Raw genomic sequence first — 71,148 nt, forward strand, 5'->3', positions numbered from 1 at the left:
TAGGGAATTTGCTTTACAATCCTCAGCCTTTTGCCATTTTTTTTAAAGATGTTTATGTATTAGCAAAAAGAAAACAAATATGAAAGAAAAAAATACTGTACTTTTAGGTCAATACAAGCATATATTTTATACCCAATACCATTTTACCAATGCCTTTTGTCAGTGTATAGATTTTTTAAATTATTATTTAACAGCCTACCTTACATGGCCTTTTCATATGGTTAATGTCGCAGTATTGTATTTAACTTCTTCAGATACTGTTTAAAAGATCCACACAACCAGGATTATAAACACCTCCTATCCACTGACTCAACAACTGATTCTCTTTCCTCTCTGAAGTGTGGTTATAATATATTGTAATGTATAAATAGTGTAAGTAATTTGGTAATTGCTATACTTTGCTTTCTGATAGGCTAGGTGGAATTGTCTCCATATTGCTTACATCTATGTAATCATTTCAGACATGCCAGAGTACTTGGGGTGGTAGGAGCCAGGGTTAGATTTGTAATTCAGCGTAGGATGTGATTTTCTATTTCCACATTGGTTTTGTATTTAATCTAGACAATATGTAAGTGATGTGACTGACTGTTGTCTGGTTGGCCAAATGCTATTACAGTATCAAAACCTTTAATCTTCTCTATGGTTCAATAGCTCTTAGCTGGCCTTAGAAGTGTTAGCTACCACTATTTCAAGTCATCAGACAAATGAACTTTCGGAGTGTTACCGTCGGTTGGTAATTTGTCTACAAGTTCACCGGCCTAGTCTGTATCTACCCAACATTGAAATTGAGTTGTGTGTGCATGAACACTTAAAACCGCACATCAGTCAGCGATTCTGGAGCTTCATTATCCCCTCTCTTAAAGGCTCTCATTCATCCAAATTCATCTAAAAGGTATAGAGGTATAGTTGGTGCCTGTACGGACTACAGGCACCAAGGTACCATTTTAAAGGTGCCCTATTTCAAGAAAGTCATTAGTGTTTACAGTGGAAAGTGACTCATGTGTTGTCTGGACCTCCTTGTGTTGCATGCTGGGTGATGACATCCAAGACTGCTCCAGAGACGCACAGCAGAGTGGAGCTGCCTCTGTAATAACTGACTAATGAATCCCTTATGATCAGAGAGACTCCACTGAGACTCTGCGGCTGTTTTTCAAATGGCACCCTATTCCCTATATAGTGCACTACTTTTGACCAGGGTCCATAGGGCTTGGGTCAAGAGTAGTGCACTATATAAAGAATAGGGTGCCATTTGAGACACTAACACTCTTTCCCTGACATCCCAGGAAGGGAGGGGGGGGGTTCCTCTGGGAATATCACATGTTCCACCTGCTGCACAGTGCAGCTCATGTCCTGTTATTTACTGTAATGGACGTTTGTACATCTGTGTTTACCATTTATGTTTCTGTGTTGTTCAGCAGATGCTAATGGTGACTCATGTTTGACTGGGGAGAGGGGATCCAGTCGACCACAATGACTCCACATCACAGTCTTACCATAGACGCCCATTGGACATTGAAGGAAATGTAACTCTAAATCATTCCTCATTATGAGTGATTGAGAATAAGTTAATTGAATTAAACCCTTTTACAAAAACGATTACGTTCTCTAAAATTCAAATTCAAGCTTTAGGACAAAAGTGCTGTGAGGTACCTGTAAGTCTCTCCTCCGAGCATCCCCCACCCACCCCTTAATGACAAGCGGAGGTCCGTTCTGATGACACTTTAAACATTGTTTTTATGTCAGATTGTCAATGGCACCTGTCATCAGTTTAGCATTGCCTTGTGAAATGGACTTGTTGAGAGGTGCTAACAAGTGCATATACCCTCAACGCTATACTTGACTTAACCACTGAATGAGCGCATCATGGAGACTAGGTGACAGTCAGCGACTGGTAGGTTTTGACTTCAGCGTCTTGTCTCTCTCTGGGGATGGTAGCCTATAGCGGTGCACTCACTATGACTTAGCCTGGCAGTTGAGGATGGCTGCTAGGTCTCCTATTGGTGGATGAATGCAGTCAGCCAGTTGTGAAAGAATACCTGAGACGGAGAACAGAGCCATCAAATGACCTTAATGACGGGTCTTTTAGTGGGAGCACGGAGCAGGAACCACTTTAATTTGAGAGGTAGCGTATGTCTGGGCTTATAGCCAGGTGGTTAATGGCCTAAGAAGGGTCTGGATTTGAATTACATAACATATGTTCCCTACGAGGATTCACGACCCAGGTAGTATCACTATTCAGAGGTTGGTGGATAAGAAAATACTGAACAAAAATGTGAACTCAACATGCAACAATTTCTAAGGCTTTACTGAGTTACAGTTCATATAAGGAAATTGGTGGAAGAACTGGGACATTTTCAGCTTCCAGGAATTGTGTACAGACCCTTGCGACTTGCATTATAATGCTGAAACATGAGGTGAAGGCGGCGGATGAATGGCACGACAATGGGCCTCAGGTATCGTCACGGTATCTCAAATTGCCATCGATAAAATACAATTGTGTTGATTGCCTGTAGTTTATTCCTGCCCATAGCATAACCCCCCCACCACCATGGGGCACTCTTTTCATAACGTCGACATCTGCAACGCTCGCCCACACGACGCCATACAGTCTGTGGTTGTGAGGCCGGTTGGACCTACTGACAAATTCTCTGTGTGGTGGACATTCCTGCAGTCAGCATGCCAATTGCACACTCCCTCAAAACTACAGACATCTGTGGCATTGTGTTGTGTGACACAACTGCACATTTTGGAGTGGCCTTTTATTGTCCACAGCACAAGGTGCACCTGTGTAATGATCATGGTGTTTAACCAGCTTCTTGATATGCCACACCTGTCAGGTGGATAGATGATCTTGGCAAAGGAAAAATGCTCACTAACAGGGATGTAAACAAATTTGTGCTCAATATTTTAGAGAAATACGCTTTTTTTTTTGCAAATGAAACATTTCTGTGATTATTTGTTTCAGCTCATGAAACATGAGACCAACACTACATGTGTTTATATTTTTGTTCAGTAGATGTTTTTTTTTTGCTTACTGCATAGTTTGAAATCTGACCATATTTAGTGATATTTATTTACTCTCATTCTCTTCTTCACTTGTGTTCCTAATCCTAACAAAGTGAGAGAGAGAGAGAGAGAGGGGTAGAGGAGATAGAGAGCATATTTGTAAGTTTGAACTATTTTTCCCAACCCTTTCACTAGTAAATGGATACATATGCTTCCCAAAAAATCATCCATCAACAAAACAGCTGAACAGCTGGATGTGATTGTGTCTCACAAAGTCTTGTCCCTAAGCTACGTCCTCTGGTGCTGAAGGCCCATATTGGAGCGCTTCACAGGGCTAAATCATTCACGACTCCAAATACCTCAAATCTCAATGTGTTTTGAAATATTGGCATATTTTTCCAGCACAGTTATCCTTATTAGTTGAGGTCTATTTTTGATTCGTTTTGATTGGTTATTTTATCTGTTTTTACGTTAGACAGTGCTCAGACAGCAGCTGTAGAAATGTTTGGTTGTTCGTACATGCTTGTTGTAAGTTAAAGCTGTGTAGTTTTCTTTTTTAACCTATTGACACACTAAATAAGCAGTTTTGGCTGCCGCCCTGGCATCGGTGCAATGTAGAAATGTCAAGCATGATTTGGAATCATCTCCAAAATACATCTTTCTGGCATGGAGGAAGGAAACATTAAACAAAACCTGATGGCTGGAAGACAGCCGGGAAATGTATCATCCCTCAGGCAAGGAACCGGTCCAAACACAGCCTGCCTGGCCTCTCTTCTGCCCACTGTCTTCTCCTTGTCTTCTCTACCGCTGTCTCTCTCAAGCTAAGCTAACGTATGGAATTGTTTTAATATGATCATACCATGGATCATTTAGCTGTTTGATTTTGAATTTTTGGGTCCCTTTAGGTATCCCCAAAATATTTTAAAAAACATAATTTGATAAAATATTGAATTTGGCCTTTAGTCCTTAAGGTCACAGTTATGAAAACTTAAGACACTAAAGAGGCCTTTTTACTGGTTCTGAAAAACACCAAAAGAAAGATGCCCAGGGTCCCTGCTCATCTGCGTGAACGTGCCTTAGGCATGCAGCAAGGAGGCATGAGGACTGCAGATGTAAATGTCCTTACTGTGAGACGCCTGAGACAGCGCTACAGGGAGATGGGACAGACAGCTGATCGTCCTCGCAGTGGCATCCGAACATCACACCTGTGGGACAGGTACAGGATGGCAACAACTGCCCGAGTTACACAAGGAGCGCACAATCACTCCATCAGTGCTCAGACTGTCCGCAATAGGCTGAGAGAGGCTGGACTGAGGGTTTGTAAGCATGTTGTAAGGCAGGCCCTCACCAGACATCACCGGCAACAACGTTGCCTATGGGCACGAACCCACCATCGCTGGACCGGACAGGACTGGCAAACGGTGCTCTTCACTGACGAGTTGCGGTTTTGTCTCACCCGGGGTGATGGTCGGATTTGCGTTTATCGTCGAAGGAATGAGCGTTACACCGAGGCCTGTACTCTGGAGCGGGATCGAGGTGGAGGGTAAGGGGATGGTCTGAGGCGGTGTGTCACAGCATCATCGGACTGAGCTTGTTGTCATTGCAGGCAATCTCAACGCTGTGTGTTACAGGGAAGACATCCTCCTCCCTCGTGGTACCCTTCCTGCAGGCTCATCCTGTCATGATCCGCCAGCATGACAATGCCACCAGCCATACTGCCCGTTCTGTGAGTGATTTCCTGCAAGACAGGAATGTAGGTGTTCTAAGATGGCCAGCGAAGAGCCCGGATCTCAATCCCATTGAGCATGTCTGCTACCTGTTGGATCGGAGGGTGAGGGCTAGGGCCATTGAGAATGCTCTTGTAGAGTTGTGGCAGGTTTAGAACTTCGCACTTGTATTGACTAGTAGTATTCACCAGTATGTGAACGCTCTCCCTGTATAGTTGTATCATTTTGGGCAGGTTGATCTTGTCTCCCCAAAGCAGCCAGACACTTCTTCTCCCTGTCATCACCCTGTTATTATTGGCTGAGTGATTTACTCTGTCTCTGTCTCTACTATATTTATATTCAATATGCTTTATTGCCATGAAGGACAAGGTCAGTGTTGCCTAAGCAAAGTGATACACAAAACTTGAAGACAACAGTGACAACCATAAGAATAGTAGATATAATAATAATAATAATAGTGGAAAAATACATATAACAATTAAATATACAATACAGAAATGTAATAATGGGTCAACGTTCAGACTAATTCAACAAAAACAGAACAGCCTCAATTCATCTGGGCATGGACTCTACAAGGTGTTCAACAGGGATGCTGCCCATGTTGACTCCAATGCTTCCCACAGGTGTGTCAAGTTAGCTGGGTGTTGTTTGGGTGGTGGACCATTCTAGATACACAAGGGATACTGTTGAGCGTGAAAAACCCAGCAGTGTTGCAGTTCTTGACACACTCAAAATAGTGCGCCTGGCGCCTACCCCGTTCAAAGGCACTTAAATATTGTGTCTTGCCCATTCATCCTCTGAATGGCACTCATACACAAGCCGTGTCTGAATTATCTAAATGCTTAATCCTTCTTTAACCAGTTTCCTCCCCTTCATCTACACTGGTTGAAGTGACACCAATAATGGATCATAGCTGTCACCTGGATTCACCTGGTCAGTCATGGAAAACTCTGTGTCATTTGTCTATTACTTATAATACATGGAGAAAATAGTACATTTTATGTTTCCTCCCTTAGCTTGTAGCAAGCTATGACATACCGTGCTGCCAACTCTGTAACATCAGACCTTTCCCCAAAAATATACAAAGTGTTTCTTTGTTTGATTTGTTCTGTGAATGTAGAACTTTTCATTTTGAATTTGGGAAGTCTTTTGAATTTGGGAAGTGTCTTAATTAATAGATATTTGCGGCAGGAGATTAGAAAATGTTCTCCACTTTTTAATCTCTCCTGACACAAAGGGATGACAGTCTGTCCTGTCTGGCTAACAATGTTTTTTTTGACGGCGTCCTGTTTCAATTGCTATGAGGCTATGAGCTCTAATTCTGTATTTGGTTAATGTTTTTCTTTGTTTGAGATCAACATGGATCAACAAAACTGATTGGATTTGCAAAAACTCATCAACGTAAAGGAATTGTATCTTTTAACCTAAATCCAATATCATGGTGAATTGTTTTGGTTGATTTCACATTGACTTCACGTTAGTCGTGAAGTGGCACGACAAAGCCTATTCCCCTTCAGGAGCCTGAAAACATTTGGCATGGGTCCTCAGATCCTCAAAAGGTTCTACAGCTGCATCATTGAGAGCATCCTGATTGTTTGCGTCACTGCCTGGTATGGCAATTGCTCGGCCTCCGGCCACAAGGCACTACAGAGGGTAGTGCGTATGGCCCAGTACATCACTGGGGCCAAGCTTCCTGCCATCCAGGACCTCTATACCAGACGGTGTCAGAGGAAGGCCCTACAAATTGTCAGACTCCAGCCAGCCACCCTAGTCATAGACTGTTCTCTCTGCTACCGCCCAGCAAGCGGTGCCGGAGCGCCAAAAGGCTTCTTAACAGCTTCTACCCCCAAGACATAAGACTCCTGAACAGCTAATCAAATGGCTACCCAGACTATTTGCATTGTCGTCGTTGTCGTCCCCCCCACACCCTCTTTTACGCTGCTGCTACTCTCTGTTTATTAGTCACTTTAACTCTACCTACATGTACATATTACCTAAATGACCTCGACTAACCTGTGCCCCTGCACATTGACTCCGGTAGCTCCTGTATTTAGCCTCACTACAGTTTACTGCCTCTCTTTAACTATTATTATTTTTATTTTTTTACTTCACTTATTTTTCTTAACTGCATTGTTGGTTGTGGGTTGTAATAGTAAGCATTTCACTGTAAGATTAACACCTATTGTATTTGGCACGTGTGACAAATAACATTTGACAACTCAACCAAATGTAAGTAGTCGTTGTAAATGGACGTTGAACTGACGTCTGTGCCCAGTGGGATATCAAATTGGAGAAAATGTAACGTATTATAGACCTTTACAATATGTTATAAAGGTTCCTGCAGGCTTATAACAAGTAATAAAGCATTAACCTGTCAGCTGTAAATGAAGTGTTACTCTTCAGCTGAGGGCTATTCGTAAGGCCATTCTCTCTCTCTCTCTCTCTCTCTCTCTCTCTCTGTCTCCATCTCTCTCTCTGTGATCCCACAATCCTCTTTCCATATGCTCACCCATCAGTGTTCCTCGAGAGGTATCCTCCCATGTGGCTATATTTTGAAAGGTGCATCCATTGTGGTCCACATGCACCGGGCTCCTATTCGATCAGTCTTTTTTGGAATCACATATTTTGTCATGAAGCGCTGTATTAATGTGTTACTGTTGTGGTTATGCAAGCGATGCTGTGTCCAGACAACCGTTCTGGCTTGGTCTCTAGATCTTTCCTTTTCCAGGAGTGGGGCTTTAAGCCAGACCAGACCCTCCCTCTATAGCATTGCAGAACTAGCTTCCAATGAAGTTTAGATACTCTGAAGAACCCAGTTCAGAGGAAGAATGACCATACTTTAGATTTACTTAGAGAAAGTTCAGTTGCCAAACATTTATTTTGACTATGTTCTACATTGTACAAAAAAAAAGTGAAGACAACAAAACTATGAAATTACACATGGAATCATGTAGTAACCAAAAAAGTGTTAATTTTTTTAAAATTATTTTTTATATTTGAGATTCTACAAAGTAGCCACCCTTTACCTGGAATGCTTTTCCAACAGTCTTAACATCTTGCGACTAGCAATCCCGGGTCCGGGAGCGTAATGATAGCCTCAAACGAATTAGCATAACGCAAGCGGACATAAATACCCCTAGAAATTTTTCCTATTCATGAAAATCGCAAATGAAATGTATTCAAACACAAGCTTAGCCTTTTGTTAATCACACTGTCATCTCAGATTTTCAAAACATGCGTTACAGCCAACGCTAGACAAGCATTTGTGTAAGTTTATCATGGCATAATGCTATGCTAGGCTCTGCTGGCAGCAGGCAACATTTTCACGAAAATAAGAAAAGCAACCAAATTAAATAAATTATCTTTGAAGAACTTCAGATGTTTTCACTCAGGAGACTCTCAGTTAGATAGCAAATGTTCCTTTTTTCCAAAAATATTATTTTTGTAGGCAAAATAGCTCCCGTTTGTTCATCATGCTTGGCTGAGAAATCGACCGGAAAATGCTACCACTACAACGCCAAACTTTTTTCAAAATTAGCTCCATAATATCGACAGAAACACGGCAAACGTTGTTTAGGATCCATCCTCAAGGTGTTTTTAACACATATATTCGATAATATATCCGTCGAGGCAATTGGTTTCTCATAAGAAGCAATTGGAAAAATGGCTACCTAGGTATTTTACGCAAGATTTTCTGCGGGAGACACCATGTGACCACTTGCTAAATATGCTCCCTTACGGCCATTCTTCAATGGAAATGCGTAAAAAGACGTCACACTGCTGTAGACACCTTGGGGAATACGTGGAAAACGTAAGCTCATTCATAGCTCATTCACAGCCATGTAAGGAGTCATTGGCATGAGGCGGTTTAAAAAAATGGGGCACTTCCTGGTTGGATTTTTATCTGGGTTTCGCCTGTAACATCAGTTCTGTGGCACTCACAGACAATATCTTTGCAGAGTGTTTTCTTTCCAAAGCTGTCAATTATATGCATAGTCAAGCATCTTTTCGTGACAAAATATCTTGTTTAAAACGGGAACGTTTTTCATCCAAAAATTTAAATAGCGCCCCCTAACACCAAGAGGGGAAGTTCCCACATATGCTGAGCACTTGTTGGCTGCTTTTCCTTCATCCTGCAGTCAAACTCCTCCCAAACCATCTCAATTTGGTTGAAATCGGGTGATTGTGGAGGCCAGGTCATCTGATACAGTACTCCATCACCCTCCTTGGTCAAATAGCCCTTACACAGCCTGGAGGTGTGTTTTGGGTCATTTTCCTGTTGAAAAACAAATGATAGTCCCACTAAGCGCAAACCAGATGAGATGGCGTATCGGTGCAGAATGCTGTGGTAGCCATGCTGGTTAAGTGTGCCTTGAATTCTAAATAAATCACAGACAGTGTCACCAGAAAAGCACCATTACACCTCCTCCATGCTTCATGGTGGGAACCACACATGCGGAAATCATCCGTTCACCTACTCTGTGTCTCACAAAGACACAATGGTTGGAACCAAAAATCTCAAATTTGGACTCATCAGACCAAATAGCTTCAATTTCATCTCTCGACCCCTCGCTCTGGTCCTCTCTCCCTGACCTCAGGTCACCTGACACGGCAGAACAGTGTCAGTTCAGCAGCTTCAGTTCCTTCAATATTAAACATTTTCCCTAGCCAACCAACTTGACTCAACCTGTTTGCTTTAAGAAAGCTGATATTCTTCTTTTCTTTCTTCTTAGAAGCTTTCATTGAGGAGGCTCTTGCTGCTAACCTCATTTTACTAGGCAGAGATGGAATGGAAGTGATGCATCAAACCGCCATTCCACAGATGGTCCTCATCATGTTGTGTTTTTCATTATCTCAGGTGTGGCTCCCACCTCCCCAGGCCAGTTCATTAGCAGTAAAAAAAAAATGATCGCAGGCAGACCCACATGGTCACACACACAGAGACACACACATGCACGTACGCACAGACACACACAGATGTAAGCATACATGCTCACGCACACACACACACACCACAAAGGGGGACTTCATCTGAGTAGGGGCTGGAGGATGCGGCTTGATATCCCCTGCCTCTTTGAACCAACAAGGGTCGTTTGACGACCCTCTGTTCTCAAAACAACAGAGCCGATTACCTCGGGCTATGACCGGTTCAAGCTTGCGAGGTCCAACGTAATCACGCGACGGAAAACAAGACCGCCGTGCCGGCATACTGTGTTCTGCATTGCACGCCATAGGGAACGATTACATCCTTCTGCGAGCCTGAAAACCAACAGTTAAATCATAAGCTTTGAAAACAGGCACCCACTACTGTAAGCCTAGAGCGGTACAAGGTGAAGTGGAAACTGTCGTCCCTGAGCTGTGATAGAACGTTGAGGGTATTAGTCTCCAGAGGAGAATCAGTCTGTGATGCAGACATCAGCCTTTAGAGGTTTCCCTTCCACAGTGAAGGGAATAGAGGCGCTGGTACACTGGGGACGATAGACAGATAGAAACTCAAAGCTATAGACTGCTCTGAGGGAACTAAGAATCATTAACAGAGTAAAGTCTAGGGGGAATCTGTGTCACTCTGAACTTCTCCATCCGTGGTACTGAGATGCAAAATTACTGTGCGTAGAAAGGGAAATGTGAGATTTGACTGCAGACCAGAAATGAAATGAAATTGTAACTCTGTAGTTTGGATGTAGGCCTGTTCAACTGTTTTTGAACCTGTTCAAATGTAGGACATACTGTACTAACACACACACACACACACACACAGATGGTTCCCTGTTTTTTAGTGTAACACAGGGGGCAACAATTAATTTAGACGTTGAGCTCACTTCATACTTGATGTATGATATAATTTCCCAACATAACTATAAATAATGATTTATCGCCATGATAATGATGGATAGGCATTATCACTATTGTCCCCTGTGTGTGGCTGGGTATTAGAACGACTGACAGCTGTGGGTGGGATGGCTCCCCTCACAGATGATTCATAGATCCCCTGGTGAAGGGAGACTACTGACATGTAACTGGCTCCCATACCTGGCAGCTAGTTGGGTGGACGCTGCCTTAACCTCAGCTGGGGCTGAGAATGGCCCCCAGCCTCAGCCCGGGCTTCAGCCTCTGCCTCAACCCCCAGCCCTAGCTCCAGCTTCAGCCCTACCCTATCCTCCCAGCCACATCCTCGACCCTATACCTCATCCCCAGCCTCAGGTGGCGTATCCGCCCATCCCGTCTTGAGCCGAGGAGAGCACAGCTGCAGCCATACAGGCTGTTGTTACCGCTGAGTGGTCCCGGCCGACAGCCATGTGAAGTAAGCAGGGCTCTGGGCCAGTAGGAGAAGACAAAAAGGAAAGCGGCAGTAGTACAGACTAAATGGCCCATATCCCCTCTACAGGCTCTGGTCGAAAGTAGTGCACTTATAGGGAATAGGGTGCCATTTGGGATGTATACTGACTCAGAGCTATGGAATGACTGACCTACAAACCTGTCTGTCTTCTCTCCACAAAGAAATACCCACCACAAATAATTTTCATCTGTTTATTAGTTATTATAGTACTGGTAATTATAATCTGCATATGAATCGAGACACAACATTAGGTGCATTCGGTCATGGGTGCAAGAAAAGCATACTGTAACGGCTTGAATGAAAAGCTGCAATAATCTTTGGTTGTATAGTATTGGAGAATGGATGGTGTTTGTTATTGCTGAGATGTGTGGTTGGTGGGTCAGATCATGGCAGCAGATGTCTCCCCTGAGGGAGAGCATAGCATGTGTTTAGTGGTTGAAAGTCTGGGTCTGGGTCTGGCTCAGACCTGGGTTCAAGTAGTATTTGTTTTTTGTCAAATGCTTTGAGCATTTGATCGAGCCTGTCTGGGGAGTCAGACGAGGTTTACACGTTTTGGAACTACCCCGTTGGTTCAATTGCGCCACGCCAGCTCAATCAAGTGTAGCTTAAACATGGAAAGAAAATGCATACTATTTGAACCCAGGTCTTCAAGCTCATAGAGCAGCCGTAGAGCCCTGCCTGTTGTGTGGCAACTTTGCCATTGTCTGACAAAAGAAGGGGGGGGGAACGAGAAACGTGTTGAAGGGTTTTTAGAGACACGGTGTGTGCAGGAAATCTAATTAGTCACTGAATACCATGAATGCATTAGATTAAATAAGGAATAGTGCTAATTAAAATGGGATACAAATAGTTTCCCATCCAGTAAGTTTTATTCAACAAATATACTCAAACTTAGGTCTACAGTGTGTTACATAAAAATATAAAAAAGCAAGAGCATTTCACTATTGTAGATTTCTTCTTTATTTAGTTCATTATATTTACTCGCCAACCTGGTTAGAAGTAGTTTTAACTATAGTCATGTGGAATGGTTGTTGTTGAACATACTGAGGTGCATGCCAGGTCTGAGACTAAGTAGCATGTCAAATGGAAATCCTCTCAGTCAATTTAATGCAGCCAGGTAACACAAAGCAGCTCCCTGTTCTGAATGACACCTGTCACAACCCCCATTACACCTGGACGTCGTTGGGTGGTCGGTAATGGTTTACACTTTCCACATGAGGTCACAACCCCCAAACAGGAAAGAAGTGAGAAATTGAATCAGTTCTGGGATGTTTCTGGACCTTTCTGGATGAGGCAGAACACATGTTGAGCAGGTGGACGTGGGGGTGAAAGTCTTCCTGAAACGTGAGGAGGTCAGCAAGAGTTTTCCACTGATCTCTTGTGGTTCTGTTGTCTCCATGAGTCAAAGGCTGTTTCTACGACATGGCAGGTTTATGGAGAGTTTACCTTGGCCTCTGTAGCGACTTATGCTTCTTCACAAAAAAATCACATCGCTCTTGCGTACTCAGACCTGCAGACGGGCTCTGGCTTATATAAAGGTTTGAGTGTCTGAAGAACGGTGCCCTTTCGTTAAAGTCAACTTAACTCATGGAAGGACCTGCCCCGGTCAGACCTGGGTTCAAATAGTATTTGAAGTCTTTCAAACACTTTCGGCATTTGCGTTAGCAACCTCTCTATTGTTTTCGTTGCAACAGGCAAAGCTCAATCAAGCACACCTCTACAGTGTTGAACCAAGGTCTTGTCTGGACCCTATTTCAACCATACACATGGTCTTTCCCTGAAGATCTACTTCAAGACTTGAATGATAGCACAGGCCATAGATCCTTTTCTGGCCCTGTCAACATCATGCCATTGGAACAACGAAAAGGTATGAGACTGCAGACTGCAGGATTTCAGGTCTCTTTCCAAGCATTCACCTCCCAGCCCTCTCCCCTGGTGTTCGTGTAATGTCCGAGCTCAATCCAAACACTCAGTAGCCTCCAAGATAATTATTCTGCTCTAACAAGACACAATCTCACCCTATTACCTACAGTATAGTGCGCTACATTTGGACAGCGCCTACGAAAGACTTCTAGTTCTAACAGGCTTTTCCCATGCGTTGACAGTGTCAAAACATCCCCCTATTCCTAAGGCCTAGGCTCTGGCCTAAAGATCTGCACTGCTCTGGCCAAAATAAGTGCACAATATAGGGAATAGGGTGCCATTTCAGACACGCAGCCAGTGAGACACAGCTTTATTTCTGAGTAATTCTGAATACTGTAACTAGGACACATACGAGAGCCATATATCCCGGTGAAAAAGACACTCCCCCTTGGTTTATGTTCTGGATCGTTCGTCATGGTGCCTTGTTGGGTACAGTACGCCCACTCATTCACTGTACCTCTGTGTATCCATCCACACTGCTGCCATGGTCGAGGAACTAGAATAGTCTGGCATCCATCGGATCCTAACTCTCTCTGTGAGTCTATTCAACACACAAACACAGTCATGGTGTATGACGGGTCTAGCTCAGTCGACCTCTACGCCCCTATGGGTATCTACCAGGGTTTTTTTTATGGCCATCGTATGGATGGATTTAAAAAAAAATGTTTTTACCTATTGCTTGCTCAGTGATACGTGGACAAAGATGAAGACTAAATACCAGGGTAGACTGATTTTGAATTCAGTCAAATCAGGAAGTGAACAATTCCAAACCAACACAAAAGAACATACATGAGAACCCCTTCACGTGCCCTGACACACTACTGTATTGTCATGTCAAATATGGCATGGACAATAACTTATCTGTTGCCAATCAGCCTCGATTTGTAAGCTTGATTTATTCATTATAATGCTATAATGCTAATCCTCCCACTGTGCTTAATGATAGTATATAAAGGCCTTTACGTTTGCTACTGGGTTTTCTTCTTCGACAAAGCTATAGATTTCCCCTCTCCTTAATAACATCTTAGTTATTCTAGAATTGTCCGTCATTAAAGCTTTCCTAAGAGGTTCATGGATTCTCTCTCAGGGTAGATGTTGATGTTGTTTACTCAGCTAACTGAATGCCTGTTGTGGTCGATGCTTTAGCGAGAGAGCACAAGAGCGCGCGCGTGCGTGTGCGTGTGTGCGAGAGAGAGACTAAGGAACAAGTCCTGTTTCAAAGATTAAACACTGTAAACACAATTAACCCACTTGGGGTTTCTTAAATAAACACAATTATTTTAATTAAACAAGCAAAATACCTTTCTGCAGGATATTTCTTTGTGTATCATAAATACCGTGTGTTTTCCCCACCTTCTGCATAGCACAGGATTTTAAAATGAAAATGCCAAATACAAGTTATGAGTTTTAATTATGCTGTTATGCTTATCTGCTTCTACACTAGAAAGCCAAAAATAATATTAATGGCATGTTAAGAGATAACACTTTGTATTAACTTGCATAAGGCAAAGCAATGCAAGTGTATAGCCATAATTCACAATGATATCTTTCCACTCTTGGCAAAGGGATTGGACCAGTAATTATTCTATGAGGGGAAGGTATCATTTTGGTGGCAGGCCCAATCGCCATCAATGAAGTATTTCCAATATTCATTTCATGATACATTTGTTATCTTCTTTTACAGATCTCCAGAGCGGAACTCCCCCAGAACATTAACCCTCATCAAATGGAATCTGCTATATGTGTATGTATGCTCTTTAGAGGATATCTTGCACAAGCTATCTGACTTTTGGGCCAGCTTGTCAAGAGGACGCAATGTGTGTGGTACTTGACCGAGTTGACTCTGTACTTGAGGCCCCCCTCCTTGGCACTTTGACATTGGCCGCACCTACATGTGGCTTTGGTGCAGCCGTGTGCTATTGGCTGTTGAAGTGACATGATGATGGATGCCAGGACAGGGTCACGGTCTGACATATAATCTCAGGCGGTTGGTCGAACACACAGGCTTCTCAGCTCTCTGACCCCCTGGGAGACTTTGAACTCTTCGCTCCTCAAGGTTGACATGATCACACGCAGCAGGTCAATAGGGTCCGCAGCCTCCCTCAGCCACAAGGCTTCCCACTGGTGGGTTAAAGGATCATTGGGAGGTCAGTCCCCAGGGATCAGGTTTTGTAAGCTTGATTTATTCATTATAATGCTATAATGCTAATCCTCCCACTGTGCTTAATGATAGTATATAAAGGCCTTTACGTTTGCTACTGGGTTTTCTTCTTCGACAAAGCTATAGATTTCCCCTCTCCTTAATGACAGCTTGGTTATTCTATAATTGTCCGTCATTAAAGCTTTCCTAAGGGGTTCATGGATTCTCTCTCAGGGTAGATGTTGATGTTGTTTACTCAGCTAACTGAATGCCTGTTGTGGTCGATGCTTTAGCAAGAGAGCGAGACCGCGCGATAGAGAGACTAAGGAACAAGTCCTGTTTCAAAGATTAAACACTGTAAACACAATTAACCCACTTGGGGTTTCTTAAATAAACACAATTATTTTAATTAAACAAGCAAAATACCTTTCTGCAGGAGATTTCTTTGTGTATCATAAATACCGTGTGTTTTCCCCACCTTCTGCATAGCACAGGATTTTAAAATGAAAATGCCAAATACAAGTTATGAGTTTTAATTATGCTGTATCTGCTTCTACACTAGAAAGCTAAAAATAATATTAATGGCATGTTAAGATAACACTTTGTATTAACTTGCATAAGGTAAAGCAATGCAAGTGTATAGCCATAATTCACAATGATATCTTTCCACTCTTGGCAAAAGGATTGGACCAGTAATTATTCTATGAGGGGAAGGTATAATTTCAATAAACACACAGGCTTCTCAGCTCTCTGACTCCCTGGGAAACGTTTAACTCTTCGCTCCTCAAGGTTGGCATGATCACACACAGTAGGTCAATAGGGTCCGCTGCCTCCCTCAGCCACAAGGCTTCCCACGTGTGGGTTAAAGGATTATTGTGAGGTCAGTCCCCAGGGAACAGGTTTTCTGAACTTTTATATAGATCTCACCCTACAAGCACACACACACACACTCACACACACTTGATCTGATTTACATGTTCTACAAGGCTGTCCTATTAACACCAAATCAACTAAGGGGATATGGGGATAGATTGGCCAGTGTGACATACTGTTTGTGGTTCCTGGAATGCTTGCAAATGACACATGTGCTTGCTGATACAGTACTGTGATGGAGGGTGAGATGTTAAATGACAGGGCTGTAAAACCAACATAAACTTTACCTTGGTCTGTCTGCTCCCTTCACTTAGTAGGTTACCTCACATGATGGTCTACAGTAGAGAAGTACAACAGAGAAAAGATGTAGCCTGTGGTATCTCACTTCATTTTTATAAATGAATTCATGAATTTAATGAAGATGGTCCTCAAGCAGCGATTCCTGGAAGTGGCCAACTGTCAATGTGATGACACAATGATTATGCTCGTAGTTGAATGGAAAAACGATATCCTTATTGTAACGACCTACTGTAGCCGATTTCAGCAGTTGCCGTCTCTTACGTCTCTCTCATTTTATTACCCCTCCTTGGGTCCTTCTGCTTCTCAAGACTGACTGTATGTTGGAAACGATTAGCCAATCACTCACCCCTCGCTGTCGGTGGAAGGCGCATCCTGCACTGTACAGTTTTGGGCAGAAGTTACATTTTATTTGCAAAGTTTCTCAAGGGGCTACACACGAAACAAAACGGATACTTCAAACAGTCTATCGAAGCTCTGTGCGCATTTCTGTCTACGGATTTGACATCGGAATTTGTTGTAACTATTTTATTCTTTGGGGAGTTTTGTCATTATAGGACTGTATAACTATGGAGTTATGCGCTTCGTGAGGAGTGGCGTTGAGACACCAAAGCCATGGTAAAATGGGATACAGTGAGTCTGGATCTAAATAAAAGTTTATAAAAAAATCTAAGGTGAGATGTTTAACATTTTCCTTTCGGTTCAGGTCATGCCATGTTTGATGTGCGTAAAGATGCGTTCATACAGAGGTCACTAATTTCGCGCATAGTCAAACGTTTTTCTCTACAGTGAAGTGTTTTGTCAGAGCTCACCTTTTCATTTGTGTTTGGGTACTACTGAAATGAGCTAAAAATGAATCTGTAACCCTCCAGTGATAGGAGGTAGATACCTTTTTGTGGTGGATGGATGCGCAGCTGAAGATGGACCGTTCCGCCGCATTCATATTGATACTGTCCGTGCTGATGGTGCCAGTTACAAGTCTCCCCTGCCCGCGCCAGTGCACGTGCCCTCAGGCCACAGAGGTGCACTGCACGTTCCGTTCCCTGCTCTCGGTGCCCGCCGGCATACCCAGACAAGTGGAGCGCATGAACCTGGGGTAAGCCTGTTGGATTGACTTTATTCAATGACCCGCAATGAGACCATAGGCCTAAAAAACAAGCGTCATGCACAATAACTTATACCTATAGACGTGCAGTATGTGCATAAAGTATACGATTTGTATTTATGCATGTGCATTGTAGGCCAATACATTTTTTTAAAAAGCTATCAAATATTCACTTTTCATCAGAGGCCTTTGGAATTGTTTACAGTTAAGTAAGTACATGTGCTGAGCATGTGCCTGAAATTAATCTCTCTGCAACTCACAAGTAAATGTGCATAATGCAATATGCCTACAGTGAGGCCTTATCTAATCTTATTATATGCTTATTATATACCCCATGCTTTTTAGTGAGTAATTTTACATATGAGCTTTAGCCATTTCTTTAAAATAACAGAAAGGCCCGCCCACTGTATATGTCCCCAACTGCCACTTTCATTGACAATGTTTTGATCCAGAGGTCTTAAGTTCAGTCAGGTCTTTAGCCATTTCTTCTTATACAGTCAGAAATGAAGGCACTTTGCTCCACAAAGAACAAGTCAAGTACCTTAATAGTCAGTCATGAATTGCTTTTGTGTCGTTGTTGTTTCCTGTAGGTTTAACACCATAAACCATGTGACTCAGACCTCTCTGGCTGGGTTGAGGAAGCTGGAGCTTCTGATGATGCATGGGAATGATCTCCACAACATTCCCAACGGGGTCTTTAAGGATCTCATGTCCTTACAGGTACAAATCAAATGTTATTTGTCATATGCGCCGAATACAACAGGTGTAGGTAGACCTTACAGTGAAATGCTTAGTTACAAGCCCTGGACCAACGATGCCGTTTTAAGAAAAATAAGTGTTAAGTAAAAAATAAAATAAAAAATAATTCAAGAGCAGCAGTAAAATAACAGTAGCGAGGCTATATACAGGGGGTACCGGTACAGAGTCAATGTGGAGGCTATATACAGGGGGTACCGGTACAAAGTCAATGTGGAGGCTATATACAGGGGGTACCGGTACAGAGTCAATGTGGAGGCTATATACAGGGGATACCGGTACAGAGTCAATGTGGAGGCTATATACAGGGGGTACCGGTACAGAGTCAATGTGGAGGCTATATACAGGGGATACCGGTACAGAGTCAATGTGGAGGCTATATACAGGGGGTACCGGTACAGAGTCAATGTGGAGGCTATATACAGGGGGTACCGGTACAGAGTCGATGTGGAGGCTATATACAGGGGGTACCGGTTAGTCCAGGTAATTGAGGTAATATGTACATGTAGGTAGAATTAAAGTGACTATGCATAGATAATAAACAGAGAGTAGCAGCAGCGTAAAAGAGGGGTTGTGGGGGGGGGGGAACAGTCTATGGCTGGGGTCTTTGACAATTTGTTGTGCCTTCCTCTGACACCGCCTGGTATAGCGGTCCTGGATGGCAGGAAGTTTGGCCCCAGTGATGTACTGGGCCGTACGCACTACCATCTGTAGTGCCTTGCGGTCGGAGGCTGAGCAGTTTCCATACCAGGCAGTGATAGGCTTTGTCATGCCCTCTTCACAACTGTCTTGGTGTGTTTGAACCATGATAGTTTGTTGGTGATGTGGACACCAAGGAACTTGAAGCTCTCAGCCTGCTCCACTACAGCCCTGTCGATGAGAATGGGGGTGTGCTTGGTTCTCCTTTTCCTGTAGTCCAAATTATCTAATTTGTCTTGATCACGTTGAGCGAGAGGTTGTTATCCTGGCACCACACGGCCAGGTCTCTGACCTCCTCTGTATAGGCTGTCTCATCGTTGTCGGCAAACTTAATGATGGTGTTGGAGTCGTCCCTGGCTATGCAGTCATGAGTGAACAGGGAGTACAGGAGGGGACTGAGCACGACTCCCTGAGGTGCCCCCGTGTTGAGGGTCTGCGTGGCAGATGTATTGTTACCTACCCTTACCACCTGGGGGCGGCCCGTCAGGAAGTCCAGGATCCAGTTGCAGAGGGAGGTGTTTAGTCCCAAGGTCCTTAGCTTAGTGATGAGCTTTGAGGGTACTATGTTGTTGAACGCTGTGCTGTAGTTAATGAATAACATTCTCACGTAGGTGTTCCTTTTGTCCAGGTGGGAAAGGGCAGTGTGGAGTGCAATAAAGATGGCATCATCTGTTTATCTGTTGGGGCAGTATGCAAATTATGGTGGGTCTAGGGTTTCTGGGATAATTGTGTAGATGTGAGCCATTACCAGCCTTATTAAGCACTTCATGGCTACAGACGTGAGTGCTACGGGTCGGTAGTCAAAATGTAATTGAAGACACTTGCCAGTTGGTCAGCGCATAATTGGAGTACACATCCTAGTACTACGTCTGTGAATGTTGACCTGTTTAAAGGTCTTACTCACATTGGCTATGGAGAGCGTGATCACACAGTCATCCGTAACAGCTGATGCTCAAATCAAATCAAATCAAATCAAATTTTATTTGTCACATACACATGGTTAGCAGATGTTAATGCGAGTGTAGCGAAATGCTTGTGCTTCTAGTTCCGACAATGCAGTAATAACCAACAAGTAATCTAACTAACAATTCCAAAACTACTGTCTTGTACACAGTGTAAGGGGATAAAGAATATGTACATAAGGATATATGAATGAGTGATGGTACAGAGCAGCATAGGCAAGATACAGTAGATGGTATCGAGTACAGTATGTACAAATGAGATGAGTATGTAAACAAAGTGGCATAGTTTAAAGTGGCTAGTGATACATGTATTACATAAGGATACAGTCGATGATATAGAGTACAGTATATACGTATGCATATGAGATGAATAATGTAGGGTAAGTAACATTATATAAGGTAGCATTGTTTAAAGTGGCTAGTGATATATTTACATCATTTCCCATCAATTCCCATTATTAAAGTGGCTGGAGTTGAGTCAGTGTCAGTGTGTTGGCAGCAGCCACTCAATGTTAGTGGTGGCTGTTTAACAGTCTGATGGCCTTGAGATAGAAGCTGTTTTTCAGTCTCTCGGTCCCAGCTTTGATGCACCTGTACTGACCTCGCCTTCTGGATGATAGCGGGGTGAACAGGCAGTGGCTCGGGTGGTTGATGTCCTTGATGATCTTTATGGCCTTCCTGTGACATCGGGTGGTGTAGGTGTCCTGGAGGGCAGGTAGTTTGCCCCCGGTGATGCGTTGTGCAGACCTCACCACCCTCTGGAGAGCCTTACGGTTGAGGGCGGAGCAGTTGCCGTACCAGGCGGTGATACAGCCCGCCAGGATGCTCTCGATTGTGCATCTGTAGAAGTTTGTGAGTGCTTTTGGTGACAAGCCAAATTTCTTCAGCCTCCTGAGGTTGAAGAGGCGCTGCTGCGCCTTCTTCACAATGCTGTCTGTGTGAGTGGACCAATTCAGTTTGTCTGTGATGTGTATGCCGAGGAACTTAAAACTTGCTACCCTCTCCACTACTGTTCCATCGATGTGGATAGGGGGGTGTTCCCTCTGCTGTTTCCTGAAGTCCACAATCATCTCCTTAGTTTTGTTGACGTTGAGTGTGAGGTTATTTTCCTGACACCACACTCCGAGGGCCCTCACCTCCTCCCTGTAGGCCGTCTCATCGTTGTTGGTAATCAAGCCTACCACTGTTGTGTCGTCCGCAAACTTGATGATTGAGTTGGAGGCGTGCGTGGCCACGCAGTCGTGGGTGAACAGGGAGTACAGGAGAGGGCTCAGAACGCACCCTTGTGGGGCCCCAGTGTTGAGGATCAGCGGGGAGGAGATGTTGTTGCCTACCCTCACCACCTGGGGGCGGCCCGTCAGGAAGTCCAGTACCCAGTTGCACAGGGCGGGGTCGAGACCCAGGGTCTCGAGCTTGATGACGAGCTTGGAGGGTACTATGGTGTTGAATGCCGAGCTGTAGTCAATGAACAGCATTCTCACATAGGTATTCCTCTTGTCCAGATGGGTTAGGGCGGTGTGCAGTGTGGTTGAGATTGCATCGTCTGTGGACCTATTTGGGCGGTAAGCAAATTGGAGTGGGTCTAGGGTGTCAGGTAGGGTGGAGGTGATATGGTCCTTGACTAGTCTCATGCATGCTTCAGTGTTGCTTGCCTCAAAACGAGCATAGAAGTAATTTAGCTCGTCTGGTAGGCTCGTGTCATTGGACAGCTCGTGGCTGTGCTTCCAGTAATAAACAGGAAATGTTGATTAACATGATATATCACCTCAGTACTGTAAAGTAGGTTATACAGTATAGTACCAGGCAATTGTTCCATTCTATTATTATATTCTACTCTATTTTACTATAATCTATTCCAGAGTTACCCAAACTCAGTCCCGCACCCTGGGGCCCCTCTGAGTGCACGTTTTGTATTTTTGGCCTAGAACTACACAGCTGAATTCAAATAATCAAAGCTTGATGATGAGTTGGTTATTTGAAGTTTGGGAAACCCTGCTCTATTGTATTAGGATGATAACTCCCTTACCTCTGCCTTTCTTCCCCTCAGATGCTGAAGATGAGCTATAACAAACTGAAGGAGATCAACAGACACACTCTCCAGGGTCTGTGGTCTCTGACCAGACTCCACCTGGACCACAACCGTCTGGAGTTCATTCACCCAGACACCTTCCAGGGCCTCACCTCCCTACGTCTCCTACAGCTGGAGGGGAACAGACTGCAGCAGCTCCACCCCTCTACCTTTTCCACCTTTTCCATGATGGGACACTTCCACGTCTCCACCCTCCGGTGAAGCCGAGCATGATGAACTACAGTACCCATAATGCTCTGGACAATATTTTATCCGTTTTATCTTAGTATCGGGCACTTTCTCAATTCATCTTTCCTCGATTCTTTGCGTCCTCTCTCCTCACCGTCTTCTCAAAACCCATTGTAGAAGGTCAGAGGGGCGGGACCTTCTCTAATGCAGTTGAAAATGAGGCAAGGAAATAGGATGTGAGGAATCACGGAAGGAGTAATTGAGATGGAGCCAAGATGTTTGAAGCTAACGTTATAATGTCCCTCCTGTCTCCTTATCGATTCATCAGGCACCTGTACCTGTCGGAGAACAGCCTGACCTCGCTGCCCCAGAAGCTGCTGGGAGGAATGCCCCAGCTGGAGAACCTCTTCCTGCATGGGAATCCTTGGACATGTGACTGCAGGATGAAGTGGTTCCCCGACTGGGACAAAAACTCACCAGGTTAGGTATTTTATTTACCAGCTACTCAGTGAATGTACGTATTTGTCAGTGATGGCAGATACAATTAGATCAATGCTCAAAGCATAATGCAGCTGTCATTGTACACATTTGTGCCTTGAAAATGTATGTCCAAACCTAACCAAACTTCACACTCGGAATTGCAAACATCGAATAATGATGTTAATGTTCCCTCTCGTCTTCCTTTCTTCATAGGTGTGCTGAAGTGTAAAAAGGACAGGGCCTACCCAGGAGGTCAGCTCTGCCTTATGTGTTACTCCCCAAAGAACTTACGAATGAAAGAAGTCCTGGGCCTGGACACACTGGGCTGCTCCAGCCCTGTTATCACCTCCCCTGATCAACCTACGTCCCCAGAGGACACCGAGACAGAGGTCATGACCCTGGAGGAGTTCAAGGGGCCATTTGGCAACATTACCTTAGGCCTGACGGACGAACATGGGAACAAAGTGGATCTGGAGTGCAGCGTCGGAGAGCCCCGCAGAGAGTTGTCTAAGGTCAGCTGGGAGCAGGTCAACCCACTGCAGCTGGCCTCTAATGTGAGTATCTCCGTGGATCTGGAGTGTCCCATCAACAGGGACGATTATGAGAGACTCTGGAAGCTGATCGCCTACTATAGCGACACGCCCGCTCACCTGCAGAGAGAGATCATGCTGACTAAGGAGCCGGTGCCCAGCTACAGGTAGGCTGGATTAAGAAACCGCTTTTTAACTGATCATTATGGGCCAAATTCCAGCTTCTACTTGAGTAACATTTTCACTTAGTTGTGCATTGAGATCAATGCACGTGAACGTTTGTGGAAGTTAGGATTTGCCCGTATGTGATTTTTTATGTTCATTTCAGAGTGGTCCTCAATACAGAGCACAGTTGTCAAAGTCATTTCCCCCAAGGGCCACATTCAGTCTTCACTGAGGTCCGGAGGGCCACACTTAAAATGTATTGTATTTCCTTGCCATTAAAATGTGTAAAACATTGTCCTCAATGCTCCCTGACTGTCTAGCTTTCGTTTCGATGACTGTTAGCTAGCTGGACAGAGTGAAGAGACTGTAAATGTAGGTCCATTATTATTTCTACACAGTCTTGATTTGGTTTTAGTCATTTAAATAATGATTGAGATTGTTTTTTTTCCCACAAAAATATATAAATATACAGTACCAGTCAAAAGTTTGGACACACCTACTCATTCCAGGGTTTTTCTTTTTTCCCCTCTATTTTCTACATTGTAGAATAATAGTGAAGACCTCAAAACTATTAAATAACACATATGGAATCATGTAGTAACCAAAAACATGTTAAACAAATCAAAATATAATCTTTATTTGATTCTTCTTTAACCCTTTGCCTTGATGACAGCTTTGCACACGCTTGGCATTTTCTCAACCAGCTTCATGAGTTAGTCACCTGGAATGCATTTCAATTAACCTCTTGCGACGAGCAATCCCGGATCCGGGAGCATAATCATAGCCTCAAACGAATTTGCATGACGCAGCGGACATAAATACTTTTCCTATTCATGAAAATCGCAAATGAAATGAAATAAATATATTCAAACACAAGCTTAGCCTTTTGTTAACAACACTGTCATCTCAGATTTTCTAAATATGCGTTACAGCCAACGCTAGACAAGCATTTGTGTAAATGTATCATGGCATAATACTATGCTAGCTCTGCTGGCAGAAGGCTACATTTTCACGAAAATAAGAAAAGCAACCAAATTAAATAATTTACCTTTGAAGAACTTCAGATGCTTTCACTCAGGAGACTCCCAGTTAGATAGCAAATGTTCCTTTTTTCTAAAAAGATTATTTTTGTAGGCGAAATAGCTCCCGTTTCTTCATCATGCTTGGCTGAGAAATGCTGCAACTATAACGCCAAACTTTTTTCAAAATTTGCTCCATAATATCGACAGAAACACGTCAAACGTTGTTTAGGATCCATCCTCAAGGTGTTTTTAACATATATATTCGATAATATATCCGTCGAGGCAATTGGTTTCCCATAAGAAGTGATTGGAAAAATGGCTACCTCAGTATTTTACGCGAGATTTTCTGCGGGAGACACCATGTGACCACATGCTATATATGGTCCCTTACGGCCATTCTTCAATGGAAATGCCTAAAAAGACGTCACAATGCTGTAGACACCTTGGGGAATACGTGGAAAACGTAAGCTCATTCGTAGCTCATTCACAGCCATATAAGGAGTCATTGGCATGAGGCAGTTTCAAAAAATGCGGCACTTCCTGGTTGGATTTTTATCTGGGTTTCGCCTGTCACATCAGTTCTGTGGCACTCACAGACAATATCTTTGCAGTTTTTGAAACGTCAGTGTTTTCTTTCCAACGCTGTCAATTATATGCATAGTCGAGCATCTTTTCGTGACAAAATATCTTGTTTAAAACGGGAACGTTTTTCATCCCAAAATTTTAATAGCGCCCCCTAATGCATAACAGGTGTGCCTTGTTAAAAGTTAATTTGTGGAATTTCTTTCCTTCTTAATGCATTTGAGCCAATCAGTTTGGAAAATTTCAAGAACTTTGAAAGTTTCTTCAAGTGCAGTCGCAAAAACCATCAAGCGTTTTGATGAAACTGGCTCTCATGAGGTCCGCCACAGGAATGGAAGACCCAGAGTTACCTCTGCTGCAGAGGATAAGTTCATTAGAGTTACCAGCCTCAGAAATTACTGCCCAAAAAAATGCTTCACAGAGTTCAAGTAACAGACACATCTCAACATCAACTGTTCAGAAGAGACTACGTGAATCAGGCCCTCATGGTCAAATTTCTGCAAAGATACCACTACTAAAGGACACCAATAATAAGAAGAGACTTGCTTGGGACAAGAAACATGATCAATGGACATTAGATCAGTGGAAATCTGTCTTTGGTCTGATGAGTCCAAATTTGAGATTTTTGATTCCAACCATTGTGTCTTTGTGAGATGCAGAGTAGTTGAACGGATGATTTTGCATGTGTGGTTCCCACCATGAAGCATGGAGGTGGGATGGTGTGGGGGTGATTTGCTGGTGACTGATTTAGAATTCAAGGCACACTTAACCAGCATGTCTACCACAGCATTCTGCACCAATACGTCATCCCATCTGGTTTACACTTAGTGGGACTATCATTTGTTTTTCAACAGGACAATGACCCAAAACACCTCCAGGCTATGTAAGGGCTATTTGACCAAGAAGGAGGGTGATGGAGTACTGCATCAGATGACCTGGCCTCCACAATCACCCGACCTCATCCAAATTGAGATAGTTTGGGATGAGTTGGACTGCAGAGTGAAGGAAAAGCAGCCAACAAGTGCTCAAAATATGTGGGAACTCCTTCAAGACTGTTGGAAAAGCATTCCAGGCGAAGCTGGTTGAGAGAATGCCAAGAGTGTGCAAAGCTGTCATCGTGGCAAATGGTGGCTACTTTGAAGAATCTCAAATATAAAATCTATTTTGATTTGTTTTAACACTTTTTTGGTTACTACATGATTCCATATGTGTTATTTAGTCATTTTGATATCTTCACTATTATTCTACAGGGTAGAAAATAGTAAAAATAAAGAAAGATTAGTAGGTGTTTCCAAACTTTTGACTGGTACTCTATATATTAATAATAATCAATCCACCCGCAGGCCGGATTGAATGGGCCTTGAGTTCAATACGTGATATAGAGCATCTAATTTCATACTGCTATGTTATGTTTTTTTCTAATAAACTCAAACTTCTTGATCTCCAGGTACAGGCAGGACCTGGAGAGAGATGCGTTGTACTACACAGGGGTTAAGGCTAACATGGTAGCTCAACCATCCTGGCTGATGCAGAGCTCTGTGGACCTGCAGCTGAACAGGCCCCAGTCCACTGGGAAGAGCGTCAAGCTGATCCTCAGCACCCACCTCACACAGATCGTGGAGCCTGAGCTGGAGCGCAGACAACGCAGGACATGGGTCATGATAGAGAACACAAACACTACCAGGATGGCGCTGAGTGTTGTAGTGGGCAGCCCTGCTGTAATGGACTGTAACGTGTTGAGCTCAGGAGACACGGCGGTTCGCTGGATGCTGCCAGACGGGACCCAGCTGGAGGCACCGTACAGCAACCCAGACAACAGGGTGTCAGTGTCGAGCACCGGCAGGTTGGATATTAAAGCTGTAGGACACTCAGACTCGGGGATATATTACTGTATCGCCCAGGTCTCTGACGACCTCAGTGTCCTACCTTTCCGCCTGACGGTCGAGGAGTCCTCCAGTCCTCCTCCTCTTGGAGGGGATGAGACGGCGCCTACCCTCGTAGAGGGGTTCACCGGTGTCCCGCTCACTCTGAACTGTGTCGTGTCTGGCTCTCCTGACCCTGAGATTAACTGGATCCTTCCTGACAGCAACATAGTGAGTCACAGAGCCAACTCTTCTAGAGCGCTGGTGTATTCCAACGGAACTCTGAGAGTCCCAGAGAGTCGACTGACAGACAGTGGATATTATAAGTGTGTGGCCATGAACCAGCATGGTGTGTATTCCCTGGCTACTAAGGTGACTCTCACCAGACAGTTAGGAGCAGAGATGCGACCACTGAGGAGAATGAGGCCACAGTCCGCTTCAGGGGTCAACACCAGGGTCAAAGCCCCCATGGAGGCCACTGAGGAGGCATCAGGGGACAATGAGGACGCACAGGAGGAAGTCTCCTCCTCATCCTCACCCCCGAGCCGTGTGGGGCTAATGAATCGGCGGAGAGGTCAAGGTTCAAACAGGGGTGGAGGACATCCATTTAGAAACACATGGAGGCGACCTGCTGCACCTAGGAAACCAACCACGACAGGGACTAATGACGAAGGCAAGAAAAACACAGTGGAGACGAGGAGGAGGATTAACGTGGCAAACAAAAATATAGACCCGGAGAAGTGGGCGGACATTTTGGCCAAAATCCGTGACAAGAACGGACAGGGTAACATTATCATAACACCCAGCTCAACTCACCTCACCACAAAGAAGAATCAGGAGTCAACGACAACCGCCAGTGCTAAGCAGACAGAGTCTCCGGGCAACATAGAGGGGTCAATAGACGACCTCCACGAGGAAGAGGAGAAAGAGCTATACACACCCACTGTTATACCGCATACACCCACTCAACACACTACTTACACCACAGACTCCGATGCGGATAGAGGCACAAATCATGCTCGTTTCACGCAGCCGGTCACATCTGTTCCCCAGCAGCCCAGTAACACTGTCACGCACACAAAGACGCCAGGCAGGCACACAGTCACACCCACACACTCCCAGATCCTGGGTCAGCTGCGTGTGAACGTCTGGACCAGTTCTTCATACCACGGTTCTTTACAAGGAGAAAATCAAAGCACCACCCCCACCGCTTCGGCTACAGATGGTGAAGCGGTTACAGAGTCTGATATCTCACCCACGTCTGAGGATAATCAGGGGGCGGAAGACGCTAACGGACCCAGTGTTTTTAACAGCTATAATGAAGGAGGTGACGCATATTCAGACAGAGCTGGACTTGACCCGTCACTCACCACCACCGCAGTTAGAGGGTACTCTGAATCGGAGACGGAGAGCGATGAATTTGATCACTCTCTCACCGAGACTCGGCGCACAACTGCTGAGCTAGAAACACGTACTCAGCTAAAGCAGCATGCGACGTCGAATATAACCCATCTTCCACTCCCCGCACCCTCTCCCACGGCCGAGCTCACTTCAGCTGTGTATATAAGGAAGGAAACTCCAGGTGAGGTGGCTACTCGACTCAGAAACCAGAACTCCAGGAGGAGGAATGGGGGTGGGGGCAGGAGAAGACGGCCCAATACGGGCAGAAAGAAGCCAAAGCCTAACAATCCGTTGAGAAGTGATTTTACAACCGCAGCCACACCTAAGGACGCGCTCCCAACAACTACCAAGGCAACCACTGCCACGTGGACTAAAATAGAAGCGTTCGACAAGGCCAAAAGCATGACGGACAGGTTTAATACCGCAGTTCCATCGATGGGCAGCCAAGCAACGTCATCAGGCAGAGTGAGTCACGAAGAGAACACAGGAGTCTCTTTATACCAAGACAGGAGTGACCCTTCAGTGAAGCCTACAACTCGAAAGGGCACCCTTTCACCACACGCCAAACCACTGTTCAGGAGCACAACAGCCCCACCGGCGTCTCCCACAACCTCTTTAACAGAAACATATAAACAATCATCCCAGAGTAGCCATCACAGAACAGCCACAGAAAGAGCCTCTCAGACTCCGAACACTCAGAGCCCAGTCCCAGAGCACTCGGATGTGCACACGACAGCCAGTCAGGGGAAATTTACAAGCATCCCCCTTCCTGCAGTTAAACCAACCGAGACAACACAAAGGGGAGGCAGTGCTACTGTAGACCTTCACCCTGTCCCAAGTCCTGACAAGTCCCCGGAGAATCGCAACACTCGACCGGGAGTGCTACCAGATGGACAGCCCAACACACCAGACAATCGATATACAGAAGGTACGACTGAGGTTAAAAAAGTGCTGGTCAAAGAGATTGACAGCGTGTCTCCATCTATCCGGCATGAAATAACCAGAGCACACGGCACAACACACGCCCCGGGTGCCTCAACAAAAGAGCCCTTCAATGAAGAGGCAGAACATGAGAAGGCTCGGGTTAGCACCACTGAAATGCCGGTGACATCTGAAAGCTCTTATCGCGGGTCTGATCCTTCTGAAACAGTCACTGTTAAGCCCGGAACAACCTTTGATGGGCACTATAACGTCAGAGAAAGCACTTCCGCCACAGGCAAAGACCGAACACCATTGGAAAATGTTGTGGTTTCTGTTGCTGCTACGACAACAAAGGGCGTTACTCCAACTATGTCACCTGTCACCTCCACATCAGTTAGGGCATCTGTAGTTTTCCCCTCTAGGGTGAAGCCCCAGATCCCTGTACTAAACACTCCATCCACTAGGGTCAGGACCCAACCTTCATCCAGAACAGTGGTGGTTCCCTCCAACTCCAACCACATCCCAGACAGTCACAGAGAGAGAGTCCTCATCTCTCAACCCGACCAGAGGAACAGCCCGATCCTCAACAGAGGAGACTCCATCCTAATCACCAGATCTGACCCCGACAGACAACCACCACCAGCCAACTCCCACACCACGACTAAACTAGAGTCAACTGACATCAAGCCTGATCCAGTCACCGGTGTTAAACCAACCACCACAGAACCCAGAACACCCCACAGGCACAGGACAGTCACAAACGCAAACACTCAGATGGTCAAACAGACGACCATCACAACCACTCTCACTCCCACCACCACAATGAGCCTTTCTCAGACTTCATTTGTGTCTTCGTCGAAGCCTCAGAGTCCATCTAGTGGGGGCCAGAGGACAGAGACCCCTACCCAGACACAGGGGTTATCAGGTGGGGTGTCGGGAGGTGGTCAGAGACCCCCCGTAGCAGGTCCTGCTGTAAGAGGGAAGCCCCGGATCACCAACGTGGATGTGCAGACAGTGACAGTGAATGCAGAGATGGATGCACAGCTGCCCTGTGTGGCTGTAGGGGAGCCCAAGCCTTTCCTCTCCTGGACGAGAGTCTCCACTGGTATGTATACCAGTACTTAATTTTCTGTTCTCCCCTCTTCATAGAACATCCTCCTTCACTCTGTTACAGAATTACACCACTGTATGTAAGCCTGTTAATGTAACAAAAAAAGGAGAATCCTATTTGTAATGATATAAGCTATTCTCCATTCTTGTTTTTCAACAGACAACATGTTGTAGAAATAATCCTTTATCTGCATTGTTTTAATCTACTCGATGTCTTTAAGCATGTGTTATTTTCATTCATGCAGGAGCGACAGTAGCCCAGAACACTCGGGTCCAGAGGTTCGAGGTCCATCCCAACGGCACGTTTATCATCCGTAACAGCCAGCCCCAGGACCGAGGCCAGTACCTCTGTATGGTCCAGAACCAGTATGGCGTGGACAAGATGGTGGTCTCCCTGATGGTGCTGGCCCAGCATCCCAGAGTGCTCCAGCCGCGCTACCGCGATGCTACCGTGTACCACGGGGACGGCATCGATCTGGAGTGCCAGGTACAGGGACATCCCATGCCCCGGGTCACCTGGGTGCTGCCTGACAGGGTCCACCTCACTGCCCCCCCAGCCCCGGGCCCTGCCAACCCAGCCAGTGGCCTCCAGCCCGGCCCTCAGTCTGGCCCCAAGCGCGTGGACCTCCTCGGTAACGGTACTCTCCGGATAACTCAGGCCAGCTACACAGACAGAGGGATCTATAAATGTATCGGCAGCAGCGTGGCGGGAGCCGACACAGTCTCTGTCCGTCTCCATGTGGCAGCCTTGGCTCCAGTCATCCAGCAACCTCGCTATGAGAACGTGTCCCTCCCCGAGGGCAGCACGGCCTACATCCACTGCACCGCCAAAGGAGCCCCTACTCCCATCATCCGCTGGACCACGCCCAACGGAGTCCAGCTCCTCACCTCGCAGTTCGTCAACGGCCGTCATTTCTTTGTCTTCCCCAACGGGACCCTGTACATCCGTGGGCTAGGCAAAGGCGATGCGGGGATATATGAGTGTGTGGCCAGTAATGCGGTAGGAGCCTCCAGGAGAACCAGCGTTCTGACAGTACTGAGACTCCCATCCTCCACCGAGGCCAGGATTACCTCCTCGTCTCCCCAGAGGACTGACGTGGTCTATGGGGGGCTGCTGAGGCTCGACTGCATTGCCACAGGAAAACCAGAGCCCAGGATCGTCTGGAGGACCCCCTCTAAGAAACTAGTGGATTCCCAGTACAGGTATGCATCTTCTGGCATCTTTTTCACTCACTGTCTAATATGCCCTTCAGGCCATCGTCTGTGTGTACAGTACTTTTTCCACATTTAGTTTTGTTACAGCCTGAATTTAAAATGGATTACATTGAGATTTTATGTCACTGGCCTACACACAATATGCCATTATGTCAGAGTGGAATTATGTTTTTAGACATTTTTACAAATGAATTAAAAATGAAAAGCTGATATGTCTTGGGTTAATAAGTATTCAACCCATTTGTTAGGGCAGGAAAAAGTCACATAATAAGTTGCATGGTCTGTGTGCAATAATGGTGTTTAACGTGATTTGTAAATGACTACCACATCTCTGTATCCCACACATACACTTATCTACAAAGTCCCACAGTCGAGCAATAAATTCAAACACCGATTCAATCACAAAGACCAGGGAGGTTTTCCAATGCTTTGTGGTGAAGGGCACCTATTAGTAGATGAGTAAAAATGTTAAAAGCAGACGTTGAATATCCCTTTGAGCATGGTGAAGTTATTAATTACACTTTGGATGGTGTATCAATACACCCAGTCACTATACAGATGCAGGCGTCCTTCCTGCCAGAGAGGAAGGAAACCGCTCAGGAATTTCACCATGAGGCCAATGGTGACTGTGATAGGAGAAAACTGAGGACGGATCAACAACATTGTAGTTACTCCACAATACTAACCTAAATTACAGAGTGAAAAGAAGGAAGCCTGTTCAGAATTAAAATGTTCCAAAATATGCATCCTGTTTGCAAAAAATGTGGCAAACAAATTCACTTTATGTCCTAAATGCAAAAGCGTTATGTTTGGGGAAAATCCAACACAACACATCACTGAGTACCACTCATCATATCTATCAGTTATGATAGAAAGCGATGGGAATAGAGCTAACCACAGGCAAAATCCTAGAGGAAAGCCTGGTTCAGTCTGCTATCCAACAGACACTGGGAGACAAATTCACCTTACAGTAGGACTCCCTGACCTAAAACACAAGCCCAAATATACACTAGAGTTGCTTACCAAGTATGTTCCTTAGTGGCCTAGTTACAGTTTAGACTTAAATCGGCTTGAAAATGTATGGCAAGACTTGAAAATGGCTGTCTAGAAATTATCAACAACCAATTTAACAAAGCTTGAAGAATTATTTAAATAATAATGTGCAAATATTGCACAATCCAGGTGTGCAAAGCTCCTAGAGACTTACCCAGAAAGACTGTAATCGCTGCCAAATGTGATTCTAACATGTATTGACTCAAGGGTGTGAATACTTATGTAAATGAAATATGTGTGTATTCTATTTTCAATATACTAGCAAAGATTTCTAAAAACATGTTTACACTTTGTCATTATGGGGTATTGTGTGTAGATGAGTGGGAAAAAAAATATTTAATCCATTTTGAATTCAGGCTGTAGCACAACAAAATGTGGAATAAGTTGAGGGTATGAATACTTTCTGAAGGCACTGTATGTCAACTGTGAGAAGGTTTACTGTGAAATCATACAGGCACATTTTCTATTCCCTAAAGTTTAGCTGAAAAACCATTAAAAAAAATACCTAAAATGGTTGCTATTAACAGCAGGACATACTGTTATTCACAAACAATAACAACTTGTTTTTGTTGGGGGGGGGTTCAGCTTCGACCCCAGAATAAAGGTGTTCACCAATGGTTCTCTGGCCATCCAGGCCATGACAGAGAAAGATGATGGGGACTACCTGTGTGTGGCCCGAAACAAGATGGGGGACGACTACATGCTTCTGAGGGTTAGCGTGCTGACCAAGCCGGCCAAGATCGAGCAGAAGCAGCTGCTGGCCAGTCAGAAGGTCTGTCTTTTGTCTTAGGCTTCTATGTAAATAATGGGGCACATCCCAAATGGCACCCTATTCCCTGTACAGTGCACTACTTTTGACTCGAGCCCTATGGGCCTTAGTGAAAAAGAGTGCACTATATAGGGGTTAGGGTGCAATATGGGGCAGAACCTTGGTTGTCATGCAAATATTTCAGTTGTTTTTCTGTCTAATGTACGATTGGATAGACAATAAATATTTTTGAATCTGAAGGTGATGTATGGAGGAGACCTGAAGGTGGACTGTGTAGCGTCTGGCCTCCCCAACCCTGAGATCCGCTGGGCTCTGCCAGACGGCACCATGATCAACACACTGAAACAGACGGATAGTAGGGCTAGAGGTGGGCGCACCCGCAGGTACTTGGTATTCAACTTCACACATACCGTTATTCAATCACATAATACAGTATGTACACCCAATCTGTTATTGAAGCACATTAACTGCAGAGTCGATAAGGATCCCAGTACAATTTTCAAACAATCACCCAACCCCTCCCACCCCCCAGATACGTGGTGTTCGACAACGGGACGTTGTACGCCAACGACGTGGGGATGAGAGAGGAAGGAGACTACACCTGCTACGCTGAGAACCAGATAGGGAAGGATGAGATGAAGGTTCACGTCAAGGTGGTGGCGGACCCTCCGATCATCAGAGACAAAACTCAAAGCCCTGAAGTCATCAGGGTTCTTTATGGGGAGACCGTGTCTCTGAAGTGCAGCGCCAAGGGAGAGCCGACCCCAGTCATCACGTGGCTCTCCCCCACTAACCGGGCCATTGCCTCCTCCCCCGCTAAGTACCAGGTCCATAATGATGGTACATTAGTGGTCCAGAAGGCACAACGCTTTGATGCTGGTAACTACACCTGCACAGCTAGGAACAGTGCCGGCCAGGACCGCAAAGTCACCAGGGTGGACGTCCTGGTGACGCCGCCGACCATCAACGGACTGAGAGGTATGGTCAACACTATCAGAGTGACGGCTATAAGGGACCAGCGCACCATGCTGGCCTGCGAGGCCGTGGGGACACCCATCCCCCAGGTCATGTGGGTGTTACCGGAGAACATCGTTCTCCCGGCGCCATACTACGGCAGCAGAATGACGGTGCATCGTAACGGTACGTTGGATATACGTTCGCCGAAGGGGACCGACTCAGCTCAGCTGGCCTGCATCGCACGCAACGAGGGCGGGGAGGCCAGGCTGATGGTCCACCTGGAGGTTAGAGAGATGGTAGAGAGGCCGCAGCTCAGAGGGCCCAAAACAGAGAGCCTCTCTCTAACGGTAGGCAGTACCATGACCCTGAACTGCTCCTTTGAAGGAGGCTCAGCACCCCCAACAGTAACCTGGATCCTCCCTAATGGTTCCCCCCTCATGAGCGGTGCCCAGTTCTCCAAGTTCTTCCACCGACCTGACGGTTCCTTGGTCATCACTAATCCCTCTGTCTCTGAGAGTGGTATGTACCGCTGCCTGGCGAGGAATGTCGCCGGGCTAGTGGAACGTACTATTACTTTAGCCCCGGAGAGGAAACCAGAGATCAATAACCGCTACAACTCCCCCATCAGTATTATGAATGGGGAGAGCCTCCAACTCCACTGTCTCTCCACGGGGGACCCCCTCCGGCTAACGTGGACCCTGCCCAGTGGGGTGGTCCTGGGGCGGACACAGAGAGCCGGTCGCTACGCCGTCCTAGCCAATGGGACGCTCGCCATCCAGCAGGCATCCATCTACGACCGCGGCTCCTACATCTGCCGAGCTGCCAACGAGTACGGCAGCGCCCTGCTCTCCGTGCCCGTCATCGTCATTGCGTACCTGCCTCGCATCACCAATGGCTCGCCTCCCGTGATATACGCTCGCCACGGCGTGGCGGTCCAGCTGAACTGTGTTGCCACGGGGATCCCCCGAGCTGAGATTGCCTGGGAGACGCCGGATAGGACGCGGCTAGCGGTCAGTGCCCAGCCACGCCTCTTTGGCAACAAGTACCTCCACCCACAAGGTTCTCTCATCATCCAGAACCCCACGCAGAGAGACCAGGGCTTCTACAAATGCACCGCCAGGAACGTGATAGGGGTCGATACTAAAGCCACCTATCTACATGTGTTCTGATTATCCTTAGACAAATAGGTTTTCATCATATGCCCAAGAAACTGCCAAAGGAGCTGAGCACAGCCAATACTTTTCATCCATCCACATGATGTTGGAGAGCCTTTGAATCACTGTCAATGCAAAGTAAAGATACATTTTCCAACTGGTATCTGTCCTGTGACATCATTCAAGGCCATGTTTCAGCGGCATTTCAACCGCCATTTTGTGACACAGCCATTTTTCACTCATCAAAAAAGACTTTGCTATGAAGGACTTTAAATCTTCTGCGCTGACAATGACAATTTATGTCAAACTGTTTTGATAAGCATAGCTAAATATCTTATGTTCGATTTCATGAAAATATTCGAAATGATACAGAAAATAACTAATATTGCTGAAATGAGGACGATTTCAGGGGCCTAAGCAACCATGGCTGGTGTTTGAATAACTGTTTCCCAATCATCCATATCATCTTACTATCTTAACCAAAAGTATTTTTAAGGACTCGTAACCCTGCTATTTACAGGAGAGACTCGCACATTACCGTTTACTGTGATGAATGTACATGCAATATGGTTTAGATCTGACTGCAACCCTCATAGGTGTCAACATCAGCACATACAATAATACTAATATGGTTTCACATGCCCTCATTATTAAATTATTTGTCTTTAAAAGACTCTTGATGTATAGGAATTTTATACATTTTTAAATAAAGAGAAGCTCAAAATCCATCGGAATCTTGTAGAATATGACTTATATACGTTTGAGAAAAGACTATGGATGCATCCCAAATAAGGCACGATATTGGAAATAGGGTGTGATTTAAGATGCAGCCGTAGTGTATGGGCCCTGGGCAAAAGTAGTGCACTACAAAGGGAATAGGGTGCAATTTGGGAAGGGGATAAGAACTTAGAACTAGGTCAGGACAGATTAGGGATCTGTCTTCCAAGAGTAAACATTTTCAAACGTAGCTCTGGGGATTATTATACAGTCATGGTCCCTCTCTTGCTAAAAGGAGAACCATCTGGTTGTGTGGGGGAAATCCCCTGTTAGTTCACTGGTTTCCCTCTGAAAGAATTCCCACTTTAACTCTACAGACTTAATTGTAATCAGCTTTCATGATTTATGAAATCCACTCACAACTTGAAGGGGTGCAGTACCGCTGCCAGAGGGATGACATAGAGCCTGTGTTTCTTTGACTATTGATGGACCTGCTCTTCAGTAAATGGCCCGTACATTTGGCTGTTGAGCCCGAATAAATGTTCCCTCTTTTGTTTCAGATGATCGAAGAAACAAAGGCTTTAGCTGTCTCTCACTGACCCCCAGGCCCAGGTCAAACACAAAGCAGACACCACCCAGGGCCGCTGCTCACATCTTGGACACACCTGTGGTCCTGTCTGTCCCAGTACTATAGAGATGAAGTCGTCCATTTGCCATTACAGTACCATATTGTCATCAGCACTAAGTAGTAATAGTTCATTCAGGTAATTTTGTCCAAAATCAAGGTTTTAGGTATGGAATTTGGATTTGGATTGAAGGTTTTGATGTTGAGGTTAGTATCCTGTATAAGTCCTTGCAAAAAAAAATCAAGTTTATCTACAATGATCCAACTCTATTTCTATCTTTTTGCAGAAGAACTCAGGAGCCCATGAGCTCACTACCTCTCTCTCTTTCTCTCATCCCCTCTCTCTGTCTTTCTCTCTCTCTCCTATGATGTCATCAGTCTCACTATCTGCATAATAGGGTATTACGTTAACTATGTTAGAGACAGAGCAGAGTGGAGGTGGAAAGAAAAAGTTCATAGAAACGCAGCAAGACTGCACTACAAAGGACTTGGACTCGGTACCGGTACCCCCTGTATATATCCGCGTTATTGTTATGTACTTTTCTTGTTACTTTTTGATTCTAATTTTTTAAAATTCACTTTAGTTTATTTAGTAAATATTGTCTTAATTCCATTTATTGAACTGCATTGTTGGTTAAGGGCTTGTAAGTAAGCATTTCACGGTAAGGTCTACTACACCTGTTGTATTCGGCGCATCTGGCAAATCAATTTTGAACAAACCAAAACCTGCAGAAGAAACACAGTGGAACCTGGAAATACCATCCTACACAAAACTGAGTGAGTAATGTTAAGTCTGAACCTACTTCTGAAGCCCAAAAAATTCAAAGACTATTTTGTTATATACATCTTAATAAATAAGGCTACTAATGTAACATTATAGCTTCCGTCCCTCTGCTCGCCCCTACCTGGGCTCGAACCAGGGACCCTCTGCACACAGAAAACAGTCACCCTTGAAGCATCGTTACCCATCGCTCCACAAAAGCCACGGCCCTTGCAGAGCAAACGGAACAACTACTTCAAGGTCTCACAGCGAGTGATGTCACCAATTGAAACGCTATTAGCGTGCACCCCGCTAACTAGCTAGCCATTTCACATCAGTTACATAAGCTACCAAACTGCTAGGACAGAACTGACCTGGCTGCAACTTCAATTAGCACTGAAGTGCGAAGTGAGAGGTGTGAAAACTCTTCAGCCCAACAATGGCAGGAGAGTTTCACAGCCAGCAGAACAGCCCACCTCAGACCCGGACCACAATCTCAACACCACAATGGGACAGACAACACAGGACCCACCAACCCAACAGACCCCACACCCCCCTTACAGGCCCCCTGTCAGCTCCCCTGATATCTCTCTTGACAACCCCCACATATCCACTAAGGATACACAAAAGCCAGAGATTGTGCTCCTCATTGACTCAAATGGCAAATACATTCAAGAGGATAAACTTTTTCCCAAACACAAAGTGGCTAAACTCTGGTGTCCAAACACTAGGCATGCCCTGCAGCTGTTGTCAGAAGACAGACTACGGTCCCCCAGGCACATCAAAATTCACACAGGCACAAATGACCTGAGGGCACAGCATGAAATGGTGGCTACAGCACTCAATGGAGTGATTGAACAAGTGGTTATCTCCACCCTGCTACCATGAAAATACTTTCACCCAGCATTTTGCGAGACTGTGCCTCAAAACCTAAAGTCTACCTGGCCCACCACTCCACCCTGGATTTTAATAGCCTTTACGACCAGGTCCACCTCTACAAGGCAGCAATCCCAACTTTTGCCAGGACCGTGAAGGATGTCACCCTCAACCGTAGCCACAGCACCTCAGACAGCAGCAAACAGAGCAACGGACAAACCTCCCAGACCAGTGAGACCCCCTCCTGAAGGACCTGCACCGAGGCCACAGCATCGCCAGCCACACCCAAGACCACCCCAAGCAAACCCTGGCCACACCCTATATATAGTTGAAGTCAGAAGTTTACATACACCTTAACCAAATACATTTCAACTCAGTTTTTCACAATTCCTGACATTTAATCCTAGTAAAAATTCCCTGTCTTAGGTCAGTTAGGATCCCCACTTTATTTTAAGAATGTGAAATGTCAGAATAATAGTAGAGTGATTTATTTTAGCTTTTATTTCTTTCATCACATTCCCAGTGGGTCAGAAGTTTACATACACTCAATAGGTATTTGGTAGCATTGCCTTTAAATTGTTTAACTTGGGTCAAACGTGTTGGGTAACCTTTCATCAGCTTCCCACAATAGGTTGGGTGATGTTTGGCCCATTCCTCCTGACAATGCTGGTGTAACTGAGTCAGGTTTGTAGGCTTCCTTGCTCGCACACACTTTTTCAGTTCTGCCCACAAATGTTCTATGGGATTGAGGTCAGGGCTTTGTGATGGCCACTCCAATACCTTGACTTTGTTGTCCTTAAGCTATTTTGCCACAACTTTGGAAGTATGCTTGGGGTCATTGTCCATTTGGGAGACCCATTTGCGACCAAGCTTTAACTTCCTGACTGATGTCTTGAGATGTTGCTTCAATATAGCCACATAATTTTCCTTATTCATGATGCCATCTATTTTGTGAAATGCAACAGTCCCTCCTGCAGCAAAGCACCCCCAAAACATGATGCTGCCACCCCATGCTTCACGGTTGGGATGGTGTTTTTCGGCTTGCAAGCATCCCCCTTTTTACTCCAAACATAACGATGGTAATTATGGCCAAACAGTTCTATTTTTGTTTCATCAGACCAGAGGACATTTCTCAAAAAAGTACGATCTTTGTCCCCATGTGCAGTTGCAAACTGTAGTCTGGCTTTTTTATGGCAGTTTTGGAGCAGTGGCTTCTTCTTTGCTGAGCGGCCTTTCAGGTTATGTCGATATAGGACTCGTTTTACTGTGGATATAGATACTTCTGTACCTGTTTCCTCCAGCATCTTCACAAGGTCCTTTGCTGTTGTTCTGGGATTGATTTGCATTTTTCGCACCACAGTACATTAATCTCTAGGAGACAGAACACGTCTCCTTCCTGAGTGGTATGATGGCTGCGTGGTCCCATGGTGTTTATACTTGCGTACTATTGCTTGTACAGATGAACGTGGTACCTTCAGGCGTTTGGAAATTGCTCCCAAGGATGAACCAGACTTGTGGAGGTCTATAATTTCTTGGCTACAATTTTTTGGCTGATTTCTTTTGATTTTCCCATGATGTCAAGCAAAGAGGCACAGAGTTTGAAGGTAGGCCTTGAAATACATCCACAGGTACACCTCCAATTGACTCAAATTATGTTAATTAGACTATCAGAAGCTTCTAAAGCCTTAACATAATTTTCTGGAATTTTCCAAACTGTTTAAAGGCACAGTCATTTTAGTGTATGTAAACTTCTTACCCACTGGAATGTTGATACAGTGAATTATAAGTGAAATAATCTGTCCGTAAACAATTGTTGGAAAAATTACCTGTGTCATGCACAAGTGCACAGTCCTAACCGACTTGCCAGAACTATAGTTGTTAGCAAGACATTTGTGGAGTTGTTGAAAAACCAGATTTAATGACTCCAACCTAAGTGTATGTATGTTATATCCTGCCTGTTTGGCCCTGTCCGGGGGTATCGTCGGATGGGGCCACAGTGTCTCCCGACCCCTCCTGTCTCAGCCTCCACTATTTATGCTGCAGTAGTTTATGTGTAGGGGGGCTAGGGTCAGTCTGTTATTTCTGGAGTATTTCTCCTGTCTTATCCGGTGTCCTGTGTGAATTTAAGAATGCTCTCTCTAATTCTCTCTCTTTTTCTTTCTCTCTCTCTTTCTCTCTCTCTCTCTCTTTCTTTCTTTCTTTCATTCTTTCATTCTCTCTCTCTCGGAGGACCTGAGCCCTGGACCATGCCTCAGGACTACCTGGTCTGATGACTCCTTGCTGTCCCCAGTCCACCTGGCCGTGCTGCTGCTCCAGTTTCAACTGTTCTGCCTGCGGCTATGGAACCCTGACCTGCTCACCGGACGTGCTACCTGTCCCAGACCTGCTGTTTTCAACTCTCTAGAGACAGCAGGAGCAGTAGTGATACTCTGAATGATCGGCTATGAAAAGCCAACTGACATTTACTCCTGAGGTGCTGACCTGTTGCACCCTCGACAACCACTGTGATTATTATTATTTGACCCTGCTGGTCATCTATGAACATTTGAACATCTTGGCCATGTTCTGTTATAATCTCCACCCGGCACAGCCAGAAGAGGACTGGCCACCCCTCATAGCCTGGTTCCTCTCTAGGTTTCTTCCTAGATTCTGGCCTTTCTAGGGAGTTTTTCCTAGCAACGTGCTTCTACACCTGCATTGCTTGCTGTTTGGTGTTTTAGGCTGGGTTTCTGTACAGCACTTTGTGACATCAGCTGATGTAAAAAGTGCTTTATAAATAAATTTGATTAATTGATGTAAACTTCCGAATTCAACTGAAGGCCCCCACATATCAGACCTAAGCTCCTTCTGCCCATCCCATGCCCCCCGCCCCTGCGGCAAGAACCTCAACATGACAGCAGGACATATGCCCAGGCCATGAGCAGAGCAACAGGCCAACCCCCACTATTACACCCACCCAAGCTCCATCCTGCGACCTAAGAGCTATGTATCAGATGCTAAACATGCTTTGCTCACACCTACTGTCATGGTCCGAGCCTAAACCACACAAAAACAACACTAGACACAATGGAACACAAAGCTTTTACTATCTCATCCTGGAATATACAAGGTCTGAGGTCATCTGCCTTTGGCCTAAAGATCAGCAACCTAGACTTCATCAAAGAAATTGAAAATACAGACATTGTCATCATACAAGAAACATGGCATAAAGGAAACGGACCCACTGGTTGCCCTCTAGGCTTCAGAGAGCTGGAAGTCCCATCCACCGAAGGTACCAGATGTGAAACAGGGAAGAGACTCATGGGGTATGCTAATTTGGTATAGTGCAGACCTAACCCACTCTATTAAATTAATAAAAACAGGAACATTTTACATCTGGCTAGAAATTTAATAAGGAAATTATCTCTACAGAGAAAAATGCCCTCGTGTGCTACTTATATCCCCCCAATGGAATCCCCATACTTTAACGATGACAGCTTCTCCATCCTAGAGGGGGAGATCAACCATTTCAAGGCCCAGGGATATGTACTAGTCTGGCGACCTAAATTCCAGAACTGGACAAGAACCTGACACCCTCAGCAGACAGGGGGACAAACACCAACCTGGAAGTGACAGCATTCGCTCCCCCATATGCCCCCCTAGACCCAACTACGACAACATAACCAACAAAATGGGTCACAACTCCTGCAGCTCTGTTGGACTCTGGGTATGTACATAGTCAATGGTCGGCTTCGAGGGGACTCCTATGGTAGGTACACATATAGTTCATCTCTTGGCAGTAGTATTGTAAACTACTTTATCACTGACCTCAACCCAGAGTCTCTTAGAGCGTTCAGTCAGTCCACTGACACCCCACAGCAAAATCACACACTACTTGAACAGAGCAATGCTCAGTCATGAGTTATCAAAGCCAAAGAAACTGAATAATATTAAGAAATGCTATAGATGGAAGGAAAGTAGTGTGGACATCTACCAAAAAACAATTAGGTAACAACAAATCCAATCCTTTCTAGACAATTTCCTGGACAAAATGTTTCACTATAATAGTGAAGGTGTAAACTTGGCAGTAGAAAACCTAAACAGTATACTTGACCTCTCAGCTTCCCTATTAAATCTAAAAGTTTCAAGCAGACAACCTAAGAAAATGAATACCAATGACTAATGGTTTGATGAAGAATGCCGAAACCTATCCAACCCAAAACATAAAGACCCAGAAAACCTGAGTCTACGCCTTCCTGTCCCCAACTATGGAGGGCCTACAGCAGCACCTAGATCTTATGCACAGATTCTGTCAGACCTGGGCCCTGACAGTAAATCTCAGCAAGACCAAAATAATGATGTTCCAAAAAAGGTCCAGTTGCCAGGACCATAAATATAAATTCCATCTAGACACAGTTGCCCTAGAGCACACAAAAAAAACTATACATACTTTGGCATAAACATCAGCGCCACAGGTAACTTACACAAAAGCTGTGAATGATCTGAGAGACAACCCAAGAAGGGCCTTTTATGCCATCAAAAGGAACATGTAATTTGGCATACCAATCAGAATCTGGCTAAAAAATACTTGAATCAGTTATAGAACCCATTGCCCTTTATGGACGTGAGGTCTGGGGTCCATTCACCAACCAAGAAATTCACAAAATTGGACAAACACCTAATTGAGACTGCATGCAGAATTCTGCCAAACTATCCTCTGCATACATCGTAAAACACCAAATAATGCATACAGGGCAGAATTAGGCCGATAGCCCGATAATTTTCAAAATCCGAAAAGAACCGTTAAATTCTACAACCACCTTAAAGGAAGGGATTCCCAAACCTTCCATAACAAAGCCATTACCTACCGAGAAATTAACCTGGAGAAGAGCCCCCTAAGCAAGCTGGTCCTGGGGCTCTGTTCACAAACACAAACAGAACCCACAGAGCCTCAGGACAGCAACACAATTAGACCCGACCTAATCATGAGAAAACAAAAAGATAATTACTTGACACATTGGAAAGAATTGACCTGACCACTGTGATTGACCCAAAATTAAGGAAATATTTTACTATGTACAGCCTCAGTGAGCATCGCCTTGCTATTGAGAAAGGCAGCCGAAGACAGGCCTAGCTCTCAAGAAAAGACAGGCTATGTGCACACTGACAACAAAATGAGGTGGAAACTGAGCTGCACTTCCTAGCCTTCTGCCAAATGTATGAAAGAATTCAAAAACAAATCCATTTTTGATAAACATATCTATTGGGTGAAATACCACAGTGTGAATCACAGCAGCAAGATTTGGGACCTGTTGCCACAAGAAAAGGGCAACCAGTGAAGAACAAAACACCATTGTAAATACAACCTATATTTATGTTTATTCATTTTCCATTTTGTACTTTTTTTTGTACACATCATTACAACACTGTGTGTATGTGTATATATATATGTATGTGTGTGTATATATATATATATGTATGTGTGTGTATATATATGTATGTGTGTGTGTATATATATATATATATATATATATATATATATATATATATATATATATATATATATATATATATATATATATATATGACATTTGAAATGTCTTTATTCTTTGGAACTTTTGTTAGTGTAATGTTGTAATGTTTACAGTTAATTTTTAATTGTTTATTTAACTTTAGTTTATTATCTATTTATCTTTCTTTGGCAAAGTAAGCATGTTTCCCATGCCGATAAAGCCCTAAGAGAGAGAGAGGGCAGAGAGAAGACCGAGACCGAGAGAGGAGGAAGAGAATCTAGACAGATCATTGGTATTTCCAGAGGCAGCTTTTACCCAGATTATGTTGATGCTCCAGAATCAAGTGGATGGTGATTTAGGAAGGTCTTTCCATGATCTGATTAAACACTAAAGATGTGGAGCACATTGTGAAAAGATTTTAGAGATTAACTGGGTTGAGTAAGGAAATTATGTGTCACTTTTAATAGGTTTATTTACCTGCACTTCCCTATGCTTATCAGTTAAATATTTTATTAGATACAAATGATTTTAGATAATGAATAGGGAAGACTAGCATTAGAGGTTCCTCAATCTGAAAAACAAAATCAGCAACATATTTACAACATGTGATCGTTTTGCTGTGTTGTGATTGTAGAATCATAAATGTGACTTCATTTTAAAGAGAATCCAAGTGATCATCTGTGTTCAGAACAAATCTAATCACAGGAGACAATCACCCTCACTGTCATGTGTTCTAGAGTCATGTGAACAGAATACAGGCCCTTTGGAGCAGGCTGTGAATGCTAAAGTCCACAATGATGAAAGCTGGAGTGTACCAAAACCCTCTTCCTTCCCTTGGTCTCTTAGATGTTGACAAATGCTTGTGTGTGTGTGTGTGTGATGATCATGCACATGGGGGTTGTGTGTGATTCATATAGGCCTATGTGTGTAAGATTTATGCCTCAGTGTGTTTAGTCACTGGGTGACTTTGCTTATTCATGAAATTGAGCCAAAGGTCTCCAATAACATGGTATTCAATCAATTCAATCTCAGGACAAGCAGCATCCCTCAAAAGTTTTCCCATGATGCAGTTGCCTGCCTCACCCACAGACAAACCCAAAGTCAACTCAAAAGACTGCCTGGGCGGTGATGTCATTCGCTCCTATGGCTAGAGCAGGAGGTGTTTGGGAGTGTGACCAGAGCACCTTTATAATTTAAGTGTCTCAGCTTGCAGGATAACATATATTACTTTAGTACCACAGGGAAATGTAGCACCTGTAAACGCACAAACCTCTTTAGTGTAAAATGTAATCACTTTACCATACATAACATGACATAAGGTAATTTAACCAAATTTAAATGTTTAATCAAAGACTCAGTAAAGGGTATTTCAAGAGGACCGCAACATCCATATGCTGATAATGTTGATTATGACGTGCAGCCACTATGCTGTCATAAATGCGTTAAACTCTGCGGTCTGCGCGTAAACTAAACTATGATTTTATAATAACTCACACTGTATCTTACAGGGAGCATGTGTTATGCCGCGTTCATGTGCAAGTCTTGTCTAGGAAACTCGTACATTTCCGACTTGCTAACTGAATGAATGCGGCATGTGTATAACTACAACCAGTTAGCAAGTCTGACATTTCAGAGTTTCCTCGTTTTGACTAGTCAATAAACGCAGCATTACGTTGAGCGGTGACTTCTCCACAAAACGGCTTCACGGTGACGTCACACCAAACCAGTAAATTACTTCCTTGGAGATGACGGTCGCGCCCCGTCGTTAGGGGCACTGCTGTGCGTAACACAGGCCAGAAATTAATCCAGGACATAGAAGAGGTTTAGTTGGTAATAGGCGTTATCAGCAATAGTTACAATGCCTCAAAATGCAGTAGTAATCGTGCGCTACGGCCCTTATAAATCGTGTGGCATCGTGGACCACAGAACGTTTCGTCTGATTGGCCTCCAAGGTAGATATAATCCTTGGCTACATTCAAATAAGTGTGCCTATTGCAGCGTCAAAGTGCGTATTAGTTGTATATATGTGAGCAGTTAGTAGCCTACCTTTTAGTTTCCCCGATAATGGCACTTATCCATGTCTTCTAACTTTCCTAGCTGCATTGAAAGAGAATGGACATCAAAGTGTATTGGAGAAAATGTCTGATTGGAACAAGGTGGAACTTGTGGTCAATGGAGAATGTGTCTACACATGCAGCATAAAACAACTGGAGTTTGGTAAATTCAATGTAGATACTGTAGATTACTCGGTCAAAGTGTACAGACTCTTACCTGTGGTCAATTATGACGTATCGTTTTCACAGAGTTAGGTATGCATACTGTAACTGAATGCACATGGATATAACCCTTGTCCACTCTCTGATTGTGACCTCATCTGTAAAATAAAAAAATAAAAAAACGAATTCTAGAGCAGGGGTATTCAACCTAGTCTGCCACCCCTCTAGGGGTCCGCGAAAATATATCAATAGAGCAACAAAAAAGTGGATACATTTTTGTTAATGAATATTGCTAGCAACAACAGAATGAACACATTTTGAAATGCATACCTACAGTAGGAAATAGGACAATATCTTATTTCTAATGATGTCAACTTTATTTCTCAACTGCCAATTACACATAGAAGGGAGGCCTGTGACGAAAGTAACGCTTTTTGTTTCTATTTACTCAGAGATCGATAGAGCTAGAGACACCATATTGTATGACAAACAACTTCTATGTCCTCTACCATTAGCAACTGTAATTTCATGTATATGGTAAATGAGTTTAAATTAAATAGACTGAGAACAAAACTACCGCAATGTTACTTTTGTACTTGCCGGCGGGGCGGGAGAAGTGCACAATATTTGTCTCATCTCCATGTTTCTGGGTTGTAACGCTCGTTAATTTCAACCAATGTACTACCAGCCGTAAATTCATGTTTGTGCGGATTTGAATAAGTAATGCCAAAGGTTCGACATTTAGGAAAATGAACCATACGTCAACATCACAGTGTTGCGAAACCACAATAGTTAGCCTTACAATATTAATCGGACTAAAATGGATCACATAATATCTATAGTAAGCATAATTTTCTAGTCTCGCTTTAATGAGAATATAGTAGATGATTTTCAATTACTAGTCATGCTATGCTCCAGTTGTCCATGTCAGGCGCGCTCCTCGTTCCTTGATAGAATCAATGTCTTTATTCTCTTCTAAAAAGGCAAACTCATCATGCTTATCACATTTTCATGGCTTGATACAAGGTTATTGACCCCCAGAATCATAAAGATATATATTTTTTAACCACTAACCTGTTGATAAAAGCTTATGTGAGAAGCTGATCCTTCAAGCCAATTGATTAAGGCATGATTCTAACGATGTTATATATCATTTTCAAACATTCAGTCACTTGTTGATATTTTGCTGACATTATAAAAGCAATATGAGCTGGAGGAGACAATGACCTGTGCTTAAAAGTTCTTTGATTTGATTCCGGGTCATCAGTTTACAAGGTGTTACTTTCGTCCCATCTGTCTCTCCCAGGCGTACACCCAAGACTAGCTAGCATGATACTTGAAACCTACGCTGTCATTTAGTCACTAGATGGGTTAAGAAAATGACACACTACATGACCAAAAGTATGTGGACACCTGCTCGTCGAACACCTCATTCCATAATCGTGGGATTTAATATGGAGTTGGTCCTCCCTTTGATGCTATAACAGCCTCCACTCTTCTGGGAAGGCTTTCCACCAGATGTTGGAACATTGCTGTGTGTACTTGCTTACATTCAGTCATAAGAGTATTAGTGAGGTTGGGCACTTGTCACGTGTGCTCCCTCTCCGGCCTCTAGGTCACCAGGCTGTTCATTATGGCGCACACCAGTCACGACCGTTACATCAGACTCGCCTGGACTCCATCACATCCCTGATTACATTCCCTATATATGTCTCTTCCTTGGGTCCTTCCCCAGGCGTTATTGTTTCTGTGTCAGTTCTGTACATTGTTCGTGTTTCTTATTTTTGTGTTGTGTTAATTTATTAAAACACTCACTCCCTGAATTTCCCTCCTGACTCTCAGCGCACATCATTACAGCACTAATGTTGGGCGATTAAGCCTGGCTCGCAATCAGCATTCCAATTAATCCCAAAGGTGTTCGATGGAGTTGAGGTCAGGGCTCTGTGCAGGCCAGTCAAGTTCTTCCACACCAATCTCGACAAACTATTTCTGTATGGACCTCACTTTGTGCATGGGGGCATTTTCATGCTGACACAGGAAAGGGCCTTCCCCAAACTGTTGCCACAAAGTTGGAAGAACAGAATCGTTTAGAATGTCATTGTATGCTGTAGCGTTATGATTTCTGTTCACTGGAACTAAAGGGCCTAACCCAAACCATGACAAACAGCCCCAGAAAATTATTCCTCCACCAAACTTTACAGTTGGCACTATGCATTGGGGCAGGTAGCATTCTCCTGGCATCCGCCAAACCCAGATTTTTTCCCGCCAGACTTCCAGATGGTGAAGCGTGATTCATTACTCCAGAGAACGCCTGTGTGCGGCTGCTCGGCCATGGAAACCCATTTCATGAAGCTCCTGACGAACAGTTCTTGTGCTGACGTTGCTTCCAGATGCAGTTTAGAACTCAGTGAGTGTTGCAACCGAGGACAGGCAATTTTTACATGCTATGCGCTTCAGCACTCAGCTGTCCTGTTCTGTAAGCTTGTGTGGCCTACCACTTCACAGCTGAGCCATTGTTATTCCGAGACGTTTCCACTTCACAATAACAGCACTTACAGTTGACCGGGGCAGGTCTAGCAGGGCAGAAATTTGACAAACTGACTTGTTGAAAAGGTGGCACGTTGAAAGTCAGAGCTTTCCAGTAAGGCCATTCTACTGCCAATGTTTGTCTATGGAGATTGCTTGGCCGTGTGCTCAATTTTATACACCTGTCAGCAACGAGTGTGGCTGAAATAGCAGAAGCCACTAATTTGAAGGGGTGTCCTCATACTTCAAAATAATGAAAAACTATCTACCAAATCTATTAATTTTAAAATGTTGATTACTTGTCCTTTACATTATCATTCACCTAACAAGAGGTGACAAAACATTTTTGAGAACGTAGGAGTGGGATCCCTGGGTCGCCAATTTGCCTGGGAGGGGGCTTCTGGGCAAGACAAGGTTGAAAACCCCTCTTCTAGAGCCATCTATATGAAGCCATCGTCATAGAGTGTTCAGATTAATCAGATTGTCCAAGTCACTGATTATGATGTCACAGTAGCATTGAGTACATTGTGTTTATAGAGTAACAGTCATTTATTCTGCCTTCCACAGGAGGAGATGGGAAACTGGACCCCCTATGCAAGGAGGCCGTCACTGCTGTGCAGAATGCATACTGAGATACACCCACACTCTACCAGGAGATTGGTCAATGGGAAGAATCTAGGCAAATCTAATAGTAAACCTGAAGAGAAGCACAGCAACGGAGACTTTTTGTGTTGTTTTTTTTGTTGATGACAAGCATTACAGTACCATACAATAGTGTTCTCCAGCATTAAGTTAAGTGTTGTTGTATTTATTGCTACAAAATCTCGGGGACCCAGAATCAAACGTGCCGTGTATGCTGGTCATCTCAACAGTCTGTATTGAGAGACTGCAACATGCTAATTGCAACATGTAGTCATTATAGTTTCTTATGATTGTTGCTTTGTGGTGATTGACTGAACTATAGTTACTATATCATTGTCGATATTGTCTCAGACAATGTTATGTCTTGTCCCTGTCTGAAAACATACATGACAAAATCCATATAATTCCCTTAACCTTTGGCATACAACCATTCTTAGATCTGCTTCCTGTGGTCTCTCTCCTCATCTGAATATGATTACTTCTGCAATCCATTCTCAATTAGCCTTATGGGAGGGATTGTGCACTAATAGAATCATACCCCATCGGTCAAACCACAGACCAAATTAGCGGACCAAATTTGCATTGCAAGCAAAAATCCAAACAGTCAGGCAAACACTGCCACACAGTCACAGTCTGGGGTGTGTCCCAAATGGCACCCTATTCTCTATGTCGTGCACTACTTTTGACCAGAGCCCTGGTCAAAAGTAGTGCACTCTTAAGGGAATAGGGTGCCATTTCGGACGCCACCTCTTGAGGTTAGGCTCAATGTCAGCTTCAACGTTAACCAAAAACATATGGAGGTGCTTATAGGGGTTCATGGCACTTATCACATTTCATTTCAATGTAATCAAGCCCCCCCCCCCCCCCCACACACACACATATAAATACATTACGCCTCCTCTTGGCCTGTGATTGTCCTCGAAATGTTATTAATGCTTTATTACTAAAAGCAGCCAGCTTGGAGGACTTTATTTTTGGGTGAATATCAGACAATGAAAAGAAAACCTTGTCCCCCCATCGTCTGAAAGAGCCGAGATGATTACCTACGTTTCTTCCTGTGAGGCATCAGTGTATACCTCCCAAATGTCACTCTATTCCACATATAGTGCACTACTTTTGACCAGAACCAGTAGAAGTAGTGCACTATATAGGGAATAGGGTCCCATTCGGGACGCAGTGTCTAGCACTGAAACACATTTAAGGGGGAGTAAACAAAAGGAAACTAACTGAAATATACTGTATTTTTCTCTCCTCACGCCTCCACCCTCCTAAACTATTGCCTGAAGCTCCTGTTTTTAACAGCGCAATGCAGTTTGCTAGATCTTCAACCTGGCTAGGTGGATAGCACAGTTAATGTACCTGACAGCGAAGCTATGGAATTCAGAGAAAACATCTGGGTGTCAAATGAAAGCGATTGTCAAAGCAAATAGACTCAGGCAGTAGTGAACTCCTTTAGGAGGGTTATTGTGATGTCAAATGCTATTGAATAACTGGTAGAGAATACAGCCAGATGACTCCACTTGCCTGATTTAAAGATGTGGCTGATTAGTCCATTTAAGTGCAGCCTTAAGTTACATAAGGCTGCTGCTGTTCTTCCCATTTGGAGATGAAGGACTGGAACAGACTGGACTAGAGATAGTGAGCGGGAAGGTGGGCTTGTTACTGTAAGTAGCCTATATACGTTTTGGAATATGTTATTATTCTTTTCAGTTTGAGGTTGTGTTTAGTCTTTCAGGATAGCGTTAACAGTTCTGTGCTGACCTTATATCTCCTTAGCCTTGGTAGGTCTACACAGCCCTTCCCAGACCCTCACAGTGAGGGCTACCATTCTCTCCTTGGACAATAGTGGTGTACACGCCTATAGATTAATATTGCTCCAACAACATGTATGAATAGGATCCCTGAGGCCAATATTACTTCTTCTTTCCCTAGTTGCCGTAGTCTACGCAAGACTATCATGACCCCTATAGGGCTGTTGGAGTTGAGTGTGACTTTATCTTTGACCAGGAAATGTGCTTTATTTAAAAAGCCACAGTGCCCTCTAGTGGCAACATAGAGACCATTTAAAATCTTCCAGATATATCCAGCATAACATCAAAATAAGGAATGCATCTCAACATGAATTCTGAGCACATTTTTTTAAATGAAATTGGAATCAAGTTTATATATTTTTTTTTTTACAGCAAAGGGACACAGAAACCCCTATTAGAGTGGTGGTCTACGCTAGAGACATAACACACTTCAACATGAACATGAGTATACAGTACTATTGCTACAGTATCTTGCCACACGAAACAAGCTACAAATATAAGAATCGGTCCAGTTTTTTCTGGATGTTGTCGAAGGCGTCTTTGCCCAGGTAGTCCACCTGGCCCTCCTCCCACAGCCTCCGCTGCTCCAGATCATCCTCCTCTGTCTTGGCAGCAGTCTACAAGGAAATGACCGAGATGTTCAAAGAAAATACATTGGAAATAACCAAGATGATAAAAGAGATTCAAAATGACCAAGATTATATGATAGATTAGGAACCAAGATGATAAATTATATTCGTAATAACCAAGATGATAAAAAACAATTGATTAGGCAGCCATTCCATTCACCATCAGTCAGAAGAGTAATGAAAAATGAAAGATGGAGAGATGAGGAAAATTCAAATAAATCACTAAGGAATGGTTACCGGGAGGCCCTGAAGCAATACGAGGTGTGATATTTTGTTGTTAAGATCAAATATGTTAATACTGTTGTGCACCAGCAGAGGGTGTTACTACAGTAGGAATTTGTATTTTGCCAACCGTTTCTGTAATGTTGATCATTTAAACATGGAATGACATATCGATCATTTCTTAAATCAGTTCCTAATAGTAGGCTTTAAATATACACTTAGTGTACAAAACTTTCAGAACACCTTCCTAGTATAGAGTTGCAAGGAGGGTAGCCTAGTGGTTAGAGCGTTGGACTAGTAACCGGAAGGTTGCAAGTTCAAACCCCCGAGCTGACAAGGTACAAATCTGTCGTTCTGCCCCTGAACAGGCAGTTAACCCACTGTTCCTAGGCCGTCATTGAAAATAAGAATCTGTTCTTAACTGACTTGCCTAGTTAAATAAAGGTAAAAAAAAAAACTGACTCCAATGCTTCCCACAGTTGTGTCAGGTTGGCTGGATGTCCTCTGGGTAGTGGACTGTTCTTTATACACACGGGAAACTGTTGAGCGTGAAAAATCCAGAAGCGTTACAGTTCTTGACACACTCAAACCGGTGTGCCTGACACCTACTACCATACCCTGTTCAATGGCACTTAAATTGTCTTGCCCATTCACCCTCTGAGTGGCACCCATACACAATCCATGTCTCAATTGTCTTTAACCTGTCTCCTCCCCTTCATCACTGATTTGAAGTGGATTTAGCAAGTGACATCAATAAGGGATCATAGCTGTCACGTGGTTTGACCTGGTCAATCTACGTCAAGAGCAGGTGTTCCTAATGTTTTGTACACTCCGTGTATATTAGTGTAGACAGGTGGCATACAGGTTCAGTGGCAGGATCCTCCATGGGGTTGAAGGCCGTTTCAGTGACCTCTGACCCTTCCTCACTGGGTCCAGGTGGGTCCTGGTTTGCTGTTCTGTCTCCAGCTCCTCCCTCCTTCCCCGTGGATACACCCTGACGTTGGGTACGCTGTAGGACAGGGACCAATCACACATGGAGTTAGTTATAGGTCGCTCCACAACAACAGACAGCTAGAGACACCCAACTAAAATTGTAAGTATTTGACAAGCATCCACTTTAATATTTGTTATATATAAATTATATATATTTACTATTAGTGTGGTAAATTAGTACCCACTGAATTGTTTACACCAGGTTGCAAGTATTGACAGCAATGGCTTCAATCATATAGGTCCGTGAGTCAGATTTCAATAGGTGTTGAGAAATAATTTCATTCATTTTCTCACACTGTTCCTTCCTATGACGCATTGACACTGGCAGGGTGTGCACAGCCTCTAGAATCACAACCACTGCAATAACCTTAAATTCTCTAAATTCTTGCTCGTTGAGCAAAATCCCTCAAGCTGATCAGAATTCGTAACCGGGTTAAAGAGCTATCAGAATTAACAACTAATACTTACTACTTCCAAAATCCCTCAGACACTTAAGTCATACCTAATTAATAATCATAATGCAGAGGCAAAAGCTCAATATCATCTTTTGTTAAAGACTAACCATTTCTCCTGGCTGTGTGGGTGAATCAAGCTTCTTCTTCCTCTCCTCTGGGAGCAGATTGACTTTTCGGAGTAATGATTCTGTGAGGTCCTCTATCAACGACACTGTTGCTTCTCTCATCTTTGGCTTCACTTCTTCTCTTGCCTTTGGCTCATCTTTTTCTCTCGCCTTTGGCTTCTCTTCTTCTCTCGCCTTTGGCTTCTCTCCTCTCGCCTTTGGCTTCTCTTCTTCTCTCCCCTTTGGCTTCTCTTCTTCTCTCCCCTTTGGCTTCTCTTCTTCTCTCCCCTTTGGCTTCTCTTCTTCTCTCGCCTTTGGCTTCTCTTCTTCTCTCGCCTTTGGCTTCTCTTCTCTCCCCTTTGGCTTCTCTTCTTCTCTCCCCTTTGGCTTCTCTTCTTCTCTCCCCTTTGGCTTCTCTTCTTCTCTTCCCTGGCTCTGTGAAAGAAGTGTGATGGTGTGTACTGTTGAGAACCACCTAAGGTATATTGGTATAGGTGTGTAGAGAGAAGAAGAGTAGGGGGCAAGAGTACTGGACTCTGATCTCTCTCTGTGGTACTTTTGCGTAAGAACAACAGACATAGGAAAAAACACACATGTTCTCTATAGGATGTACCTTGTAGTCCAACTACGCAGTCTGTCAAATGCAAACGTTTACCTAAATGTTCAAATGTTGTATACGCTCTGCAGTGGTGCAGTATACAGTACATAAAACAGCAATGCAGTGACATTTTCACTTTGTTTTGCATGTGGTTATGTTAAAAAGTGCATATACAGTAATGAGAAAAATACGAGAGTCAATTCTACAACGTCTTACATGTTGCTTTGGCCCGGCATGTTGGCTTGGCACAGCAGGTTCTTGATGGGACATTGTCTTTATAAGGTGATGTAAGTAGGAGTACTCCATCCACCACTGGTAAACAAACTCTTCCAGGTGGCTGTTGGTGTGCTGATTGGTCTGTGAGTTAGAACGTAGATTCCATGGCTTGACCGAACCCAGGAAGTGGACAATCTTAGCATTGTGACCATATCTGTGTGGGACCAGGATAACAGTACAATATGGTCAACATCAAAAAAACGTAGCAGGGTCGGGGTCAGGCTGGTGGTCAAAATATGCTTTTCAATCACGGAAATTTAATATTTACTGAAATGATCCACTTGAAGGTAAATATGACTCACTCTTGATAAGCAGGCAAATAGGTGTAGACTGCGATGGCACTGAGGTTGTACACAAAAGGCAGGTGTTTACTGATATCTCTAACAGCCCAGTCACTGAAAAATGTGTTCAAGAGGCCCTGGTCCCCACCTGAAAACAGAGAGGGCATACCGTAGAGTTACTGTCAGCTCAGATCATAAGGAAGAGCCAATGAAGAAGTAAAGTAATTTATGTAATATTGTTGAGATAGGTAAAGTTGCTATGCAAATGGACAATTCTAATATGGCATTGCTGGTATTCTCAACCGCGTGGTAGAGCTCTGTAATTTCCTAAATGAACATCAAGGTGTGTTTTCCAAATGTCTTTCAAGAAGAGACAGTTAAAGGGCTAGGGTCAGGGTTGAGGCTAGGGTCAGGGTTGAGGCTGGGGTCAGGGTTGAGGCTAGGGTCAGGGTTGAGGCTAGGGTCAGGTTTGAGGCTGGGGTTAGGGTTGAGGCTATGGTTAGGGTTGAGGCTAGGGTTAGAGTTGAGGCTAGGGTTAGAGTTGAGGCTAGGGTTAGGGTTGAACTGGGCTGTGGACTTGAAGCTAGGGTCAGGTTTGAGGCTAGAGTTAGGGTTGAGGCTAGGGTTAGAGTTGAGGCTAGGGTTAGAGTTGAGGCTAGGGTTAGGGTTGAACTGGGCTGTGGACTTGAAGCTAGGGTCAGGGTTGAGGCTAGGGTTAGGGATGAACTGGGATGTGGACTTGAAGCTAGGGTCAGGGTTGAGGCTGGGGTTAGGGTTGAACTGGGCTGTGGACTTGAAGCAAGAGTTAGGGTTCTGACTGACCGTCGAAGCTGCCGTGTTGTCGTGCATGCTCCAACAGCCTGCCGTGGGTGATCAGAGAGGGCCGGAACACAAACACCCCTGAGTTAAAACAGTCCGGCCAGCCAGGGTCAGGGGCCGCAGACAGCTCCTCACGCTCAAACAGCTCGTCCACGTTACACAGCACCTACAGGCCAGGGAGTCAACAGGAAACAGAGGAAGTTAGTTTCTAATGCCATTTGTACAGAGTTCATTTAGTAGACATTTTCTGCGACATGAACACTGATTTGATTAAGGTCAAGATCCAGATCAAGGGTCATGATGCCGTTTGTAGGTACTGCACATACCTGTGGATGTTTTCTATAATGAGAGCTCAGATTTATTGTATGACACTGGATGTGCTCATTCTGTATCAATTTCAGTTGAACTTCCTACATAGCCCTCTGACCAGTCGGGGCTCCATTTGCTTGATCTTGACACTCAAACCAAACACGCCCATCTCTGCAGCACGTAAAAAGCGCTCTGTACTTGTCTTTACAGAGCAAAAATATGACGGTTTGTCCCATGGCGATTGTCACATTCATGTTAGGTACTGATTTACCTTTCAATGACTATGTTTGGGTCCATGATAGTTACAGATACATAATTGCACAACTCAAACATTAAAATTTATTTGCTGGTAAAGACCAAGCTTTGACATTGTAAGGTTTGCTTCCTTGGTTTTAAAACAAATTGATTATTGAGTGGGTGTTTATATGAGAGACAAGTGGTGTCTCGGGAGATTTCAGTACACTCACGAGTGTGTCTGCATCCAGGAACACACATTTGCTGTATTGGGTGAGGGTCCAACAGTGGAGCTTGGTGAAAGTGACACCCAGTTCTGGTCGTCCCAGCCAGGATAGATGTGCTTGGTCTCCACTGTCCAACACATCCACTACCAGGACCCGGTCAAACACATGGCCCAGGGCAGCCCTATGGGGAGAGAACACAGGATTTACTACAACTAACAGTCCGATTTTACATCATTTCAATACACAAGAAATACACTAGGTCCGCAGCGAACCCAGGACCGCAAACGACTCCATCCAGTGAATCTAATGCCCCCTTAACTGATGAGAGACAAAACACTTCATTTGTCTGATTCTTCCGGGACCTCTGTCACAGAGTATAACTTTCATTCACATTCTAATAGGTCATGCATCACTCTCCATGACTCGGTGATATTACATTTCTGTCTGAGATGCATGGACTTTTCTCACCGTGCCTGGCTAGAGACATTAGTGGAGACCATCACAACAGTCTGGCGTGTGGTCCTGTGTCGTCGTAAACACTGTCCTACCACCAGAGCCCCCATGCAGTAGCTGTCTGTGGTGGCCAGGGTGACAAAGGCCTGGTTCGCTGGTGGCACAGGAAGGAAGAGTGGGTGGTGTTATTCATAGAAATAGATGACCAACACCCAGCAGGGGATTTTAGCAGTTTTACTGGGCCATCAGCGTTATGTTCTTTTAAGAGTTAAAAGTAGTACATTTCTCAAGTTTTTCCTCGCGATTCAAGCACTTCCTCTTTTCCTCTTGCTAGAGATTGCAAGAGAGTGACGTCAATCAACTTGACACTTGGCAGGTTATATTAAACTGGTTATAATATAATGATGAGAACTTACCTGGCATGGTGTGTGACAGCGACTCCTCTAAACGAACAACAACTTGAGGCAGAGGTAAAAGTGATAGATGGTATTAGAAGTGTCAAAGTGATCGATCAGGTCCCGCACCACTGGCAGAGAGGACTTGGCAGAAAATGCACTGGTTTCCCCTAAAATGAAACTCCAATATGTTGATACTGCAGTCCGACAGTCCAGCGAGTCCAGCAGTAGTAACTGTCCCGCAAACAATAGATACAGAATGATCAATACAAAGTTTTTTTTTTTTAAATTACAGCTATTTCAAAGTTTAGTAGTATTAGTTGTAAATGTACTATGAGAGGTTATATCTAAAGCCAGGGGGTGTAACCTCAAGCTGGTAGATACACAAATAAATCTGCCGTTTTTTAGACCAAGAGCAAAATCAGTCTCTCTGTTTGAGTTCTCGGTCATGTGTCACTGGTCATTCAACTAAAATGAAAAGTTGCAGAGTTTAAGCAGGACCTACTCTATAGAGTCTGCAGTAGTCCAACCCCTGGAACTAAGGGCATAGTACTACGTGCAGATGCATTCAAGAACCGTTAGTCAATCTTCATGATATACAAATGAATTCTACTATGGACAACAACGCCGATGTTTAAAACTTGATGGAAAACATACATGAAATAAAAAATACCAATCAATTGTAAATTAAAAAAAAAGTTAACTTTATTGATAACAATAAGGTGCATTACCAACGGCACTCCATTGTCTTTCAGAGACGGAATCAAACTCCTTCAAAACACACAACACAACTAACTACGATCAACTCAGCCAACAAATGATTTCCTGCATTGGTAAAGAACAAGCAGTAACACTTCTTCAGTTGCAGTTACTCAAAAGGTTTTAATGACATGTACTGAAAGTTAAAGGAGAACAAAAAAAAGAAGGGACTATATCACACAGCAAAAAAGCAGAGGGGCTTTTATACACATTCTTCATTAGTATTTACAGCACAAGTGACATGGTAGAATATGCTGATTTACTAGTTTGGTATCAAACCCAGGTATCAATTTCTATTCTTATCTGTAATTGCGTCAGAAATCAAGCAATCACACATACAAATCTTAAACAAGTATAACTTAAAAACATACAATAACCACTTCTCAGTATAAATGTTGTTTTGCAAATAAACATGCACAATGCATTTTTTTTTTAAAAACAACAACATCTATGTCGATTTACCATGTGCGTTTATGGTAGCTTTCCTCACATAAACACTAGCGAGTGGCTTGCGCCCCAGAACAACGAACTTACAGAAGACGTGATGCAGCTAAAGGTTCAGCTTGAAACCATTCCTCATTCCAAATAGTAGCCTACACATTCTTTTTATATCCACCCAAATAATCCCTTTTCTCTTAAGGCACTTTTTTTCTCTCTCTCATTATACCTTCATCTATAAAAAAAAAAAGTTCTAATTCCTTCTATTACATTAGAATCCAATGAATAATTACATGAGTGTGCCATGTTATAAAAGTATCCTCTGTGTGCATGGTTTGTTTTAATGGGTGTAACTACAGACTCGCCTGGGTTATGTTTTAAAACGAGCGCTGACATTTGATGAAAGAAGTTAATATGCTTGGAGGCAGGTAAAGTAAAACAAATACAACAAAAAGCCATGTGCAACGTGAGCACTTGTTTAGTTGTAAACACAGTCAAATGTACAATGCAGTCATAGATACTAGCCAGGCCTACTAAAGTATGAAATGAAAATGTAAATGGCCAGTGATGAAAAATCACACCAAGCATGTTGAAAGACAATTGTTTGGTACTGAACAATATACAATGAAAATGGTCAATACATATTCACTGCAAAAAAAACAACACAAGTATTCAAGTTGTAAATCTATCTAAGTGTCTTTACACAGCTCGATAAGGCAACAACAAAAAACCAACAACATACAACTAACATTCTCCAAAAGTTAAATTCCAAATGAAAGACAAATGAGAAAAAAAATCTATATTTTTTAAATTGTATTTTTTTGCCCACTGATGCCCCCAGCAGACAGTTGACACCCGATGATGGAAGGTGTTTCTTTGCTATAGGTGAGGTTCCTCTATGATGACCTGATCGAAGTTAGGATGACCTGAGCAAGTTGCTCATCACTGGAATCAGAGGAAGCACAGAAATAATAGTTATGTTAACAATCTAAAAAAAAAACAATGCATTGGAATTTAAAATAACTTAAAACCCTACTCAGCAGACCTTTTTCCAGAGGGTTCCCTTGCCCTAATCTGCAGGAAAGAAAAGGAGGACAGAGAGAAGTAAAGAAACAGAGGAGTAGCAGGACTCACCCAGAGAAAAGGCAGGAAAACAGAACAGGAATAGTCGAATGAGATAGTAGGTAGGCAGTATATAGTAAGGTAGTAGATAGTGTTGGTAGTATATTAGAGTAGTAGGTAGTATATTGGAGTAGTAGGTAGAATATTGGAGTAGTAGGTAGAATATTGGAGTAGTAGGTAGTATATTGGAGTAGTAGGTAGAATGTTGGAGTAGTAGGTAGTATATTGGAGTAGTAGGTAGTATATTGGAGTAGTAGGTAGTATATTGGAGTAGTAGGTAGTATATTGGAGTAGTAGGTAGTATATTGGAGTAGTAGGTAGAATGTTGGAGTAGTAGGTAGAATGTTGGAGTAGTAGGTAGTATATTGGAGTAGTAGGTAGTATATTGGAATAGTGGGTATTATATTGGAGTAGTAAGTAGTATATTGGAGTAGTAGGTAGTATATTGGAGTGGTAGGTAGTATATTGGAGTAGTAGGTAGTATATTGGAGTAGTAGAGAGAGAGAGAGACTAATGAGATTGTGTAATAACTAGTGCTTACCTTGGGGATCAGACTGTGCTCCATGTGCGTTCTTTCCACTTTCTGGATCTTCACCTGAATGGAGAAATACATAAGCATTTGCATTCAAGAACATGTTATGTGCCACAGACAACTTTATAGTGGGACCTCTAGACCCTTGTATCTTGCCCTGAGACATGTCTGTAGACTTGTATTAGGTGCCATACAGGTGTCTACAGCCAGGGCAACCTTGTATCCACTACTACACATACTGTACTGTACGTATCCCAGTTCCATTCACTCACCTCCCTGAACCTTGAAACACAGTTTCTTCTTTTGGTAGGCAAAGTAGCTGGAGGCAGCACCAAGGAGGGCCACTCCTATTCCACTCACTATGGCAGCGATCTGACCAGATCCAGCTTCTTCACCTACACAACAACAAGATCCATTGTCATTGTTTAGTTGATAAGGTTTCGCTAGATATTTTCTCTCTGAGTAATTCTTTGAAAAATATGTTAAAGAAAGCGTTTGTGAGTGAGGGCTATTATTCATGTTGCATAACATGCCTTTTTTCCCCAGAAACATACAGCTCTAGTCTAGTTGCACACCAATGGAAAACATTTTGGAACTATACCATAATTCCACAAGGTGGTGGTCGAGAGCCCTTTTATGATGGCCTCTGGTTGTAATGTGCTGGCAACGTGTTACTGGGTGGAAAATAGTGCAACAGACTACTATGGGGACTGAAACACACATTTTCCGGAGTTTCTCTTTAAAAACATCTTAAAACTATCTCGACAAAAGACATGAAACCATGAAACCTCAGAGAAAGCCACAACCCAGTGATACAGTGAAGGACATAACACGAACCCAAGTCCAAGGATACAGAAAGTAACAAAGAAAGAAATACACAACGGGATTACAGTGAACAAACACTTGGATTTTGATGAATAAACCTTACAAGTAGAAACTGGATTTTCCCATAGAGAACCACTGTGAGTAACAGTGTATCATGCATGGAAACAGGGCGGTGCCCAGGGTAAAAACAGGATGAATCCCCAACAAACGGTGACTTACTGCTGAAGAATGCAACCTACCGCCTGTGGCTACAATCGTACAGTTCAGTCCAATAACCTTCGCTCACAGTCACACATGCAAGCTACATTCTTCAAGAGCCGGTTGCATGGATTCCATCAACAGAAACCACGCTATGTGTTATAGATCCTCTGCAGAACACCATAAATCAGAACACCGTTCAGCAGGCTTTATTAACATCTGAAGGAATACAACAACAGACAAAAAGACGACAATGGCAATGTGTTGGATCGCTAACCTCACTGTTGTAACACACACATCGTAAGAAAAAGAAGGAGCCGCATGCTTCTAACATGGTAAGACACGTTGTAATGGAAACAAGATTTTGTATTTGAATGCAAGTGGCCAAAGAAACGTACCCCAATGAAAGACAACTTCCAACCTTACAGGAACATTCACCATGATACATAAATCATTTTACGTGTATAACCCCTACTGGCTTAGCACATGTATCCTTCAGTGTTTCCGAATAAGTCATTAACGTAGTCAATATTGGAATATGAGAGAACTGCATGTCCGGTTGTTCTAGAACCGAGGGCTGTGAAGTTTGGCTATGCTAGGAATGTGTGCTGACTAGGCCTCTGTGAGGGGCTGTTAAGGCTAGGCTGCAAAAGCCTTCGTAGGTAACAGGCTTAGGGTACAGTAACAACGGGCATGCTATGACAAGATGCGACACAGGGAAGAAATTCATACAAAGACCTCCCATGAGTGTCGGACATCTGTTTTACATCTGGACTATGACCAATAATTGTCAAAAAAATGTGTAAACATAGAGGGCTTCTCTAGCCTTTATATACCTTCATTATTTTTGCATTAATTGCCATGTCATTTGGAAAGACTACCACACAAGAAGGAACACACATACGAAACAACTACATGCAATGCATAAGAATGCCTCAAACACCATACTAACAGTGGGAAATGTGGTTTCCACTGGTAAGTGGCCAAATATGCAGCCCAAAAACGGGTGGGGGGACAATTAAAAACAACCGTGATAATATCAGTAACCACTATCTTTAGGCTTATAGCTGTAACATTTTACCAAACAGAATCCCATAAGCTCAACACACAGGAATGATTCAGAAACTGACTTCAGGAAGTAAAGAGAAGGGTGGGGTGTCAGAGGGGATGAGAGCACGCCCACTCCTTAAGGGATAAAACCTCTGAACCTTGTACTAACCCTAGCTTTAACCCAGTGAAAACTGGAGCCTACACTCAGAAAAACAGGATCTCTCCAGAACCTAAAAGAGTTATTCGGCTGTCCTATAGGAGAATCCTGTTTGGTTCCAGGTAGAACCAAAGAGAGTTCCACATGGAACCCAAAAGGGTTATCCTATAGGGACAGCTGAATAAAACCTTTGGAACCATTTTTTTTCTTGAAGAGCGTACAAATCATTGCTTTGTAAGATCAGCCCTGAGACGTGTTTTAAAGCACCTCAAACCTTTTAACACCATGTAAACAACTAATCAGAACACTCCCTCAGATCTGAGCACCAATCAGAACATAGGTGGATAGATGTCTCCCTGATTCCTAAAAGTCACTGGGGGCTCCTTCATTGGCCCACATTCAAAAGCTCCATGGCCTTCTCTAACAGAGGCACCACTGCCTGCTTTATGTTGGAAAGCCAAACATGGACGCCCTCTGGCATGTTAGCATCTAGCATCTTCAGGAATTGGCCCCACAGTAGATCTAGATCTGCAACGACACAGACTCGTACCTGGGTTTTAGGCAATGGCCAATAGAGTGCACCCATTCAAGCCAATCAGAGTTAATTCCCCTTTGTATTCCAAACCAATAGTTCCCAATGTTCCCATAAAGCTTACTGTACTTATTTACCCAGAAGTTAAACTATATTTCTCGCTACAAAAAAATGGCCATCCTTAAGCCTCCACTTGCACTATTTGATCAGGGAATCCTCAAAGCATGTTTCAACACATTTAGTTTGATAGACCTCCTCCTCTCAGGGCAGCCCTTTCATTCGTTGTATGATTCATTTTCAGAGTCTGTGCTGTGTTTGGATTGAAACAGGAAGTATAAAGCAAAATAATCCAACCGTGAGGAGCACAGACTAAAACCAGGGCAATCAGCCAACTTCCTCAAAGACAGGAAATGGATATGACTATAGAAGCACGGAGCTTAGTCCCTCAAACGGTGTGGGAAGAATTCACTGTCACTGAGATTCTTCACACTGCAGGCCTTTGACATCATGGTGAAGATGAGTGGTGAGAGTTAAATGAGACTTGGTGTGGGTACAGTGGAAGAATACAGACTAAAGATTCCACCTAAATCTGGTGCGGAATAGCCGCTCAACTTGACAAAACGGCACCCCATATAATTCCTCCTCTGAGACGCTTGATAATTAACAAGACTTATTGTAGAAGTAAATGGATTGATTGTTTTACCTTGAGGTTGGTCTGCAGGAGCACCACCTCCTCCTGAAATAGGAAAAATAAAGTGAGAAAGTAAGCAATAAGTCCATACGTTTGTGTACTTTGATTTTGCAGTATTACTGTTTTGGATCAGTTTTACTAGCAGCACGCAAGAACTTCAGACAAACTTCAGGCAAACAGTAAGTGCTATAAGTGACGTACCATTGGGATCTGAGGGCGCTGGGTCAGCTGCACGTGCTATATATTTTTTTTAAATAAAAAAAACAGAGCAAAGTGAGACACTTCTACTCGCTCTGTAGTATATACTTCTAGACATACTGTACATAGAAGTAGCTAGAGGCCTGTGTGTTCTATTTACATGTACGTGCAAATGTTCATGAAGACTTCGGAGATTTATCGTATAAAGACTTCATAGAGTTGGTCAAATATTTCCAGATTCCTTTTAAACATGTTGTCTTTAACTGTGAGGGTTGAAACCTTCCCCTTACATGGAGTTTAATGACAGGTTATTTCAGTTTGTTTCCAGCTCCTCTGGACTCTCCACAGTATCATGCAGGATAGCACCAGACTAACAGGCATATGGCACGAATTACATTGGTAACCATGAGGGGTTTTTCTCTTCCCTATTTTTGCTTTTCTTCTCTCTTCTGTAAAGAACAAGTAATTACTTCCATTCTAAGTGACTAACAGGAAAAGGAAAGAGGAAATGTGTATACAGTTTTAAGACAGAACGGTTCTGTTTTAGTCCACAGTGAATGTAGCACTGCAATTAACTTCAATATGGCAACAATGGACAATTTCTGTCGGGTCCCCAGCCTCCCCGACATACTCTATTGTGTGTATTCTGACGTAGGCTAGTCTGAGTAGAAATGACTCTCCCTCGACGGTAAGATTGCAGGCTTACTGTTGGAAGTCAAACCCATTAACTCATTTGTATGAACAGCACCCGTTGTCTCACCTGTGACACTGCATCTAAACGTATTCAAGAACAAAGGCCTTAAATGTCCTACCTCCACCTCCCTTGCCGGGATCAGGCTTGTAGTTATCGTTATCGCTAAAATCAAACAGGTCATTGTCTCCGAAGGACCCGCCACCTTCCAGATGAAAACAATATAGCAACGGGTGAGTCGGTAACAATTACCACCGCTTTCCAGAGAGTCCTGAGAGTCCATATTAACAATACACAGTAGCACACACATAGTATATGATCATCAAACAGAGGAAATTAAAGGGATATATCCAATGCTTAGTACCGGTGCCTCCATCTTTCGGTGGAACAACAGCTGGTTTACCCGGTACGGGATCTATGGATGATAGACATTAGAGCACAAGGGAAAGGAGTGGGAAGAGGACCATTATTTATATTACATTATAACACGTTATAATAACATTATAACATGTTTTCACACTGGGAAGCATGCCACTAGTCCCTCATACCATTTCTCCCGACATTAGATGTGAAAACATCAGCACCTTCAATCACTTAAGCTCTTAAGGGAAAGTGACCGTCTGGTTTAGCAGGTTTTGAAAGCTCAAGAGGCCCAGCTTCTTATTAAGAGAGGTGAGAGTCACTGGACGCAAAGCAAAGGGAACCTCCTTTACATACCCAGCCATCACCATATCTCAAGACGTCTCAAGACAAAAGGTGCTTGCTGGGTATGTAAAGGCTGCTGAGGTAAAGCTTAATCATAGGTAGCAGTGGGTAGGTATGATTCATCACAAGCGGTTTTTTTATTTGACCTTTATTTAACTAGGCAAGTCTTAAAGAAGAAGATTTTTTTCAATGACGACCTAGGAACAGTGGGTTAACTGCCTTGTTTAGGGGCACAACGACAGATTTTTACCTTGTCAGCTCAGGGATTCAATCTTGCAACCTTTCAGTTACTAGTCCAACGCTCTAACCACTAGGCTACCTGCTGCACCCGGTTGATTGCTTGATTTGAATGATTTATTGATTGTTTGTTTGATTGATTGATCGATTGGGTTAAGTAAACAGGGAGGTAGGGACAAAGAGGGAATCCTTAATATAGACCTGCACAAAATAGAAAGAATTCTTCTCAAGACTGAGCACCTAACAATAACTCTGGCTTTACCTGGACCAAAGGCATCAGACAGGTCAAAACCCATCCCATCTATGAAGAGAAAATATAACAGAAAACATTGATTGTATCATTTGCAATGGATGACATCTCCCATCTTGAGGTCAATATTCGATTTGCTTTAGGTATCAGAACCAGGGCTTAAAAGTGACTATTTGGTCTGCAGCAACTGTGGCAGGTACCTGCCACTCAGAATTTTTACCAGCCAAAGCATTTAACATAAAAAAAAAACGGATGACCACGCTTTGTAATGTTTCCAAAACAAGAAATGTATTAGAAAGAAGTAATGTGGTATATTGCTCAATTTCACCACATTTATGTGACCTGAGTCTTTTAACCAAAATATCAGATGAGATATATTTTTCAGCTGCCCCTTTAAGGGCGGGAGGTTACCTTGGTAAATGCGACACCGGAGTTGTGTCATGTGTTTTGTGTGTGTGAGATTTGCGATCCCGACTAGGGCTACCGTTTGAAGCAGCAGCCTCAAACTAACGTTTAAAAACAACTGAGCTTCTGAGCTAAACAATGTAAATCGCCAAGAAACACAAGGACACCGTCTCACTTTGTAGACTTTTGAGTAAATTAGACCAACTTTTATGCCTGTGCGCGGCACCTCCAAAAATGAATCTATCAGCACTTCACACAGAGCGCACAGCTCTCCTACCAGGCAGTGTTGCTGCGCGAGGTGGGATATAGGATTCATATTTCATTGTGCAATTAGGAGCTATGAAACGAAACAGCAGAAAGACTTTGAAAACAGCTACTGCCGCACTTTTCTGCAATGAATTTCAACTCGCACTTTGGACTATTTTATTCACAAATGTAACGCTCGCACTGTAGAGACCTGCAAGTTGAACACCGTGGCTGGTGAAATAGACATTCTTACCCGCCAATACCTAAATCTACCCGCATCTGGCGGATGTTCATTTTATGCACTGATCAGAATGTCTTCCTGTGTTCTTTAATCTGATAGCTAGAATCCTGATCAAATAGGATGGATACTGTAATTACAAGTGATTAGTGTTACTTCGGCTGGTTGAGTTAATTTACTTACCCTCAGCTGGTTTTTTGGGATCTACAGGTTTGGGATCTACAGGTTTGGGATCTGGAAAGGGCATCAAGTATATCAACTATAAGAGCATTGTATTCCACGTTGGGCAAATGATTGGACAACATATTTAGTTATTAGAACACATTGATGTAAATAAACACATTGGCGTATCCAGAAGATCTAAATCATCTGAGAACAGAAATAAAATCTTAGTTGAAATACATGTGAGCTATCCATTCATTTGACATTTTGTCGGCCATAGATGCCTTACCAGTTCCACCTTCTTTAGGAGGGATCCCAGCTGGTTTCTCAGGCTCTAAGGGGAGGAAAGGTGAATCAAGGAAGGTTGGATTAAAAAAGCCTCAACTTTAAACCATCATTCCCAGGATTTTAACCTTTGAGTCTTACCATTTTAATGCCAGGAAAGGAAAACTTTGATTAGAAATATAGCATAATAGAATAAGGTGATCCAGGTTGCGATTTGCTGAAAGGGATGGGCATTTAATTTAGCCCGTTATTACTGGTTGAATATAACTGAATACCACAACAGTCTAACTATACAATTGGATGCAGTTATAAATCTATCACCCAAATCGCAAACTGGATGAAACCCTTAAAGCAAATCAGTGAAAAAAGAAATTCGAGACAAGGAATGATCCAATCTTATTATCCCAGCACCAACGAGCTGACGAGAGACTTAAACACAGCTACCTGTTGAATGAGAAGGGCAACCAAATGTAAGTCTGATATATAGAAACGCTCCAAGAGGAAAACCAACACCAGCTTAGATAAAGAGGGAGCCAGCTACACCTATTATTGTGTCCCCTTTTACCTTCTGGACCAAGAGCACCGAATAGATCAAATCCTCCTCCTGGAGAGGAAGAAATATAATGATGTTTATTTATGCTTAGAGCCTGACACAGAAGAATCTGGTCAGGCAGAGGGTTATTTGAAGAAGTGTGACAGAATGCAGACGGAGGGATCACAGAGGAAGACAACACAAAGGGAAATCCTTGCATAGAGTTGATAAGAGTCCCCTTCGGGGGCTGGGCCACCCTGCAGTCACATGCCGGGCTCATATTCTGTTTCTTTAAAGTGGTTATTGATGTGGTTCATGTTGAGTCATGTGAGTTGTGACTAATGAGTGGTCTATGTTCCCTTGCTAGTGGCTTCATGTTGACTTCCAGAGTTGGTTTCATCCCACAGTCAGTGTAATATCATGTGACAGGTTTCCCTACCTGGACTGGGATCCTTTGCAGGTTCCTTTGGCTGTTTTGGAATAGTAGTTATAGGGTCATCTAAACAAGGAGAGAGGTTTTTTTTTTGCCTTTCAGAAAATCATTCATCACATTTGAATCTATAAGGCTGGAGATGTCACATATATATATAAAATAATAATAAAACATCTGTATTATAACAACAGGATCATCATGTGTTATGAGTATTACGAATTCAAATGGTCATTTCTAATCACATATAAAATATTTTCAGAAGGCCTACATTATATTTGGACATGAACTCCTGTTCATGTAATAACTAATTAAGCCATTTGAATTACGCAATATGCATTCAACTGGATCAGAGCCTGACAGCGCTGTGAGCAGTGATACAGATAGGCAGAGAAGATGTACCACCTGAACACGGTGAGGAACAGCCATTACGCCTGTTTCATCATTACGAACTACATCGACAGTAGGCTTACCTATCAACAACAGCAACAAAGATCAAGAAACTCACCGAAATCAAAGGCATCAGAAAGATCGAAGTCTGTGGGACAAAGATGACATAATATCGGTCAGCCACAATGTCCAAGACAACGCCAACACACCCACAACACTGGCTGTCTACGCATCTTAGATAGCACCACTTTCTACTCAACTAACCAAACTAGCTTTTTTAACTGTGTGCTAGAAAAAAGTTCAATGGAACCACCAGTTGCTATCAAAGTGACTTTGATATTGTGACAGTGTTTGTGCTACTTAACAGCAGGTAGTACATCCTGTGTTGGTTGCCTGGTGTGGTTTTGTTATGAGGGAACTAGACCTTGCCAGGCATACAGCCTGTTGCCACTACTGTCCGTTGCGGTTTTGAAGGTTTGAATGACTCATAGGTTTCTGAAACCGGAGAGCTGTCTCCTTGAACACTTTCTCTACTCTGCCTTGGCTGTAGTTAAACCTTTAGGAATTAACCAGGCTAAGACTGAACTAGCACACTAACTAATTAACTAATTACCTAATTAGCCAACCCACGTAAAAGAGAGGCCTCCCAGTTTGAATACATTTGCTTACTGCGTCTGAACCTTTGACTGTATAAGAATAAGGTCTCAAGTGAAACTGAGCGGAAAAGTCAGATAGCTGACACTGTAAAACCAAGTGTTTAGGATCTGAACACATAACAAAACTAACACTTTTCCGAGACACCTTTTAACACGAGTCAAGGCATTTAGGATTTCGATGAAAACACATCACAGTGTTTAGATTGTAAACACCAGGACATGTTTATTCATTGTAACACTTGTTAACCACATGAACACGTTTATTCAGCACAAGGCGTTTAGGTTTTAAACTCTAAACACTGGGGGTGTTGTTTTAACACTGTAGGGAGTAAAGCCGTATTTGCATATTTCCAAGCATACCTCTCGAGTGGACGTGAGAAATGCCAACCCATGACAGTGTTTGTTAGTGACAAAGACATGGTTATTGCAAGAAATTCATTTTCTGAAACGTTCACCTAGTGACTGCCTAAGTTAATGTATTTGAATTCAAGTTCAACCCTTTATGATCACATACTATACATTGAGTGTATAAAACATTAGGAACACGTGTTCTTTCCATGACATAGACCGACCAGGTGAAAGCTATGATCCCTTACTGATGTCGCTTGTTAAATCCACTTCAGTCAGTGTCGATGAAGGGGAGGAGACCGGTTAAAGAAGGGTTTTTAAGCCTTAACACAATTGAGACATGGATGGTGTGCCATTCAGAGGTTGAATGGGCAAGATAAAATATTAAAGTGCCTTTGAACAGGGTATGGTAGTAGGTGAACTGCAACGCTGTTGGGTTTTTGACGCTTAACAGTTTCCTGTGTGTATCAAGAATGGTCCAGGACAATCCAGCCAACTTGACACAACTGTGGGAAGCATTGGAGTCAACATGGGCCAGCATCCCTGTATAATGCTTTCGAGACCTTGTAGAGTCCATGCCCCAACACATTTAGGCTGTTCTGAGGGCAACGCAATAGTAGGAAGGTGCTCCTAATGTTTTGTACACTCATTGTACGTTTCACAGGGCTGTTAGTTATAGCTTAGTTAACTTCTACATTGTAGTCTGAAAATCTTGGCTTATGTGCCACATAAGATCTGCAAGTCACAGTACGCTGGTTTGTGCTGTGATTAGTAATTCCTATCAGAATCCAGCCAGCAGGAGGATATCCAAGAATTTGAAAATTGTATCACCCACAACCTGCACATTCCAAATGACTGCCTTAGTGAAGGACTTAATAAACAAGATAACCTAAAACAGTGGTTCCCAACCAGGGGTACTAGGAGGACCCCTGGGGATACTTGGACTATCCAAAGGGACTTGAGAAGACTCATGGGACCATACTGGTAAAATACTCATGAGTGGGTAAATCAGGAATACTCCAGCAGAGCAAATACTGTCAGTGGTACAGTAACTGCAAAATGTTGGGAACCACTGACCTAAACCATCTAAACTAAAACAACCATCTCAGTAATGGGTACAATAAATCCAACCCCAAACAGATTGGATTAGTTATTTTTTAAATTATGTTATTTATCTTTGAATAGTATAACATCAATTAATCAATCAATGTGTATAGATTTTAAAACAAACTATTCTAAAAACATCAAACTGCTGGGAAATATGATAATGGCTCCCCCCCCCATGTCTTTTTCACTCTGAGAGAGTTAACAGAAATTAACTCAACACAGTCAAGTAACAACAACACCATGCAATTGAAAAGATTTCTTGAATCAAATGTCCTGTCCAGTAAGGTGACAGACATTACTAACAATGAACTGAATAAGGCATGGAAAGTCACATCAACTTCTAATGATGAAATGCATGGGAAAGTAAACAGCAGTGTTAAAAATCTGAATATTTAACAAATATACAGTTGAAGTCGGAGGTTTACATACAGTTAGGTTGGAGTCATTAAAACTGTTTTTTTTCAACCACTCCACAAATTTCTTGTTGACAAACTATAGTTCTGGCAAGTCGGTTAGGACATCTACATTGTGCAAGTAATTTTTCCAACAATTGTTTACAGAGATTATTTGACTTATAATTCACTGTATCACAATTCCAGTGGGTCAGAAGTTTACATACACTAAAATGACTGTGCCTTTAAACAGCTTGGAAAATTGCAGAAAATTATGTCAAGGCTTTAGAAGCTTCTGATAGGCTAATTGACATAATTTGAGTCAATTGGAGGTGTACCTGTGGATGTATTTCAAGGCCTACCTTCAAACTCAGTGCCTCTTTGCTTCACATCATGGAAAAATCTAAAGAAATCAGCCAAGACCTCAGAAAAAATATTGTAGACCTCCACAAGTCTGGTTCATCCTTGAGAGCAATTTCCAAACGCATGAGGGTACCACATTCATCTGTACAAACAATAGACCGCAAGTATAAACACCATGGGACCACGCAGCCGTCATACCGCTCAGGAAGGAGACACGTTCTGTCTCCTAGAGATGAACGTACTTTG

At 43.4% G+C, this 71,148-nt stretch overlaps 5 protein-coding genes across 11 annotated transcripts in view; 3 read left to right on the forward strand and 2 right to left on the reverse strand.

Annotated features, from left to right (window-relative positions):
* LOC110527508 (cAMP-dependent protein kinase catalytic subunit PRKX) overlaps window positions 1-832 on the forward strand; it is a 21,324-nt gene extending 20,492 nt beyond the window's left edge. The window contains exon 8 of the mRNA XM_021608824.2: window positions 1-832. This exon is cut by the window's left edge and continues 1,744 nt beyond it. The gene's annotated coding sequence lies outside the window, so the exon portion shown is untranslated.
* Window positions 833-16,564: 15,732 nt separating this feature from the next.
* mxra5a (matrix-remodelling associated 5a) lies at window positions 16,565-36,031 on the forward strand. Its single transcript, XM_021608825.2, has 11 exons — window positions 16,565-16,977; window positions 17,176-17,399; window positions 17,999-18,128; window positions 21,873-22,111; window positions 22,411-22,562; window positions 22,776-23,259; window positions 26,309-30,150; window positions 30,401-31,358; window positions 33,009-33,195; window positions 33,433-33,575; window positions 33,725-36,031. The coding sequence occupies exons 2-11, from the start codon at window positions 17,206-17,208 to the stop codon at window positions 35,316-35,318; spliced, it is 7,923 nt and encodes a 2,640-aa protein (XP_021464500.2). The 5' UTR covers window positions 16,565-16,977; window positions 17,176-17,205; the 3' UTR covers window positions 35,319-36,031.
* A 9,462-nt stretch (window positions 36,032-45,493) lies between these two features.
* On the forward strand, window positions 45,494-49,226 carry c7h10orf53 (chromosome 7 C10orf53 homolog). The gene is made up of 3 exons (XM_021608827.2): window positions 45,494-45,725; window positions 45,871-45,990; window positions 49,083-49,226. Exons 1-3 carry the CDS (start codon window positions 45,632-45,634, stop codon window positions 49,145-49,147), a joined length of 279 nt encoding a protein of 92 aa, XP_021464502.1. The 5' UTR covers window positions 45,494-45,631; the 3' UTR covers window positions 49,148-49,226.
* Window positions 49,227-51,154: 1,928 nt separating this feature from the next.
* On the reverse strand, window positions 51,155-57,431 carry LOC110512351 (glycogenin-2-like). 2 transcript variants are annotated; one of them, XM_036982999.1, is made up of 8 exons: window positions 56,985-57,431; window positions 56,584-56,722; window positions 56,122-56,296; window positions 55,349-55,511; window positions 54,548-54,674; window positions 54,186-54,399; window positions 52,682-52,828; window positions 51,155-51,585 (listed from the first exon to the last, which is right to left on the reverse strand). In XM_036982999.1, the coding sequence occupies exons 1-8, from the start codon at window positions 56,989-56,991 to the stop codon at window positions 51,457-51,459; spliced, it is 1,101 nt and encodes a 366-aa protein (XP_036838894.1). In that variant the 5' UTR covers window positions 56,992-57,431; the 3' UTR covers window positions 51,155-51,456. The 2 variants fall into 2 exon arrangements, with proteins under 2 accessions (XP_036838894.1, XP_036838895.1); XM_036983000.1 differs by lacking the exon at window positions 52,682-52,828.
* Window positions 57,432-57,646: 215 nt separating this feature from the next.
* The window catches only part of cd99 (CD99 molecule), a 16,337-nt gene continuing 2,835 nt past the window's right edge, over window positions 57,647-71,148 (reverse strand). Inside the window, exons 2-15 of one of the 6 annotated variants that reach the window (XM_021608829.2) lie at window positions 68,155-68,184; window positions 67,656-67,715; window positions 67,250-67,288; window positions 66,689-66,733; window positions 66,421-66,471; window positions 65,361-65,399; window positions 64,521-64,571; window positions 64,278-64,361; window positions 63,469-63,504; window positions 63,280-63,312; window positions 60,087-60,209; window positions 59,824-59,877; window positions 59,206-59,234; window positions 57,647-59,105 (exon numbers count right to left, since the gene is read on the reverse strand). In XM_021608829.2, the coding sequence (XP_021464504.2) occupies window positions 59,230-59,234; window positions 59,824-59,877; window positions 60,087-60,209; window positions 63,280-63,312; window positions 63,469-63,504; window positions 64,278-64,361; window positions 64,521-64,571; window positions 65,361-65,399; window positions 66,421-66,471; window positions 66,689-66,733; window positions 67,250-67,288; window positions 67,656-67,715; window positions 68,155-68,184 (650 nt within the window). In that variant the 3' untranslated portion in view covers window positions 57,647-59,105; window positions 59,206-59,229. The remainder of the gene's footprint in view (window positions 59,106-59,205; window positions 59,235-59,823; window positions 59,878-60,086; window positions 60,210-63,279; window positions 63,313-63,468; window positions 63,505-64,277; window positions 64,362-64,520; window positions 64,572-65,360; window positions 65,400-66,420; window positions 66,472-66,688; window positions 66,734-67,249; window positions 67,289-67,655; window positions 67,716-68,154; window positions 68,185-71,148) is intronic. The other 5 variants (XM_021608828.2, XM_021608832.2, XM_021608831.2 and 2 more) reach the window with 5 other exon arrangements.

This window comes from Oncorhynchus mykiss, chromosome 7 (genome assembly GCF_013265735.2).
Source record: "Oncorhynchus mykiss isolate Arlee chromosome 7, USDA_OmykA_1.1, whole genome shotgun sequence".
NCBI lineage: Eukaryota > Metazoa > Chordata > Actinopteri > Salmoniformes > Salmonidae > Oncorhynchus > Oncorhynchus mykiss.

Excerpts from the sequence above, each read along its gene's own strand:
- c7h10orf53 (XM_021608827.2), top strand. The coding sequence starts at position 45,632 with ATGCCTCAAAATGCAGTAGTAATCGTGCGCTACGGCCCTTATAAATCG. Across the intron at positions 45,726-45,870 it reads TCGTCTGATTGGCCTCCAAG|CTGCATTGAAAGAGAATGGA; the intron begins GTAGATATAATC and ends TAACTTTCCTAG. Across the intron at positions 45,991-49,082 it reads CATAAAACAACTGGAGTTTG|GAGGAGATGGGAAACTGGAC; the intron begins GTAAATTCAATG and ends TGCCTTCCACAG.
- mxra5a (XM_021608825.2), top strand. The coding sequence starts at position 17,206 with ATGGATGCGCAGCTGAAGATGGACCGTTCCGCCGCATTCATATTGATA. Across the intron at positions 22,112-22,410 it reads TTCCACGTCTCCACCCTCCG|GCACCTGTACCTGTCGGAGA; the intron begins GTGAAGCCGAGC and ends TCGATTCATCAG. Across the intron at positions 30,151-30,400 it reads CTGGACGAGAGTCTCCACTG|GAGCGACAGTAGCCCAGAAC; the intron begins GTATGTATACCA and ends TCATTCATGCAG.
- LOC110512351 (XM_036982999.1), bottom strand. Across the intron at positions 54,400-54,547 it reads TATTTGCCTGCTTATCAAGA|ATATGGTCACAATGCTAAGA; the intron begins GTGAGTCATATT and ends GGTCCCACACAG. Across the intron at positions 52,829-54,185 it reads ATGCCGGGCCAAAGCAACAT|CGTACCCAACGTCAGGGTGT; the intron begins GTAAGACGTTGT and ends CCTGTCCTACAG.